General features: G+C 43.7%; 1 protein-coding gene across 2 annotated transcripts; it reads left to right on the forward strand.

Annotated features, from left to right (window-relative positions):
* The first annotated feature begins 25,329 nt into the window (after positions 1-25,329).
* tle3a (TLE family member 3, transcriptional corepressor a) lies at positions 25,330-42,995 on the forward strand. Of its 2 annotated transcripts, none has more exons than XM_061076488.1 (19): positions 25,330-25,362; positions 25,937-26,037; positions 26,245-26,308; positions 27,667-27,711; positions 31,968-32,030; positions 32,301-32,405; positions 36,416-36,620; positions 38,517-38,677; positions 39,240-39,290; positions 39,376-39,528; positions 39,997-40,129; positions 40,242-40,417; positions 40,502-40,575; positions 40,666-40,915; positions 41,353-41,600; positions 41,727-41,874; positions 42,039-42,189; positions 42,418-42,494; positions 42,786-42,995. In XM_061076488.1, exons 1-19 carry the CDS (start codon positions 25,339-25,341, stop codon positions 42,891-42,893), a joined length of 2,337 nt encoding a protein of 778 aa, XP_060932471.1. In that variant the 5' UTR covers positions 25,330-25,338; the 3' UTR covers positions 42,894-42,995. The 2 variants fall into 2 exon arrangements, with proteins under 2 accessions (XP_060932471.1, XP_060932472.1); XM_061076489.1 differs by having other exon boundaries at positions 32,301-32,375.
* Positions 42,996-72,089: the final 29,094 nt, after the last annotated feature.

Here is a 72,089-nt window from a genome sequence, read left to right on the forward strand (position 1 = left end):
GTATGGACAAAACGGGCGGCATTGAGACCAGAGACCAACGTCTCGCATCTGAGGCACTGCGCCAGTGGGCAGCCGATACAGGCATGGTTGATATTTGGCGTATGTTAAACCCTTCTCTAAAGGACTTCTCATTTTACTCAGGGAGACATAAGTCCTTTTCGAGGCTAGATTTTATCTTTGCCTCCAAAGACTTATTTCAGAACATTCAAAATGCGCATTATATTCCGGTAACTTGGTCTGACCATAAACCAGTACACTGTTCGGTTACTGTTCGCCCATCTTCTACTAAAGCCCCTAGGTGGCGCTTTAACTCATCCTTACTTCAAGATGGAAAATTTAAAACTCAGTTTGGAAGCAATTTTAGTGAATTTTTGGAGTTTAATGTCGGCTCTGTTTCTGACACCAGGATACTTTGGGAGGCAGTGAAGGGCTTTATAAGAAGCAACACCACCTTATATGCCTCAATGCGAAATAAGGAACGCTCGGCCAAATTGGAAGCATTAGAATTAAAATATGCAACACTTGATGCCGCCTTGCAACATAATTTTAACGACCACGCAGCCCTACAGAAGGAACTGATTAAAAAGGAGATTAACTCTCTTTTGAAACGCCGCTCAGAATTTCTCATGCACAAAACGAGACAAACTTACTATTTTAACTCCTCTAAACCCAGTCATCTACTAGCAATGAGGCTCCGAACAGATGAACATTTTGCTGATATTTTTTGCGTAAAAGATAAAGATGGCATTATACAATCTGATCCAAAAAAAGTAAATGCTTCTCTTGCCTCCTTTTATCAGGAGCTGTATAGTTCGGAAAGCCTTTTTGATAAACATGTTTGCAATAATTTCTTAAATGACATTAAATTATCTCGTCTCAGCGAAGGTGACTCTGTAAAACTGGATGCCTCTGTTACATTACAGGAGTGCGAGGCGGCGGTCAGAGACATGCGTAAAGGTAGATCTCCAGGGCCGGACGGAATCCCACCGAAATTTTATCTTACTTTTTGGCCTTTGATCGGCCCGCTGCTAGTGGACATGATCCAATATTCGATCGAAGTGGGCTCATTTTTGAGGGATGTTAACTCGGCGTTAATTTCGCTCCTTCTTAAAAAGGGAAAGGACCCGAGCGAGTGCTCCAGTTACAGGCCGCTTTCACTTTTAAACGCAGATTTGAAGATTTATGCCAAATTACTGGCCGGGCGGCTTCAAGGCCATATGACTGAGTTGGTTCACAGTGACCAAACAGGGTTTATAAAGTCTAGATTGGCAACAGATAATGTTAGAAGGTTATTGCATGTTATAGATGGTGCTCAGAGCCTGGGTTCCCCTGCTGCTGTCCTCTCACTCGATGCGATGAAGGCTTTTGATCGCCTGGAATGGCCCTTTTTATGGTCAGTGCTTGAGGTCATGGGGTTTGGCATGTCATTCATTAATATGATTAAGGTGCTGTATAAAAACCCAACAGCTGTGGTGCTTACAGGCAAGACCAGCTCTCCTCCCTTTGCTGTATCGAGAGGATCAAGGCAGGGCTGTCCTCTTAGCCCTTTGTTATTCGCTCTTTCTCTTGAGCCACTGGCACAGGCCATCCGTAGGTCTCCCACAATCTCTCCGATTACCATTAAAGGAACACACCATCACATTTCGCTTTATGCTGATGATGTCTTATTGTATTTAAACAACCCGGAGCAATGTATCCCACATGTTCTGTCAACCTTTGAAGATTATGGCAAGCTTTCCGGTTTTAAAATAAATTGGCAGAAATCAGCGTTATTCCCTTTGAATCAGGCCATGTGTAATGTTTCTATCCCTGCATCCATTCCAGTCTCTAAAAACTTTATTTATCTGGGGATAGATATCTATTCTTCTGTACAGACAATAGCTAAAAACAATTTTGGTAATACGCTTAATAAAATCGTTGCAGATCTGGGCAGGTGGTCTGGTCTGCCAAATTCACTTCGTGGCAGGGTAGCTATAGTTAAAATGAATGTTCTGCCCAGAGTTAACTTTGTGAGTTCGATGCTCCCCCTTCCTCCGCCCCCGCAATACTGGTGCAAATTACAATCGGCTATAACAAAATTTATTTGGCGAGGTAAACGATCCCGCATTAATCTCACTACAATGCAGCGGGAGAGACAGGCTGGTGGTTTGTCTCTCCCGAACTTTAAATTTTATAAGTGGGCCTTTACACTTCGACCTTTATTAACGTGGTTCCGACCTAACGCTCAGGTATCATGGCGTGCTCTGGAGGAGCAGATACTAGCACCATATTCGTTTGCTACCTTTTTGCATTCTAACATCTCAGTCCAACAATGTCGTTTAAAATTTGGCCCTATGATTTCTTATTTGTTATTTGTTTGGAGGAGGGTGGAGAAGATAGCTGGTTGCTCTTCTGGATGGGGCCCACATTCCCCGATATTTAGCAACGATAGATTGTTGATTGGAGACCAACACATTCGTTTTCCTGACTGGGAAAGGAAAAACATTTACACACTTAAGGATGTCTTTGGAAAAGAAGGTTTACTTTCCTTTCAGGACATTTGTATTAAATATGGTGTAATGCGTACCTCTTTTTTCTTTTATTTGCAACTGCGATCTACCTTACAAAGCAGTGGTATTTCTCTGCAGAGCCCTCTTGAAACACACCCAATCCGCAAATTATTTGACTCTGCTGGAGGCACGAGTGGTTTTGTTTCAAGACTTTATTGGTTTGTTCTGCAACACTCTTACAGACCTCTGGCATTAGATAAAATATGGAGAAAAGATATTCCAAATCTGAAGACTACATTTGACTGGGATAGAGTATGGGTTGATGTGAGGTTAGCATCCAGAAATCCTGACCATCAACAAATTCACTATAATTATATACATAGAGTATATTTTACTCCTAGAAGGCTTCATCTGATGAAAGTTATAAATTATTCTACATGTACGTTATGTTCCTCCAAAGCGATCGGCAGTTTTTTTCATATGTTTTGGGAGTGTACACCAGTGGCAGAATTTTGGAAAATGATCTCCTTGAATCTATCTAAGTTGTTTAATATTAAGTTGCCTTGTTTGCCTGCTACATTCATTTTAAATGATTTATCAGGACTGGGGTTGACCCTGGACGAGAGGAAAGCGTTGTTGGCGGGATTCACTGCTGCAAAAAAACTTGTTGCTACACGCTGGAAGCCTCCACACTCACTTTCTTTCCGAGCATGGATTTTAACATACTTGGACATTGTCTATTTAGAACTGTCAACAGCTCGAGTACATGGAGCCAAAGAATCCGCTATAAAGGCCTGGGAATCGCTCCTAACTGTCCTCCGTGCGCTTCAACTGTAATATGTGATTAAGGTTTCTTTAGGAAGCTGGATCCGGGATGTGGGTGGTTTGTGTTTGGGGTAGTTTTATTTTATTTTATTCATTTATGTTATTTTATTTTATTTTATTTCCCTGTGATTTTATTACATACATATGTTATTGTTTTTGTATTAATGACCTATTGTATATTTGTGTTTGTTTATTTAATATTTTCATATATATATTTTTTCTATTTTATTATTTTACTTATTCCTAGTTGTTATTTTTCCTTTAATGTTTACCTTTGTGTGTCTATATACATTGACAGGTATGAGTACATGTGAATATATATTTTGTTATTGATTACTGTAACATTGATCTGTACCTTGCTACATTTCTCAGTAAAATAGAAAGTTGATCACAAAAAAAAAATATATTACTATTTTGCTTCCTCCAACTCTACTACGGATACTACTAGCATCCACACTACTTCGGAGTTTAAGAGCTGCTAAAACAGAGAAGTTTGGAAATACAGCTAGACCCGTTTTAGTTTAAAAACCTAGGAGCAGATTTTTCGATGTTTGGAAATGATGACAAGGAATCTCACAACTGCTTCCTGATTGGGTGCTTTTGGTCACGACATAGCCTTTGCTGATTCGTCAGGCTTCTATCACATGACCCCCTTCCACTTGAAAACACCTGGCATTAGCCAAGGCTACCAGAGTAGAACGCAATATGGATAATCTATTACAAAGGTTGCTGCCATGTTGTCTTTGCTAACAGTTGTTCAGTTAAATTCAGACATTCCTTGCATGACCAATGAGTGGTCAATTGATATACTGTTTCAGGCATGTTAGTATGGATGTAGCCTTTGAACTTTACTCAGAGTTTTAGGCCACAGGAATCCCAGTCCTCAATGCTGATTGGAGAAACACACGGACAGAGACGGATAAATACCTAAACTGAATGCCAGTGACATTTCAGCTGGCTCTTGGCCTCTTTTCAAACCTCCATTTATGACTTTAAATGATTGGCGAATCTCCTCTTAATTACAACAAAGACGAGCCAAGCACAGAGTTCATTCTCATCATGTTCAGTTTGCCAATTATGGATGTGGCTGGCAACGTGGCGGCTTCCACCTCTCATTTCTCAAACCCATATTGTCCCTGGAGCGGAGAAGATTGGTACGTGCCCGACGTCTCACTGCTGTGCTCAAACTGCAGCCGATGAGATTACCCTGTGTGCATTAACACGCTTCCACCTAATATCAGCCACGAGCCCACACCATGCATACTAATCCTGGGGATACGTTCCTCCCTACGAACTAGCTCTCACCTTCATTAGTGTCTAAAATGAAACATGGCCTGTTTTAAACCTGATTGATATTCTGGAGAAGTTCCCCAAGTGAGAGACTTCTGAGACTGACGACTGACAAAGCTCCACTTGCTCTCTTCTCCTGCCGCAGTCTAAAGAAAACGCTGTAGTGCACATTAATAAACCAGAAATCAGGATAGAGGGATGTATTTTTGCTTGCATTCAGTTGCTGGAAGAGGGATTGTTAATTTGTGTTTTGACATATCAGATTAAATTTGCTTTCTTCATGCATGTGCCAAGGGTAATCTGTTCCAGCGCTCAGTTATGATTATCCCGGTGGCAAGGACAGAAAAGATAGAGAGGCTATAGCAGCCTCAAGTAATTAAATTAGCCCTGAATGGCTAATTGGATCAATTTGGAAGGCAGACACTGTCAAGGATAAGAGTAATCATCTATGCAGCGGCAATCTTTTATTGCTCAGACACGTCTTGTAAAAAGACAAGGTGTGATCCCAAAGGTTAATGTAATTACTGTCCAATTCTCTCACTCACTGTGCACAATAATGCTAATTAATCTAAGATCTCTGGACTATAATGAAGCGCGACAAGCCAGGTAATGCTGATTATAGTATTCCGGACATGACTGGATATTCTCTGTTATTTCCTCATCCCGGCCTCACTGATGATGCTGCAATTAACCCACTCTTCCTCACACTTTGCACAGGGCTATTGGCTTCAAAGCGTTCGATCGGGTTGCAGAGTGAGTGTTTTGTTCTCACCTACGCTGCACTTTAGTATGACAGTCAGGCATTTGCTGTTTTTTTTTTCTACCCCAATAAAGCAGTGATTTACATTTCATCAGAGGCGAGCTCTCCGCGCCCAGCGAGGTGTAAAGCAATGTAATGAGATCGAGACTTTCCTTATGAACGGAGCATTCATATTCATTAGCAGCAGGCATTAACATATGATGCCCGTGACAGATATGTGATGCATGTTTTATGAATGCAGTTAATGGCACGGTGACAGCGCGGCTGGGCCCTTAAAGGACCAGAGCCATCCGCCAAATGAAAGCCACAGAGCGATGGGACGATTATTGATTCTCCCCAGTGTCCTATTGATCTCTGACGTTTTCATCTGGCACAGAGCTGCTAATCTGCTGTGTATCAGAGAGACACCCACGGTGCAGCCCATTGACTCTGCTATCAATAGCCACAAAGCTGGATATCATTAAATCCTCATCAGTTTGTTTCCCCCGGCCTGCCGCCACAGACGACTGAGCACTCTGCGTGACCTCTAAATAACCACTGTCCACTGGCTTGTTTATGGCCGTGGCCTCTGGTGGCAGACATTTACTGCCTCTTTTTTAAATAGGCCAGTGTAACGGCGATGCTGTACACAGAGCAGATATTGACCGCAGCCTCCGGGGTGTGACTGGGCACAGTTTTAACCCATCAGGAGAGCTCATAGAGTAGGTGACCCGCTGTCAACAGAAAATGCATCTACGCTTTGTCAGCAAATACAGTCACACCTCTCAATTTGTCTTCAGGGCAAAAGTCAAAAATAGATCCCTAGCTTATTGAACACTGGCCTGCTTGTTCTACAGAGTTCTGGCTTAATTTGAAGTTAATTTTACATGTCACAATCATCTTACTGTTAAAGGATAGTCCTACTTACCCTGGGAAAACAGTTAAATAATGTAGCACTGAAGTATTGACAGTATATATAGAGATGGACGATGGCTCACCACTTCCTACCACTGTAAAAAAAAATGATGCTAAAGTAAAGCGTCATCTTGGGCCTTTGATGTGCAGAGTAATGATCGTTGTGTGGAGCCGTGGGATCGAGGTCCCAATTCCAGTCCATGATCTGGAGCAGTGATTCAAAGTCTTGGACATGTTTTTGATTCTTGAACCATACGAGGATCTAAAGGTTTAAATGTGTATCTTCAAAGCTTCCAAACCTACATAGTCAATAGCGGGAGCTGCCCTTTATAATGAATGGAATGTGTTATTGCATCTAGCGTTTTTATCGTCTTAATGGCCACTCCGAGAGCTTTACACGTTTACCCATTAACACGCATCTTCATGCAGAGCTTCTATATGCCACGCTTTTCTTTCACCCATCATTTACACTCTGACTTAACAGCTGTCAGGAGCGATGTAGGGTTCAGTGTCTTGCCCAAGGGCATTTTAGCATTCAAACTTGAGAAGCCAGGGATTGAACTACCGACCAACCCGCTGCTTAGTAGAAGACTCGCTCTACCTTCTGAGGAACAGCCGCCCTTTAACACAATGATTCACCTCATAGATGTGAAAAGAAAGAAGATGACTTGTTGGTTCATGTCTCCTACCAGACTATGATTAGCCTGAATATGGCATAGGTCAGAGTGTGATTACCTGCACATCACTGCTCCCTAATTACCAGTAGTGATTTCTGAAAGGACAGAGGAGAGAAGAGCCAGGAGGGAAGAGCCAGGAGGAGCCTGGGCCCTCCCCCAGAGAGAGGAGGGCCCCAGTGGGACAGGGCCAGGTGATGTGGGGATCGATGGCGCCTAAGGTGTGGGGGCGACAAGGACAGGTGCAGGGGAGCACTGTACCACGCTCCATTAGAGAGGGAGGCTCCCTCTTGAGAGCAGACAGCATGATAAACAGCTTCAGCTCTGATAATAGTCCAGCTGATCAATAGCCTGTCCGCCTGCCGTCCCTAAGGGCCGAGCAGGAGCAGCAGCCCCGACAGCTGACCCCAGGTCGTGTGTGTGTGTGAGGGCGGGGGAGGAGAGAGGTTTGGGAGAAGAAAACTATCACTGAATCAGATGGAGCTTCACATTGCCCTATTGACCTCTATGCCTAACCTTATCTTCTCTGTGTAATAGAATCAACCAAGCATATCCAATTAGTATCTGCATGTCCTTCGCTTAAGCTCTAGTGGTTTATTCATAGTAGGACATAGTAGACATTTTCACAGCCTCCCATGTCCTCCTCACAGAGCATACAGTATACTTAAACTACTTTGATAATCTTGAAATAATGTAAAGCATACATTATATATATTATCTATTATGTTACAAACAACATTTCTTTATCATTTGGGACAATAAACTGGATGATTTTTCTGCTATTTTAGAGAAAATAATAATTGTCAGATTGATAATGGAAATACTTAATTAGATACACAGGGCAGATGTAGAAATGTAGATGTATTGATGACAATATATAGGCAGATTGTGGATAGCATTTTGGTGTTATTGATGACAAATGTGTATTTCTACAGTAAACTAATTTAAGAAAATACACTTCTGTGTATCTTTACATCTCTATATATAGCCGCTGTTACTCCACAGCATCTTCTAAAATCATCTTATCTGCTATAAAACATGATGTACTGATAGAGATTAAACAACCTTATGATGTGGCTGACTTCCACTTTAACCATTACAGCCTCTATAATGTTACCTTATATTTTGCTCATTATACTTCTGTACTTCAGTGTAAATGTGTTTCACTAAATTATTTGTAATTTTCACTCGTACTGAGCAGTAAAAGTGTTGTGAATTGTCAGCACTAGTTTGTTTGAGGGTCGTCACTGTGACTGTGAAGGAATGTAAGGGATTAGTCTCAAAGTGCAACAGGGAGGGATTACAGGAAAAAATATCAGACTGGATACACTGGCTGGCTGATGACCTTTGACCTGTTGTGGTTGAAATACAACCACTCTAATCAGTGAGAACCTGATCTGAGCCAAGATTTTCAAGACATTATTGAATTTCAGAAAACAAAGCAGCTGTGTGGCTCAGTGGCCTCGTAGTCAAATATAAATATTTAATTTTCTCATGCACAAAAGCACAATTGCATATCCATATTTATATCCATTATTCATTGTGTTTGTGTGAGCACAAAAAAATGTATTTCCCCAGTTTGTCAAGAGTGCCTAATTAATTTATTGTCGGAAGGAAAAGGAGAACAAAGAAATGTTTTTTGCTAGAATACAAGAATCTGGCAAGTGTATAAACTCGTAAAAATCAGCATGTTTTGGGATAAAAGCAAGTAGAGAGAAGAGGAAGCAATAGTGTTTCAGCGAGGGGTTGCAGTTCCGCATCAATGGGCGGATGGGCGGATGTGGAAAAACAACATGAACTGAGGCCTACATGCACGCACACACACGCACGCACACACACTGTAGTGTTGTCACTCACTGAGTCAAGACCACATGTCTGCTCTAAAGTCCTTTCTTCTCAACGTGCCTGCGTTATCTCACAGCTACAGTTGTGGCTTCAATGGCTGTGAGACATCCTGACTTGGAAAGTGAGACTCCATATCTTGAGCAACCCTACAAGCCATAAACCACAGGCAGCAGCTTCTGCAGCCCAGCTTGCTGCGACTTCAAACACTAACAAGCTGGAATAACATTTTCCTTGGGGTGGCTTCCCTTGACGGCTCCCAGCTGCTGGCAAGCTGATGGAAAGAAGACAAGATTTATTACAGGCCTTGTCGCATTTGGGATAAAACCTAACCACATCGTATAGAAACTGGGATCACAGAATGTGTCATTACTGCGTCTTTCTCTGTGGATCAGCGCAGGATCCGGGGTGGAATCAATCCCTCGGAAAATCAATTTCCATGTCTGAGCTTGCGTCCTGCTGTCAGTGGTTTCTTGAAAGCTGTGTGTGGAATTAAATTGACATTTGAGGTTGATGGTGAATTACTTTAAAACCTGTTTCAATTTAAATGGTACTATAAAGCCAGAAGAAAACGTATCAGCATGAAAACAAGAGGGAGAGAGAAAATTCACTAGAGTTGAGTCTTCACACCCCCTCACGGTTTGTTAAGATCGGGTTGTGCCGGGTGTCATTCTATTTCATAACAGGAAATGTGAGGTGGTGACGAACGAGCGATCTGACCCACAAACACACTCTCTGTGGGACTGCAGGAGTTCAGATGGAATGTCAGATATACTCCATAAGTCCGGATTTTCAAAAATGTACACACATGGGCGTGAGGATGGCGGTGACTCGTCCCCACTGATTCACCCCCTGAGGAAACGACCGTTAAACTGACAAAAGGGAGACTTGAGCTTAAGTCAAAATGTCTGAACAGATTGTGCTGCTACAGTTCAGTGTTACTTCATACCTGTTAGACAAGGAAGTGAGAACACAAAGTGAGCAACACAGTTTCCCCGCAGAAAAACAAGAAGTGGGTGGGAAGTATAGCTTGTGTCATCAGTGCTGTTGAAAGGTGTGCGTGTGTGTGTGTGTGTGTGTGTGTCTGCTGTGTTGGCATATGGTACGACATCAGCTCTGCTCAGCTGCAAACACTCCAGTCGAGCAAATCTATCACAGATGCACCGACAGACGAGCGGCTCAGGGCGGAGAAGACGATACGACAGCACGACGCTGTGCCTCCATGTAGCTGCATTGTTACCTCACCTTGACTTCAATGTATAATTCAATACAGCAGTGGATCAAATTACAGGAGAGGCTGCGCGTGCAGGATCAACAGCAACACCGTCCAGTTGAGACTTTAATGAAATTATAATTGCGTGGTGTGTTGAAAGCATAACAACAGGAGTTGATTGTTACAGGACACTTCCACTGTTTACCTTCCCCAGAAATGGACATGTAGAGATGCTGAGACCACCCAGCTCTCCTCGGATGAGAGGCGCAGTCAGGCTGCGGCCGCAGAGCAACCAGGCCTGTCTAACCAGATAAATCTCCGCTTTCATGAACCACATGAGAAGGGTCCACATCTGCATAACATTTCAGACCACGTTCTGGACTTTGTGCAACTTGCAATTTAAACATCAAGAGAGCTGTGAAGAGGTGGAAATTAGGGATTTGGTTCTGTGTGATGGAAAGTTGTGCGGCTACGAAAATAGGATGAGTGAAGGAAGGTTATTCATCTGTGCTGGGCGGATTAAATGGAACACCTGTCCACGTCAGCAGCCTGTCTTGTTCCTGTCTGTCGCTTTTGCAAAGTATGATTTTAGACAGAGCTTGTCTCCCTCATCAGAAACACCCGATACATAGTGTGTTGTTGTACGGGTGAAGCATCATGTCTCCCAGACAGGCTAGATAAAGTAAAGAGATGGAACGAAGTGTTGGTGCTTTTTTTCTTCCTCTTTTCTACATTATTTTGATTTATAACTGCAAGTCAAGCTCCATTGCTCTAAAAATAACAAAGGAGCAGAGGCAGCACTCGCACTTCTGTGTGATTGTATTGATTTTGATAGCCGGCCCGAGTGTTTGTGTGGCTTGGGGCGTATTTTATCGAGAGCAGTAAAATAACAAAGGAGATGGGCTGGAAGTTCCCTATGTATACCAATCAGAATTTATAAATTGCTCCATTACCTTTATTTCCCTTGGTTACTCCGGGAACATTAGCAATTATTCTCTCATGGGCTCGGCTCATAAAACTAATAATCTGGTGATTTAGTGCCTCGTGGCACGGTGCACCCAGTCTAGCCCACTCTAATCCATTCATCTTGCCACCTATTAGTTTTATTTTGGAGGGACAAATTGCTTTTCAAGAGAAAATGGGTCAATAGGTGTCCTCTATTAGAAATTGCTAACAATGTAACAATTTTTTTCTGTGCACATGTGTTTGGTAGAGTGGCTCAGGCTGATTATCATTCTATTTGCATACTGGGAGGTTGCCTCAATTATCTTTCTTGGGTTGCATGACAAATTGCAAATAGCCAAGGTTATATATGCAATACTTAATTATTCTGTATTTGCTTCTGTGCGAGTGTGCGCGTGTGTATCGGGCTGTGTGCAGTTGTGTGCATGCCTGCAAGTGTATGTGTGCACCGCAAAATGAAGTCAACATTATTCTATTTCTTTTCCTTTTTTTCATTTGCTGTGTGATCATGAAGATGGATGTCCGGTCCTGGGAGCTGAGAGGACTGCTGCTGCATGGTGGCTCCATCCCACTGTCCCATTAGCAGCCCCCCAGGGAGACAGAGACCTGGAATCTGGGGAGACAGACCCAGATTAGCTCATAAATCACAGCCCTGGGGACCGAGGAGAAAACCGTGACATCATCACTATGAGACCCTACGTCCTGTGATCCGGCTGGCCGTGCAGTCAGCAGCAGTCGCTCTCAGCTGATAAGAGTTGGCAGCAGTCAGTGTTAAAACACATTCCACCCCAAACTGCCCGGGTTACTCAACATCTGTATCATCTGAGTGTTTTTGTCATTTCACTGACTTAATGTCTTGAATTTGTCTAAGGAACAGAAATGACACCGTTTATTTTTCTTGTTCCATCTAGAAATAAACCAGCCGTGCTGTTAAGTATGCATTAAAACATCGGTTACTACTGCAGATATGCGTTTGATTGATTTGAACACACATGCATTCACTCTAATGCTGTCGCAGTACACATCCTGCAGTGTTGTTGCTGCTCGGAGGCTGCTGCTGGCTGAAGAGCAGCTGTTTGTGAGGCCCAGTATGTAGCTGGGTCTGTAATAAGGCCAATGGATCCCGCCCTCCCTCCCACATGCACACACTCAGAGGTCTGTGGTCACACAGCTGCCCCTGTCTGGCCAACCACTTCAACCTCACCACTTCCCCTCTCTGGGTGGGATGACAGACGCTGGGAGCAGGGAGAGGAGAAGGAAGGGGGATGGACCTCCGTCGCTTGCTCCCCAGATGTGGCCTGTCTGTCTGGATGGAATGTGCTGTACAGTAGACGGATAGAGAGATGTTTAGACAAACAGGGAGGGTGTGTTTATGTATCCTAAAATGAACCTCTCACAGTCACATGGTACCTTTGTGGCCCCTGGACCGTGTCAGCTGGTCGGCTCTTTTCCTGTCAGCACACACACCTCCGCACCGCTGTAATACAGACATTTATCCAAAGTGAGGCATGCTGTCCTCTAATATCACTATCAGTGCACGCAGTGTGCAGCTGACAGTGACAACAAATGCTATAGGGTGAGCGTTTTGGACTAAATGGAAGCTGACAGTTTTAATTCCAGTTCCTCTGGGGACTCACTTTAACTGGCTGAGAGGAGCCGTCTCCCACAATACAGCCCGGTCCTGCTTTGTTAGTCCATGAAGGGTGGAGAGGATGCATTTGTCGCATGAAGGGAGTCATCATGGTCCCCCGACGGCCGGCCTCTGTCCCCAGCAGGCTCTGCTGATGTAATCTGCCAGACTAAAACTTACATTTACACAGGATCCACAGATGAGATAAGAGGCCCTAAGGCCGGCTTATCTGATGCTATCAGAGGAGAGGAGCCGAGCCAACTTTCCTTCTCCTTGTCCCCCCTGTGTCCTGCAGCCCTGTTGCTCTGTCAGACTGCAGCTGATTTGTGTAATGACATCAGAGGGAGACTGAGGCCTGGCGACAGTGGCCCAAAGGCGCCCGAATCATAAACCTAATTGGTGGCTGTCGCAAGTTAACTACATAGCAAATTTCCACATTCTCCCTGTTCTGCTTCAGTATTTGAATGACTGTGAGCAGGGAATAGCTATTTTAAACAGCTTGTATCATTTGTAAGCAGCTTCTGTATATGGGGGGTGTTGTGGAGAGGTATTTACACAGATAATTTAAGTATTTCAGTGCAAAAACATTTCTTTAGCTTTATTTTGGCAATGGTGTGACCCATAGTCTTCTCTCAGCTCAACTCGCTGCATGGCTAACTTCACCTTGTAGTGAAGTTTGGGAAACATGAGCAAAGGTAACTAGGATATAATGAGGGAAATGATGTGCACATTTATGAAGGATATTTGGCTTCTTTGCCTGAGGAGCCATTATAATGATGTGTAGGCTGTCTTGGTTACACAGCCAGAGTCCCGACCACAGTGCCTCTGCCAGAGGCACCCACAACGCCACCACATTCAAAAATGCTGTGTTTGGCCCAGCCAATCGGTGGGCTCCACAGCCCGGGGTTAAGCGGCTTCCCGACCTCAAAGCAAGGGGTCAGTGTGGAGGAAAAACATCACACAAGAGCCACAATTGCAGCCCTCAAACATGAAAAGTCTCCTTTTATTTTTGACAGGCTTCCCACTTTTAATGGCCGGGTCTCTGCGCTGCATAAACAAACAGAGAGGCTCGGTCTGCGCCGGCAGCCAACACCGGTGGCTTTGGTGGTGAGTTGGATTACAGGCTACGATGGAGCTGTGGTTAAGATGGCACACACACTGAGCTCCACTCAGACTCTGTGACAGTCAATCCAGCTCTCCTCCACTCTCTAACAGTTCAGCGGTGACGGCAACATTTCCAGATGTCTGAGCTGTGGCTTCTACGGCAGCTAATCTACACTGTAGGCTCAGTTAGGTGTAGGATATTTCCTGTCGCTGCTGTTAAATGCATAGTGTGTGGACTTTATATCTTTAGACACTTAATAAATGACTGTATACTATGTTTAACCCTCATATATGTGTGTATATATACAATGCATGTCCTCATTTTACTGTTTTTTCCTTTAGGGTTTCAAATATTGTTATTTTATGCTGAAAAAGTCAGCTTTCAATAGAAAAGTGAAATGCTAAGTCAGGAATTGCCTGTATCCAATGGAGTTATAGAGCTAATCCCCCCCCATCACATACTGTAGAGCTCCTGTTTGTGTCTGTTCTGCTGCTCTGGTGACTCAGCCTGTGTCCGCTCCTCCCACTCCTGCTGCAGCGCCTCCTCCTTCCAGCGCTGCTAATGACAGGGAGTTTAATTAGTGCCAGCAGATCCCCCCCACTAACTGTAACTTCATTAACCGCTGTCAACAGGCCAAGCAACACTGCACATAAACACAGCTCATTATGACTGTGCCCTATCTTTTGTCTTCTCCCTGCTCCAGAATCCAACACTATTTATCTCTATCTATCTGTCGCCATATATACATATATAAATCCCACACCATAATGAGGCCCCTCCACTCAGGATGGATGGCAAGGCGTGAGGTCATTTTTCACTCCCTGCACAGACTGTGAGGCAAATATAGGCTTTTGTCTTAGTGTCCCAGTAGAAGGTGCAAACAGCTGCGACTGTGTGTCTGTTTAGGATGGAGAATCCAGCAGTTGGCGATTATTACCCAAACAGAAAATGTGACGGTTCATACCAAATGAGTCTGAGTCATAAGGAAGTAAATTGGTGTCAATCATGGTGTTGAACAGATGGCAGAAATCCATCATGGGTGTGAAATCCATCTCATTGATTTATGCTCTGACCCACGAATCTAAAGCATTCCGTGATTAACTTTACAGCTCACATGAAAATGCATTGACCAACTGCCGCACAGTCTTTAGCAACGAGATCAATTTTCTCTAATAAGGATGTGTGATGCTCTATGTAGGTGTCTGCAGCCCCAGCACTGGTTCTGGCAGAGCTCAAAGTAAAACTGGGCCAGTAAATCCAATCTCAGCCCACAGAGGAGTGATTTATGAGACTGCAGAGGCTAAGCTTTCATGACTTCACTTTCTTCTCGTGAGAGCTGTGTATATGACATGTAAATGTGTGTTTGCTTGGTCAATTATCCTCCATCTTGACTCTGGTTGGCTGCCATGGTGCAGTTTTTACAGCGCTGTTTGGCTGCTGATAGAGAGATAACCCCAAGCCTAGTTAGATCCTGACAGGCGCGGCTTGTCACTCTGCGGTTCTGAAACCTCCCTAATCAAAAGATCTTTTGGAGCGAGCCAGTGCAGGGGCGAGCATCATCAAAGCTTTTTATGTTCCCCGGCTAAACGCACAGACAGGGAATGGGAGGTAGCTTCAGCAGGTACGCTGTGCTCTTTGTTTACCCTTTCTCTTACCAGTCTGCTGCACAGATGGCCAACAATTACTTCTCTGTGTGTGCGTTGCCGCTGGCGTGCCACCAGCTTTTCAGAGATTGGTGTAATCCTTTATTATTTATGATTGTCTAGGATTTTTTGGATCAAGATTTAACACAATCTGTTGAATAACTGAGAGGAGCGGGAGGCAGCAGAGTGGAATGAAATGCAAACAAAGAGAGTGGAAATGATGAAGTCAGGGCATCCATAATGAAGATGTGATGCTCAATGTTAGAAGAACTGCTCCTGAATCCAGCACACTTTAATCCCATTAACACGGACTAAATATACCATTTGTTTTAAGCTTGCCAGTGGTGGTGTTTATGCTAATAGCCTGGCTGCTCTAGGCGATTTCTGAAGACTTTTGGAGGGCAGCGGCTAATAATTAGATTTAATAAGGAAGTCAATTTCTATCCTCATTTGAAATAAAAATAAGAGGCTTAGACTCTCGTAGGACAGACATTAATTTGTTGATTTGGTCTCGCTTTCTCTCTCAGGGCTTCTGTCGCCATAAGTCTTTAACCCTTCTGTGTTCTTGTTTAGGGAGGAAAAACACAATCGTATCAATATTCAGGGGAATATTTACACCTGAAAAATCAATAACAATGATGTCATGTGGATATAATATTGATTTACAAACTGTTTAGTAATATGATAGCTGATGACATGTGAACAATGATTGGACATAACTAAGTATCTTTATTTTAGGTACAGTTTTAGCATTGACATTTTCTGGTACTTTACACATCTTTAAAAGGTACAACAATCTGTTAAGGATAATCAACAGTATATACAGTAGTTAAAATGATATCAACCAAATGCGACAATAACCTACTACTCAAAGGCCAAAGCATCAGTTATGTAATATAGTGTTGTACTTATCAGTAAGTACAGATCCTTTACTTACGTGAAAGTGCCAAAACAACAATGTAAAACTCCATTACAGGTAAGTGTCCTTTATTCAAACCCTTACATGGGGACACATGCAAACACTGGCTGTTTAAACCGATCTCTATATGCTTAACAAGCAGTTTAATGTTGGAGCTGGTCAAGGTGGAGCTGGTTTAACTACTTTACATGTTGTCAAGTAGGCTTTTTAGTCTTACAAAATTTTGTTTTATAACTTAACCTTAAATTTAACCTAAATAACTCCCCCTGAAACTGAAATGGTTAATGTTTAGTAGCAAGAAATCATCGGAGGAGTTCAGAACAGAAATTACTCTACGGTAGAAGTGCTGACAACTTATTGACAAGAGGTTAAAAGCCAAAGGGACATCCAAATGTTCAATGTAACCTGTTGACCTGCTATGTAATTAAACCTGTCAATATAGTGGAGTAGTAGTAAACTCGAATAAGGTACATATACTGAAGTAAGTAATAAGAAAATTGTACTTTAATACAGTATAGTCATAGGAGTAGATGTCGTTTTTCAACCATTGCCTCAATAAATGATTAGAATATTTGAGGAGCAGTGGTGAAGTGAAGTGGAGTTGATATATGCTGCAGTCTAGGTGCTGCTCTGACCTGTCCTGTAGGCTCCAGTATGGAGCTCATCATCCCGGTCGACTGCTGGGCTCTGCTCTGCCAGGCGGTTGGGCTCATGAGCAGGGGTTCCAGCTGGAGGAGCTCTCTGATCTGCTGTCAGCCGGCAGCCTCACTCTCCTCTGCCCTGATAACTTCCTCAGCTCTCTATTATTCTTCTCTACTCACTCAAGCTTCTTCTTCTTTTTTCCTTTTTTCCATTCTCTCCACTATCCCCGCGCTGTGTCTCTCTTTTTCAACTTAATAATGGAATCAAGTACCCCTCCAGAGCGAGCAGAAAGGCTGGCTGCTGGGTGAAGGAATCATGTGTCGGTCAGCAGGTATAGGAGCACTTGTGGAGTCAATTTGGCATGGAGGAGTGGAGCTATATTACTGTGTGCCAGGGAATATGAAATGCTCCTCAGTGAGCCACAAGTGGTGAAATGCAGTATATGAGTATAGAAGTCTGCGGTCTCATAAGGAGATTTCTGAGATACTACACAGCTCACATTGTCATTATGCAGCTTGTTAACAGGCTCTGTTTACCATTCATTGCACTGTGATGAATGCAGCTTAGCGCTCACTTCTATAAAGCTGCTTCTCGCTGTTGAGCTGTTCGCTGGTATATCTCAGTTTGATGTAAGTGAATATAACATTCACCCTGAGACTCTCAGCCAAACAATTCACAGACTCTGACCTCAGGAGCAATTGTGCTTTTCCGTGCATGGGCTGTTACCTTGACAACATATTTTCTTTTTCTAGACAGTCATGTGAAGTCATTCCCCTGCCATGTGAATGTAATCACCAACCATAACTGAATTTAGGCCCAAAGAATCTTTTTAATCACATTAGCCATTTAGCAAACTGAATCAGAGTAACAAAATCTTAGTTGAGCAGCTCAAGGCCTTTTCAATCAACTGGTACCACTTGATCCTCTGATCACTTTAATGCGGACTCGTTTGCAGAGTTTCTTTGTGCGCTGGACTATGGCACAACTCCAGTGAGAAGAACAAATCAGCGGATAGGCTAGCTTTAATCTGCACATTGTTATCAAAACAAAAATCATGCAGCTTTGCATTTCCTGAAGTATGTTGAGGAAGCTCTCACTGTGGTCACTCTGATTCTTGATTATGGAGCGTGAAGAGCGTGAGAAAAATAATCAACCTCAGCCTCTGAAACTAGAATGTGTAAGATAAAAAAACCCTCTGGCTCCACAAAGTAATGACAACATAGCTAGACAAATACTTTGTGTGAAGATATAAGTGTTTGTATAACAGCCGTTATCATTGACACGTATTACAGTTTGAATACAGAGCAGAAGTTCTGAGGTTTTCTAGTTTTATTTTAGACCTTTGTATCAGCAATGTTTAACTGTGTGGAAGTGTATTGTAAACATGAAGAGACATGTGATGAATTGATCCTGAGTTTAAGTTTATATCACTAAACTTTAATAGAAAGCTGAGGACGTCATGTTTACTCTAGCATGGATGTGTTTACAGTCGATTAATGCTAAGGACAGTTTTATTGTTAACCTGAGCCTTTTTAAATGACATGTAAACTTTGTGTTTATTTACAATGTGCTGTCGATTTCATCAGCGAGTTTAAAGAGCTTGGCAGATGGGCCTATAGTACATGTAATTAGCCTGGAAACCAGACCAATCAGCTAGCACATGTTTTTTAACTCTTGCAGATGGCTGCCGCTGGTGTGGAGAGGTCTGTTGAATTTGCTATCACGTCAGTATTACACATGGACAGTAAGACCGAGTTTTCTTTAAAAAAAAACACATTCAATCTCAAGATGGTGCACAGCGTTCTGCTACGGTTTGCAGATTGAACTACAAAACATTGTGAAACGATGAGCAATCGGTCTTTTCAGGTGGGTTTAACCATTTGGTGGGTGTGTCCAAAGTGGTACCCAATCAGAATACAATTTCAAAGTTTAGTGTGTAGGATATAGTGGCATCTAGCAGTGACGTTGTTTATTGCAACCAACTAAATACAGCTTGCCTCAAGCAATCCCTTTCCAAGCATGTAGGAGAAACTATGGTGGCCTGCAGGGAACATACAAAAATGAAGTCCCTTTCTAGAGCCAGGGTTTGGTTTGTCTATTGTGGGCTGCCGTAGAAACATGAAGGAGCACATGGTGACAGACTCCATGAACAAGGACATCCTTTGATGTTGACATAAACGCCTCATTCTAGGTTAAGGAATACAAAATAATTCATAGCTGTAAGTGAACATGGTACATCCCCTATATCCTACACACTGCACCTTTAATGAGGTAAGTCATTTAGGTTTATATTCCATGTTGTGTCATATTTGATCCACTGGCACTTGATGTTTACCGGTTTAAACCCCAATAAAAACGTAATTTTACAAGAAAGTCAGTTCTTAGTGTAAATGTTTTAAGTTGTGATCCCTTTATTAACACAGGTGTTTCCTCAATTCTTGATCTTAAAACAAAATCACATACAGGCTAAGCTTTGTGTTTTGTTTTTAATGGCTGTGCTTATTTCTATCAGTGATTGACTGCTCATAACTTAGACTATTAAATGAGTAGCAATTGGCTCCATGTCCTTCTCATCCAAACTTGTCAAAAGCCTCCTCTTCTTTTTGTTTTGAGACACACTTCATGTCTGCATTCTTCTCCTTTGATAAGGACTTTCATTCTGTTTTCATTGGTTAGTGTCTGATGAGTCATCCTGATAACACAGTGCCGGCAATTCATCTTTCCAGCACACTGTGAGTCCTTTGTTGCCTGGAATGTGGATGCCTGTGTGTGTGTGTTTAAGCATTTCTGTGTGTGTTGTGTTGCGGATTTCTGCCTCCCGCTTGTGAATGACGTGCCTGCAATACACAGTTTGGGTGTGTTTGTTTGTGAATGTGCAGTGCGTCTCTGTGCATCTCCATACAAACAGCATGCCAGCACAGTGACGTGTAAGACATTGGAAACAAAGACCTCAGCCTTTGCAGTAACAGGGCCCTCATTTTCTGCTTCATGAACAGGAAAGTGAGGCTGCACAAGAGAGACAAATACCCGGGTCATTACTGAGCCAAGGCCATATGATCCCCAAATACAGGTTCATGATAAATACTTCCACCATATCTTTGGTTCGTTTTCTCACTGCAAAGCCATGATTTCAAACAGTACACCCCAGTGCAATGCCAATTTGACCTAAGGCTTCATCCATACTATGTTTGAGTTTGGAAACTGCATGTTCAATCTAAAACAATCACAAGCTTTTCGGTTCTGTATCATGATTTCATCCCTGTCCATAGTAATACACCTGAAAACGTATATCACGTGTAAGCAGTCGTATCATTGTAAAATGTTGAATTTAACGACACAACAACATCGTCAACAATGCTTGTAACTGATGATCCATGTTTTGTTCTACAGTGCCAGTTGTTGTCTTCAGGAAGGGGGTCATGTGATAGGAAGCATCAATGAAGACTGTGTCATGACCAAAAAGATCCAATCAGTGACTACATCATCTTTTTCAAACGTTTGCTTCCTGTCTGTCCAGACTAAAACGCAGCCCTAAAACTATTTTTGGCGGCTCTAAAACTCCAGAGTTGTGTGAATGCCTGGCATCCGTAGCAGAGTTAATGCATTTTCAAACGAAAAAATGTAGTAGGTGAGTGTGGATGCAGCCTAAGAAATGCATGCAGACAGATCCTTTGGGACAATATGGCCTCACAGTAATTGTTCTCTGGAAGAAGTGGAACGTTTGTTTTCTTGCTATATGTGAGAAATGTGGAAAGTAAGATGATGTTCAGTTCAAAGTGGCAGGAGCGAGGACAATCCCTGCTCTGTCACGAATTAGAGCCACCTCTGCAAATAGGCCAGTGTGTAATGCCTGAGGGTGGGAGTTTCACTGAGGCTGGGGTTTCCGTGTAAATAAACAGTGTGGGGGTCTCGGTGGGCGGAGGGCCTCCTCCTCCTGGGGTTTGGCCTGGTCTTTTGTTGCCTTTAATCCAAGCACTCTCCATTGAAAAGCATGAGGGGGTGCCTGGCTGAGATTAGCCCGCCAGCTCTTGTGTGTGCTTGAGTTTCTCACAGACTGCCTCCGCACTTTTGGAAATAACACAGTTATCCCACATCCTTGAGGTGGCTGACAAGAATGACAAGTAAGACCACTGCTGGGCAATCTCAGACCTTAACATGACAAAAATGACCTCAGCATTCCCAAACAGATGCAGCTCCGCTCAGTGTGAAACAGAGCTGCTTATTTAAGTCGCATAATTGGTTGGGTATTTGTTTTTATCATAAGACAAAACCACATATAGTAAAGAAAATCACAAACACAGTAACAGGAGGAGGAGAGGGAATAACTTGATTTTAATCCAACATGAAACATATGCATGGGAACGACAACACTAAACAAAGCATCAAGGCCTACGAAGCAAAAAACCCAATGTGTTTCCCATTAAAATGATGCTGTTTCAGTTTAAAGCATCTACATACTGAAAAGATTTATATCCAAAAGAGCCATAGGGAATTTGAACTGACCTTAAACTAAGCCTAGTGTTATACTTTCTGTAGCACACTGAATTACCTGTAAGTATTCTGGAGCTTGGCCATTTAGGCCGCGATACACATGACTTCCTGCTAAATACTGATCCCTGTTTGCAGCATTAAATCATGTTAATGATTTAAAAATGACTTTTTCATTACAAAGATGTAATAAATTATCTTATTTATGCGTATTTGTCATCTTGTTTATACTCTACAGGCCCTGCACAGACCAGACTTATGTCGCTGATTTAATCATGCTTAATGGACATGGCTATAATTAAGTTTGGTTTTGTATAAGATTACATTTTAAACATTTGTAAAGACTCTTGCATGTCTCCTCTCTCGCTAATGTAGCATCTTTGAATGTGTGATTTATATCAAGTGAAGATAATATAATTATTCGGCCATTTTTAGCCATCTAATGCTGCTTTTCTTTTATTTCACAGGGTATCAAACAGCAGTGATTCAAATGGCTTTTGTTGTCTCCACGATAAAGTACATGTACGTGTTCTTTTTTAAGCCTAGCTACTCTAGCACAACGCTATTCTACCATGTTACACACTTCACTGTCCTATACGTAAAACACTGGAAGGTAGGAACCGATTAACTCCTACGGGGACATGCAGTTGCAACTTAAATGTTACACATTAAAGTATATCAATGAAATACGAATTCAAGTGGTCTGTGATAATATAACAATGACGTATTTAACTTCTTTCTGCAAGCGCACAACGATGCTGTGGAATTATTCCTAGAAAAAAAACATGATTTACACTGTGAACTACACAACTCAATCAAAAACATGAAATTTGCACAATAATTGTAGTGATCAAAGATTAGAGTAAACTTCACTGATCCCACACCGGGGGAACTCACCTGTAACAGCAGCGGGTAGTCGAAATGAGGCAGACAAAATAATAAAAACTAAACATACAGGGAATATGAACATAATGTAAACCTTTCACTAGAGAACTGATTGTAGAGAAATGTACTCGAGTAAAGTGCAGTGGCAAAGGATGATTGCACAAGGATGTGTAGGACCACTGTATTTGTCCACAATAGTATGAGAAGATATTAAAATAGACGTATTCATATACATACATATGTAGACTGCTATAAGTATATATGTGGTGTACAACATTAATCCGAGTTTAAAACTGAACCGAGTTCACACTTTGAGATATTTATTGATATGTTTTTCTACTAGTGGATTTGTTTTGTATATGAAGGCCTTTTAAAATTTTTGGGACCCAAACGTTTTATTTGTTTGTGTCAATAAAATATCTAACTGTATATTCACCATAGTATACAATATGAAATGAATTTATATAAATATGAAATGAACATACATTTGGGTATGTTATACCCAAAATGTGATGTGCACCGTAACCATGGTTACAATAGCATTAATGTAATGTCCATGCTTTAATGTTGGTCGACTAGGAGACGGGATCTTTCTCATCTGCAGTAATTGGTTAGGTCCATATAAAGGAAACTAATGTTTAAAGTGTTTGCCTGCTTCCTTTCTTACTAACTGTAAATAAATGGGTATATTCATAACAGTAGACAATATGAAATGTATATTTATGAAAATGAAATGAACATATATTTAGTTATATTAAACCCCAAACATGATGTGCAGCGTAACCACGGTTACCACAGCATTAAAGCCAAGTCGGTGTTTCACTGTTGGAGCCGCAGAGTGTGTAGAAGTGTTGGAACACTTGTGTTAGGAGCCCAGGTCTTTCTGGTGTGTTGTCGCTGCTCGGGTCCGTGTGTGTGAGGGAAACACCAGGTTGTAATGGTGCGTCTGTTTGCCTGCTTCCTTTCTCCCTTTGTTTAATGTGGGCTCTCATTACCAGGCGGCGGTAACAGATTGTTGGAGCTGCAGAGAAAAGCCATTCGCAGCTAATGAAGCAGCCGTCCCCGGCTCCGGAGCGCTGGTGCAGCGGAGGAGCACCGAGGAGGAGGAGGAGGAGCACCGAGGAGGAGGAAGAGGAGGAGGAGGAGCACCGAGGAGCACAGGCATTTGTCAGCGCTTGACCCCGCGTGGTATTGATTGACAACGCCGCCGCCTGAATGACAGGCCCGACGCGCCTGGACCAATGGGAGGCCGGCGAGTAAGTGCGGCGCGACGCCATTGGTCGAGGCGCCTTAAAGCCGCAGCGTGGTCCCACGTGGGGGCGGAGAGGCGGAAGCTGCCGGAGAAGGAGGCTCAGACATGGCTGATGTTCGTGTGCTCGAATCAGACAAAGACCATCGTCTCCTCTCCCCCCCCCCGGTCCCCGCAGTGCAGCCGCCGCACACGCATCCCGGGGGGAGGAGGGGGAGGAGGAGGAGGAGGAGGGGGGGGGGGTGGTCACGAGAAACTCGAACAGAGACACAAACACGTGGAGTCGCTCACGGAGGTTTATCGACGATCGATTGGTCGGCGTCGTGTCCTTCACGAGGGGAGGAAGTCGAACCCCGATCATTGTTTCTCTTCACGTTTACAACGTTGCACAGAATCACACACACACACACCCTGCTTCCTTGTAAGGGGAGAGAAATGAAGTATGGTGGTTGCACACACACACACACACACCCTCCCCCGTCCCGCCGGTGGTGGCCTCACCCCCCCCCCCCCTCATAAAAAATCAACTTTATAAAAGATGAAGCCTGGATGTGGGACTGTCAGGTTTCAGACTTCACCCCCGACACATCCATGTTGTTGTTGTTGTCGGACACGGATGATGATGATGAGGAGGATGATGATGATGATGCCGCCGCCTTGTGGAGCCGTGCGCGGATGATGTCATGCCTCCTCGCGGTCCCACGTGGGGACCGTCGCTCTCCGATAGGCCGGATCGCGAGCGGGCTCCCTCCGCAGCGATCCCATTGGCCGGAGTCGCGCCGCTTCCACGGGGGCAGCTCCGCCCCCCCCCACCCCTCGCCTTGTGCCTGTGTGTGGCAAACCGGAGTGAAGCCGGACGAGCGAGCGAGGGGGGGACGCGAGAGAGAGAGAGAGAGAGAGAGGACCGCGTTCCGCTTTTAAAGAATCCACCAAGCCCGCTCGGAGTCGGAAGAGACCGGATTTCTGTATTTTTCATCTTTCTTCTTCGTGGAATTATTCACACTCCTCCGAGAGAGAAACTAGTTTATTGGAGCAGGAGCGAGGCACCACTTCTTCTCTCTGTGGCCCGGGAGCGATCCGGAGAGAGAGAGAGAGAGAAAGAGGGAGAGAGAGAGGATGCTCGTCGGGATCCAGCTCGCTCGCGTTGGATTAAATGCATGAGCTGCAGCCGCTGCTTCCCTTCTCCTTCTTCTTCTTCTTCTTCTGCTTCTTCTGCTTCTTCTTCTTCGGGAACAAGAACAAAAGTCGGACGGACGCTCAGCGCGCACGGGTACGTGGCTGTGTGATTTCTCTTTTCGGCGTGTTTTTATTCGAGGGGGGGGGGGGGCGGATGTAGCGGCTCCGACCGGCCCGTGGACGTCCCTTGCACCCGGGGGTGGGGGGGGGGGGGGACTGAGTCACACAGGGAACCGCCGGTCCAACGCAGGATTCTCAAAAAAATATTCAAAAAGTAGCAGCCTCCGTGCGTGTGCTCGCGTCAGTTCAAATTGTGTGTCGCTTTCTTTTTGTTGTGTTCAGATCTTTGCTTTAAGGTCATCGAGGACTAAACCGCTTTTGTTTTTAATTCCTCCTAATAATTAGTAGCCAGTTGTTGCCCGGACTATTCATGAACTGTGTGTGTTTTTTTTTTTTAATTATTATTATGTTTTTTATATTTCGTCAATGTTATTATTAAACCGCGTCATTCTTTCCAACACAGGGTTTGCTCGACCTCCCCTGCCCCCCCTCTCTCTGAGCACATCTGAAAAACCATCTTTCCTCCCAACGACCTGCACACTGGAGACATAAACAAAGGAGAGGATTTTTATTCCCCCCCCCCCCCCCAAGATGTATCCACAAGGCCGACATCCGGTAAGAAAAATGCTCTTCCTCTGTATACTTCACTATATGAGCTTTACATGTTGATGTGACAAGGCATGATGCTGTTGACATGGCTCCCGGCTGAGCCCTCCTGTCCAGGCAAGCGTTTTTCCTCCAGCCTCATAATGCAGCTCATCAAATTTCTATATGGTCATATTATGATGCGTTTATCCTACATCAGAACACGCACTTAGTGGTAAATGGATGCAGATGGTTTTGCACGCCTGGAGATGTTTACTCAGCCGTGCACTAACACATGACTGCTGAGTATATGGAGACAGGTGGTGGGTTTCAATTCATTTTTTTGGTCGAAAGTGAGTTTCACATTATTTCTGTTGAAGCGAAAGCCTTTCCGTGTCATGTTATTAGCTCTTGGAGGTGTGAGGCCGACCCACCTGCTCAGAGTGTCTCGCTTAACTGCAGAGGAGATGTGATCTTGAAAGTGCGTCTAATGTGAGAGCTGAGACGAGGAACACGTCCTCCCACCGGTGCTGGACTCATCTGATGTGATTTCTCTCTTCTCTTCTCTTTTTTTGTGTGTGTCTTTTAAATCTCCTTCTTACAGCCGCCACATCAGCCCGGTCAGCCTGGCTTCAAATTCACAGTAGCAGAGTCTTGTGACAGGATTAAAGATGAATTCCAGTTCCTGCAAGCCCAATATCACAGGTACTGATTACAGAGAACATCGCCAGAGAAAGACGGAGTCGGCCCCGGCTCTCTGTTGAATATTAAAGAGAGATAGTTGGTTTGTTGACGTCTGCATGAAAGAAAATTTTTTTTTTCCCCTTCCATACACGGCTGTCAAGTGGTTAAGTGTGTGTGTTATTGAAGTGATAGAGAAGCCTGAAATTGACACCTTGCCTTCTATTTTAGTCTCAAGGTGGAGTATGACAAACTGGCCAATGAGAAGACGGAGATGCAACGCCACTATGTCATGGTAAGATTATGTTACAATAGGCAGCAATTACGGCTCCAAATTGCAAGGCTTGTTGAAGATCTAGTATGGGTGGAGTGAGACAGACTATTGTGATCACCTGTGTGGTAGTGAGGGCGGGCTGAGTGTCAGGTACAGGCCTGTGAAAGCCCCCAGGGGAGGGGGGGGTTTGATGTAGCTGCTTGTTACGGGGGGGGGGGAGCTCTTCCTGACAGGCAGGCGGCTGTGGGCTGCGGCTCCATTATAGCGTGGCCCTGATCTCCAAGGGTCGACTGCAGCGTTGCCCTCTGTGTGTGCTGATCTGATTATTCTCCTAGGAGACACGCTCAGACATATGCACGGCCATAAATTAGGTGTGAGCTGATGGTGGAGGGCCAGAGCAGTGTGTGGGAAAAATGCACCACAGCAAACAAAATGGAGGACACAGGAACACGCTCCAGGTTGTTTTGCCAGAAGTCGTAGACGGTTTCTGCGGAAACCTTAATTAGTATCCCTTTTGAATTTATCACCAGTTTAGAAAAACATAGGTGTGCCCATGATGCAGGAATTCAGTTCAGACGTGACGCAGGACGCCGCTCAGTGGCAGCGCGCTCTGTTGTCCCAGGTAAACACACCGGGGATGACTTAAACCAATAGACGCAGGCTTAAGTTAAACATTCTTTTCACAGGAAAACAACTTGTCAGCCTGACAGGGAGGAGGTTAGGTAAACATGTAGGAAAGTATCCCACAGCCAGCACCAGGTGTCAGGTTACGCCACGGCTGTGGGGCTCTGATCTCAGACAGAATGGCTCTCTTGTTTGAGAGTAATTTTCGAAGAAGCTAATGGACTGAATAATGCATTGGCCTCATCAAATAGACGCTGACTGGAAAGCCATTTCTGCCCCGGCTGCCACTTGTGGGCTCCACGGATTACATTTCAGCCAGACAGACTGACCTGGCTCGAAATATCAAGTGTTGAGCAATCGTGTTACGCTAAGTAAACAGACATCCTGGAGATCTGAGAGCTTTAAGATGGTGATCGATAAATCAGGGTCCTTTCTTCTCTGTGCCCACGCAGTAAACAAAAAAAGAGAAAATATAGATTTATTGGATATTCGCTGTCAGCTGCTCAAATAACTCCTGTTTGGTCTGATTGTAGTTTATCACATCTGCTACCAGGAGATGGATTGTATTAAAACCCCGGGATGATGTAATCAGTGTAGTGATCGATACAAATATTGATTTGTGGATACAGTTAGTGTGTTTTTATTTTGAAATCCTATGAGTCGGTACGATTATATTTTTGTTTAAGAATTTGGACAACCTGTTTGTAGATGTCACCTTCATAAAAATAACAATTTCATTTTTGTTTTCATTCCAGTATTATGAGATGTCCTACGGGCTCAACATAGAGATGCACAAACAGGTAGGTACCCTCATGCTCCTCATATTTTTCAGCTGGTTGGTTTTCCGCAGCGTCAGGGGATACGAGACCCAGGAGGAGCTGCTTACCGGCTGTGAACTGTTCTGAGCACAGTGTCTCGGTAATAGGCTGTGAACAGGTGGATCTGCTGCGAACAAACAAGGCAGTATCACCACTTGTATAATTCCTAAGAGCTTTTTTGAAGTTTGCTAGTGGTGTAAAGACAGGATTTGTCTCAGCCGTTTGATAAGATTAAAGGTAGACTTTGGCAGACTCGGCCTTTGACTTCATGATTAGAAGGAGTGGATTGCTGATAGGTCCGGTTTTTTTTATTTAAATGAACAGTAATTACAAGAGCAGGGCAAAAGCCCCTTTGTCCCTTATTATGCCCTTATCTCCATCAAAAGATCCTCTCTGGGATTGCTCCACAGATCAATCAGACCGATGCTCAGAGAGATAAAGATTGTATGAATGAGTAATCCTGAGATTCCCATGCACGCTGCTCTTAAACCAGCCAGGCGGTCCTCGGCCTCGTGACAGCCCAGCTTGGCTAACGACAGTATTGGGGGGGGGGCATGGTGGATCGGTGTGGGGAGGGTGATCCATCAGTGTCCGGGCCCTGTGTCACACTGCCACATGTCTGTCAGGGCTCGGGCTGCTCTGATAGCTTCTGTCAGGCACTTATCGCCAACCAGAGGGGAAGAGAGGGGGGGTGGGGGTGTGGGTGGGAGCTGGAGTCAAGTTGAAGAATAGAGCTGGGGGAGGGGCGACAGCCAGGCTCTGTGTAAACAGGTTAATCGACTGATCCATTTTAGCGCCTGACTTTTATCAGGAACCTCAACAGAGCTGATGGGAGTGCTTGAATAATTCATCAGTGGGGCCCTAACCTGCTGAACGGAGTGTTTGTGAGCAAACAGTGTGGGCCCGTCAGTGCAGCCCCCCCACACCTCAAGGCCGGGGCAGGGGAGGAGGAGACGATGGGGGAGTGGTTCACATGCAGGGTGAGGATAGATTATTGGATGCACACGGGCATATTATTTTCCTGCCGGGTTATTTATTCCATAGTGAGGAAATCCATTCCTCTTACTGTGCCTTTTTCATTACTGTGCAGGGACATCATTCAGATTTCAGAATGCACACGCCGCCGCGGCTCAGATGGACTGATGTGGCGGTGTTATCTGATCCGTGTCTATCAGGCGTGACAGTATGTGGAGGCAAAAGGCTAATTTCTGCTGCGTGATGTCAGCCAGTAATCACCATCATCTGGTGCTTGTTTCCAAGAGCTGCACAGGGTTTATGGGCCCGGGTGTCGGCGAGGCTCAGTTAGATTTGGCTGTTACCTGGAGTTGTAACACATACATGGGAGCCGTGGCTGTGGGAAGCTTTTGCTAAGTAGCAAACTGATCTGCCATATCCCAGGGTCACAGCTCACATGGTCAGCCAGCGGACTGCCTGCAGGGACCGTACAAAAGAGACGTGCAGTGCAAAGTGGCTTTACTCTTCATCAAGCTTATATCCCGTCATGCAGTGGTGGAGGGAAAACTCAACCATTTAGTTAAATAAAATTTAAAATGCTACAAATGCTTTGTAGTGCAATAGAAAGTATGGATATTTGTTGATATATGTAGAAGTGAAAATTACTTGAATATAAAGTACAAATACATGAAAGATGTACTTACTTTCTTAGGTAAATTTACTTTTTTATATCAACCCCTGCTGTCATGTGGAAGTGCACTGGAATTGAGTATTTACATTTAGTTTTTAACATTTAGCATGAAGCTAACGTTTGCTGTTTTTGTTGGTTTATTGTCTTAAGATTGAAGCCATCTTTTGACAGCTGACGAGGTTAATCATTGTAATGACTTGTTTAGTCTTTCAGGCAGGCTATTGGTTTCCCTGAGATCAATACTGATAACCTCAAATAGAAATTAATCCTGGAAAGACTGTGAGGCTTTACCAACATCTCACTTAAGTGGAAACAAGCGTCACTTAGTACCTGTTTTAATTTTCATCCTAATTGTAAAATCAGGAAACGGGCGATGTCGTCATCTTGGACAAATTGGAGGTCCTCTAAATCGGACTCGTCAAGTATCGTTTATAAATGGATCATGTGACCTGAGCCACCAGTTGTTTTCCCTCTGTATTTAATACTCATCAGTGTCTCCACTCCATTTCGCTGCCGCTGATAGCAACAGGCGAATACCTTTCTGCACAGCATTGACAAGCCAGCCTGAGAGTGCTCTTAAAGTGGTGCTACACAGGTCCGAGTACCTGTAATTGTGTAGCAGCAGCGCAAAGCTGGCCTCTCAAGGGCCAAGCTGTCATCTGCTTAAAGTGGCAACAGCCCCATTTTTATCTGCCAGTGGAACAAAAAAAAAATCCTCGCGGCACTGCACTATATCTATTCTGACAGCAGTGGTGAGCTGAGTTGATGCCTTTTCCATGTATTTACATGTTGTGAGGCTGGGGAGGCTGCCAGTTGTTTAGGGCCCAGTGGATCAGCCACCTCCTGACCCCTCCCAGCCAGCTGTCACCATGACACTAAGCTACAGAGAAATGGACTTTTCGCTCAAGGCCTTCTCACAAATCCTGTCAAATGTTCGACTGCTATTGACATGGCTTATCTCAACAAACATGGATTATACATCGGTAGCTTTTCAACTATTTCTGAAGGCCTTCTTGAGCTCTTGCTAGAGCACTTACTACATTGCATTAATACTAATGCCCATAAAACCCTTATCTGACTCTTCCATTGCTTCATTGGTTGGAGGTCACATTTACTGTGTGTCACAGGAGACCTGGGTTCATTGTCCTTCTTGTCTGCAGACAGTAATCAATTTATAATCAGCGTTATCTCATGCACTGTTGTACTTTCCATAACACATGCTACCACATATTTGCTTCACATTATTACCTCTGATCCCAGGCTTTACGTTGTTTCATCTGATATTTCATCTTGAGCTGGTTGTTTGTCCTGCTGGCTTGGCCGGCTAAGTGGCTCTCCGTGTTGCAGCTTGGGTCAGCGGGTCTCGTTCTGTTGGACATTACTCCCCAATCTCTCTGGCTCGGCTCAGAGGTAATATGTCTGGCTGCGAAAACTGCCTGGCATTTCTGCCATGTGTAATAAATAAGCTGGCAGTCTGCAAAGTACATTGTGTGTGCAGCTCCAAATGAAAAATCGGAGAAAATCCCTGTGATGTGTTTGTGTTCCGCAGTGGCCCTGGGTTGAACTGCACCTCATAAATTCCATAGATGATGTAGCTTTGGCACTGTTATTTTTTCTGCTCCCAGTGCTGAGCTAGAACCTGAGAGTCTCGTCTCCCAACTAGAGGAAGAAGGGAGGAAGCAGAGCAAGCTGGCTGTGCAGTGTTGTCACAGGAGAGGGGGTCAGATCACACCTCCTCCCACTGCTCCTATTTTTTCACTATTCATTTGCTACTTTCATGTGATCGACAGGCTGAAAATTCAATTTAATGACCTGCCTCCAAGCACGTAATATGATTTTTAAAGCCTGTTACGGTCAAGCAGAGGTGCCATTTGCATAATGATCCCAGCAAGATAGGGCTGCAGCCGTTGCCATGGCAGTTGGTAGACAAGCAGAAGAATGGAGAGAGGGTTGAGGGGATGGATGGGAGGTTGGGAGGGTGGTGCGCTGGGCAGCTGATTGCAGTGCCTGGCCTTCAGTGCTGGGAAGGCGGAGCTCCGACTCTGCTCCCCTTACATGCACAGGCTGGTAGGCTCTCTTCTAATGGTATTGATCCTAGAGCTGAGGTGTGTTACCCTGGAGGTCATTATGGTTTCTAATCTTTGCTCAATCTGCAGTTAAAACCCTTAATGTAAGCTGCCTTCACTTTCACATGTAAGTAAACAACGCAGTCTGGTTAGTGAGCCTCACTTCCTGGGGTGTGGTTTCGTGGTTTAACTCGGAGGTTAACTGCAGGACATCACAGTTGCAGATTGAGGGGAAGAAGGGCAGAGCGAGAGAGGATCCTCTCAACTCAGCAGCACTTTGCCTGCTCATATCCGTTTAGCATGGAGTGCACTCTCAGCACAGCTGTGCTCCATCCCCCTGGGCTCTCCTAATGTTTTAAATATTTCAAATGTCAATATCACGCTGTTTAGAGGATGTCGAGTCAAGCAGTTCTGATTGCCGCAGCAATTGACTTAATCGGTGTAAACATTAGAGGCGGGGTTATATGAAGTCACTGTCTGTTGCATACTTTAACATCTCATTTTTGCTCCCCTTTTGTTTTCTGCAGACGGAGATTGCCAAACGGCTCAACGCAATTTTAGCTCAAATTATGCCCTTCCTGTCTCAAGAGGTGAGTTTTCAATGTGGCTCCCAAGCAATGTCACAGTTAAACGCTCAAATTAAGATACTTGTTGTTGCATTTATCCGATAGATACTACTTCAAATCAGATTCCGGCTAAGCAGTTTGGGACTAATGTGTTTGGCATTTGTCGTCGCGTTTAAAATTGCGGCAGTGCTGTGAAAATTAAGTGTGAAAGTAACAGATAAGTGAGGTGGAATAAGTGGGCGTGTGATAGATGTGAACTTGTCCCACTAATCTTTTGTAAATGTCTCTCCACAGCACCAACAGCAGGTTGCTCAGGCAGTGGAGCGGGCAAAGCAGGTGACTATGACTGAGCTGAATGCTATCATCGGGGTACGTGGACTTCCCAATCTGCCGCTCACCGTGTGTATACCCCCTTTTTATTCCTTTCTTTGACCTTGGTTATAGGCAAATCTGCACATAACATAATCAATAAGTGTTAATTGTATTTTTACCCATAAACGCCTTCCAGGTATTTTGTTGATCTAATGTGATACTTCACCTGCTAAAGTTAAGCTGCTTTCAGACATGCACAGATCTGCGGATAATCACCTGGAATTGTCCTAAGGAGATGTATATCTGAACACAAATGTCGGGGTTGGTTGCTGCGGACATTCTCTGGAGTTTTTCCTGCCAGCTCCCTAGTTAAAACTCATGAGCCCATGTGAGAGCACAGCAGGAGATTATTCAGAAGATTCACTATGAGTGGGCAGGTTGATGACGTTCACATGGCCGACGCAAAACTTAAAAAATTCAAAAGAGGTGCCATACATGTAGATGATGTAGACCTCAACATGGAAAGAAAACACGATTTGAGAATTCTCAATATGCTTTAAACAAAAACATGTGACCTCCACAGCAGAATTGATATGTTACATCCTGCCTCTGTGTGGTGTGCCATCACTTGCCTGAACACTCCAGAGACTAATTTGTTGTTGTGAACGTGTCTGACCGGAGCATCTCTTGCTGCATGTGAAAGGCGAACTCCAGAGAAAGTTCGGACTCCATTGCGCCCGACATCCTCCGCAGTTCATGTCTGAAAACAGCTTTATTGTGCAGATTTGCCTCTTCTTGAATCGAATGTGTTCATTTTTTTGTTTTTGTGCCATATTCACCTATAAATTTATACTATATACACAACAAGTGTAGCCCTCAAGAGCCGGTTTGTTGTTCCAGCTCTGGTCTCGGTGGCATCTTCACTGCCTCGTTGTGTGTTTATAAATGCGAGCCTGAGAGCTCTTGAGATCCCCTCCGCAGCACGTATTGCTTTAATTGGCTAAGGTTTTAACGAGGAGCCTCATCCCTCACTGCTGACCTGGATAGCTGTGGGAATTAGAAGGCTGAGCGTGAGCAGAACGCAGCCAGTGCTGATGCTCGCTGGCTGAGACGCTACAGACAGCAGTCAGCAGTCTCCTCTCTGCCGCTTTGCTCTTTTCTGTGCACACTGCAGCACCGAGCTGTGTGGTGCTCATCACGGCTTCCAAATACCACCTGCTCCTCATTGATCAGCGGCGCTCGCCCGGCCCTTCCGGAAGAGAAGTGATTGGTTTCACCCTCAATACAAAGCTCCAGCCATCAGTGATCTTATTACTACAGTTGAATGTTGCAGAGTCTTTAGCATGCGTAAGAGGCCTGCCCAGAAGGCTGACTTGATGACTTTCGGCACATAGTGGAATTCAATAGGTGGTGGAGAGCTGTTTGTTTTTATCTGCTGGCGGTAACAGATGCTTTATTACACTCTCACCTAAGCAGAGTAGCTGCAAGGAGCAGTTGTTCCCTGAGAAAAGGAAATTTGGTTTGTGGCTCCTGCCTGTGTCTGTGATGTTTTCACCGTGACTCTTTGTTGGTCTTCATCTATAATTTAAAAATTAGCATCTACATTTTATAGAATATTTGAGGGCACAGAAGGCTGACTCGCCAATTCCTGATCCCAGTTATGTGGCAGTGTTTGGCACCTCGCCCTGATTTATGAAACACTCGGGCCTCCTCCCAAGTCATGCTGCTTGCTCGTGTCAGAGGAGGTGGAAATGTAGCTACTGTATGTTTTACGAATAACCTTCCATTCGTTATTCATCGAGGAGCTCTGTAGGCATGCCAAAATCCTCATGCATATTGTAAAGCAAGGTGGGGTGAAAGAGCGCGCCAGGCAGACAGACAGCATCCAGATGCATGCCTTATTGATGGTGCTGAGGGCCATTAATAGGATGCAACTAGGGCAGCTGCTCATGTCGAGATGAACCTGACTTCATGCTGCTTCCTGTTTGACTAGAAAACACACACTAATATCCAGACAGGCCCACGGTTCTCCCTGCAAGTGGCCACCTGGATACACACACAGTTTGGCTTTGTTTTAAATGGATGCTGAACAATGAGTAAAAAAAATTTCTTTGTGACCCCATCGATATCAGAGAACAATAATGAAAAGAAAACATCTTGGGCAGCTATTGCCCTGAAGATTTTCTGTCCTCCTTTCCAGCAAACTGACTACCTTGCTCTCATGGTCAGTGACATCCACAAATATCTGGATATGTCATACTGATGTTAATGGACACATCTGGGTTTGAAGTGCTTGTGCTTGTTGCATGGCATTTCTCCTGCCCAAGTGCTGTGTATTTCACAATAGTTTAGTCAGTACACTGGAGACCACTTTAATACATCTGCTCATTTCTGCCTTTGTGTGTGGGTCTTATTTTCTCCTTTAGCTACACTCAGTCTGAGTGAAAAAGGGGCAAAGAGTAGGTCTTTATCTTGAAATATTAAATTAGTGGAAATAGGCCAGACTCCTTTCTTTATTTATTATTGTCTTCATTTATGGCCCTCTAATGAGGGCTCTTGCTGATCAACCATGCATATTACCCATCAGTGCCTCATTAAACACAATGAGCAAGGATGGCTCTCCCCTGCCAATGAACTGGCTCCTTAATTTCCCTCATGGACACAATATTATAACGCACTCACTTTCTCGCTTGCTCTCCGGTCTCACTCCCGCTCTCTGCCCTGGGTATATTTTGTAATTGGATTGACATCTGTCTTATGGAGCAAAGGATGAGGTTGCAAGTTAAAAACCATACTATATTCCAATCTAGTCCTCTCTTCCCCCAGGGTAAATAATGCAGAAAGCAAGATGCAATTAAAAATGCCCTCCAGTTATGATTTATTTTTTATAGTTTGTGAATATCTGTTTTGAAAAGTAAATTTATTAGCAAATTCCTACTGAGTTGACGTATTTTTAACTTTGCGTTGGGTACATTCACCCCAGTGTTGCACTGCTGTGATTTACCACGACCAAAATGGCCTAATATTCCATAAATGGTCAGTGATGGAAGTGCGTCTTGTAAAAGGCGGGAGGTGCATGCTGTAACAGCAGCTGAATTATTCAGCGGGCTTGTAGACGAGTAATAAATTGCTGATGTTTTTATTGGTGTCTCAGCTAAGTATTATTTAACCTTGCTTTAAACTGCTTACTTCCATGCTGAGTGCCTTTTAACTCCCATCCATTTCCCTGTGCCTTTCAAATATTGATGGTGAATATTGGAGGGTTGAGTGAGTGCCAGCATGGGACCCCTGGTCCAGGCTCCCGTTCAGCCTTCCAGATGTACACGCACTTGCACAGACACGCACACACTTACCCACGCACACACTGACACTCACACACTTGAATGCTCAGAGGGAGAGCGAAGGCGTGCCAGCTTCTAGCACTTACTGTTCCCTCAGTCTCTTTAAGTTTGGGTGTGCAAATGATTCATGTTCTGTTAATCCAAGAATGTGAATATGAGAGGAGTGAATAGATGTCGGCTGTGGTTTTGAAGCGTTAAAAAAAACAGGTAGTTGTTTAGCCCACAGGCTGACAGATTCCCACACAGCTTCATGTTCCTTAAGAGGATTGCTCAACTCACTGGTGGCAGAGGAGTGAGGAGTGCTGTGGTGCTGCAGTATGAAATGCGCTAGTATACCCAAAGTGAAATATTCCCTCTGTGGGAAGCGGTGGTTGAATCAGATTTTTCTCTCTGTCATAAATGTCGAATGAAAAATATTCCCATCATTTTGTTTTTGACTCGTGGTGCATTGCTAACGCTGTGTGACCGAGCGTCTCCTGCCCTGCGCCTCATGCGTTCAGACGTGTTGAGCAGACGATTGTGAGTCACATCTTCTCCTCTCCTCGGCACAGATCCGGGGCTTATGCTACCCTGGCCTGGTATGGAAATAGCACTGAAGGGGATTGCTGTCTGATCCTGACAGTAATAGATGTGTGAATGTGCTAATATCATGTGGGGTTTAACTGATCAGCCTCATGTTTAGTGTATGGTTTCGCCTTGCTTATTCCCTCCGACCCACTCGGTTTCTCTCTGTCTGTCTCCCCTGTCTACTTACAGCAGCAGCAGCTTCAGGCACAGCACCTCTCCCATGCCGCTCACGGGCCTCCCATCCAGATGCCACCTCACCCCTCGGGCCTGCAGCCGCCCGGCCTCCCGCCCGTGACGAGCGCTGGATCAGGACTGCTTGCACTTGGCGCTCTGGGCAGCCAAGCCCACCTCCCCGTGAAGGATGAGAAAAACCATCACGATCTGGAGCACAGAGGTGAGGAGCTGAACTCGCGTGGCATATGACTGTCCACTTAGGCATTAGCGGCTAACCAGTTTGTTTAGAAGACTTGAAATGTGTATTCATTTTAACATGGTTATATAGATGTTCAACAAGGAAAAGCCAATTTGGTGCGGAGTGTTTCTCACTCTATAGAGCCGAATCCTAGGGCCCTTAGGTGTGCAGCACATCCTGTCTGTTCACATTCTGTCTGGGTAATGAGCTGGTACATTCCCAGCCCATGACTGTATAAGCTATTCAACAGCCGAACACACGGTGATAAGAGGGGCCATGTGCCCTGCAGATGATTCTCACACGTTCAACCAGAAGCATCTGTTATGATACGCTAACTGATGTGTGTTTTCTCTTTGCTCCACTTGGTTTCATCATCACCTCGGCCACCATCTTAACGTCTGTGCTACAGAGAACGCGGTGAGTTTCCAAAACATTGTATTTAAAAAATTGTATTTGCAAGGCTTGTTGTTTTTCTTATTCATTGTAAAATTAGCTAACTTACATTTAATGCATGTTACTGTGAATTCTGTGCCTTGTTGTAATCTGTTGTCAGTAAAATTATTAATTACAAATGTAGTTTCAAATGTAAATCCTGTGTGTTTAATCCAGGACGGAAATGACTGGTATCATTCTGGAGAGATTAGAAGTCTTGTAATTTCATCACATTCACAGAAAATCTTGGACTTCCCCTTCTTAAAGGATTTATTCTATCCCCTCTTCTGTCTCCATTGTTTACCAACTCGCCTTTTCTGCTCTCTGGCATGTGATGAATATTTATGAACCAAAAAAAATGGAGGATTGTTTTTGTTTTCTTCCTCTCCACCCTGTCTGGCTGGAGCTGCTAAAGCATTTGATTTGAATGGCTGCGATCTCTGATGGCTTGTGATGGGCCGGTGAGATTGTGTTTCTGTAGGCCAGCCCGGCTGAATGGGTGCAGTCATGTCTGAAGAAATGGAACTCCTGGGGCGATTAGCAGGCCTGTTTTGTTTCTGCGCTCTTGTCCCAGGTCATCTGATAGCAGAGTGGTGACTTTGGTTAATGAGTCACGCTAAGCATCTCTTTAAAAGTCAGCCATTATGCAGACAGTGGCCCTTTGCCCAGACTGCTAGTCCATCGGCCATTGTTCACGTCTCTGGGCTGCTGCTGACAGAGTCCGTGCCGTTGCTTTGGTCCTCAGAGGAAGGGGACGGGGAGAATCAGGAGGACTTGGCAGGTTGCAGGCAAATGGCAAACTCCTGTGAAAGCTGCTGGACACCTGCCGAGTTCCTCCAATTTTGCTGGCGACCGGAGTGAGCTGTCCCTGCTTGTGTGGGCAGGCAGGCTCCATGAAGAAGCAGCAGTCAGTCCCACGCCGCCGTGCCCACTGGCAGGATATAGATTCTCTTTCTTTATCGGCGCTCAAAGCCTGAGCTGACATGGTTCCTAAGCACGCTGCGGCAATTGATGCCCGATGCCCACGACATACAGTCACCCCTTCTATTTCTCTGTCTCTCCTCCCCTCTCTCTCTCACGCTTAGCCTGACTGACTCCAGAGAAAAGGCCCTCTGTTCAGCCACAACACACTGCTCAAGTCCCTGTGAGGCTGTTTGTTGTGCAGTTATGAGGAGGAGGGAGCCCGGCTCAGAAAACAAGCCCCCTCCCCTTTCACTTCAGATAAGGGCCCATTCTGTTGCGTGGCCAGGGACAGGCTTGTGTGTGAGATTGGGCCTGGCTGGTGTCAGGGTACCGCGAGGAACAGGCCTGCAGCTGCATTTTAAGAGTCTGCGGCATCCTTAGTTTTGTGAATGAGGCATGTTTTTAGTATTTGCATTGGCATGGTGTGATCTGTGTGGATTTGTAATGGATGAATGACTCACTGCTTTCTTTTTATGATGGAAGACAAAATGGTAATAAAGTGTTTGGTTTTCCCTTTGCAGAATAACTCCATATCCCCATCAGAAAGCTTACGCACAGCCAGCGAGAAGCACCGCAGCTCCTCTGACTACAGTTTGGACTCGAAGAAACGCAAAGTGGACGAGAAGGACAGCATGAGCCGATATGTAAGACACTGAAGGAATTTATTTATCTACGTTTATAGAAATACACTTAAGATGCTTTCAGACGTGCACTGAACTCCGGATAATCTCCCGAGGGGCTGTATATGAGAACATAAATGGCCGAGTGAGAGTCTCTGGACTTTCTCTTGAGTTTCACCAGTCAGCCCAGAGAACAAACTCCAAGCCAATGTGAGAACACAGCAGGAGATTCACCGGATGTTTCACCACGAGTGAGTGGGCGTGTTGATGACATTTCTAACACGCAACAGATGCAAAACTGAGAAAAACTAAACCAAGACGCCGCATCCTGCCTCCTGCACCACCCCCTTACTTTAACATCCGGAAATGTCTGTGTTGTGGTGAACACTTCAGAGCAGAGAATCTCCTGCTGCGTTGTTCATTTGTTAAAGGCAAACATCAGGAAAAGGTCCAGTTCCAATTGGGCGGTAGTGCAGGACTGAAAACGGCTTAAGTGTTCCTTAAGCCTTCTTCTAGTCAGACATATTTCATTGATTTCATTAAAAAAGATTTATCGAGTCGACTAATATTCCAATTAACTTTACAGGACAGTGACGGAGAGAAAAGTGATGACCTGGTGGTAGATGTGTCTAATGAGGTAAGCAGTGCAGCATGAAATTGTAAATGACACATGTGGTTGTGGCGTAAGATGATACGGAATAATTCCCCCCGTGTTTCTCCAGGACCCCACCACTCCGCGGGCCAGCCCGGTGCACTCCCCACCTGAAAATGGCATTGATAAGCCCCGCCCTCCAAAGAAGGACACACCCAACAGCCCTGCATCAGTGGCGTCGTCTGGAAGCACGCCGTCGTCCAAGGCCAAGGAGCTCAGTCATGTAAGACACCAAGAGAGTTACTAACAAACTGGGACAGAAAGGGGCTTAAATTGCAGAGCGAGCAAAGGGATATGTGCAAATAAATCTGGGACGTTTTCTGCAGTGGATTAGGAATGACTGTCAGTGCTTTAAGTGCATGACTAAACGTCAGGGATAATATTGTCCCGCATCAGGATCAGTCAGGTCTTCTCTGTTAATAGCTCAATGTATTTAACTATTCCAGGATTTTTTTTCTCTCCCTCTGGCTCACTAAAAGATTAAAGCCAAAGTGGTAAGGGGATCAAAAACGGCCCCATCTCCATTGTGGCCATAATAGGTTTTGGAATAAATAGCAGTTTTTGGCTCTGCAGGACTATGAGTGTTGTCAGAATTAGATTGGATTAAGTTCAGTTTGCTCTCAAATTGTCTGCACAGTGCCTGGGTTCCTGGGATTATGAATGTTCTTGCTCTCTCGTTCCCTCTCGGCAGAATGACAAATCCTCCACGCCTGGCCTCAAGTCCAACACTCCCACCCCCCGCAACGACGCCCCCACCCCGGGCACCAGCTCCACTCCCGGCCTCAGACCCATCCTGGGCAAACCCCCAGGCATGGAGGCTCTAGGTTGGCACCATTCTCTTTTCTCCCATAGCAACTGAGATTATCTTTTTCCATCCCTCTTCCAATAAACTGTTATGCTAACATACCAATATCCTTCTCCTGTCTCTGTCTGCAGCAGCACCAGCTCTACGTACCCCTCTGTCCATCGCAGGCTCTTACCCTACCCCCTTTGCCATGATGGGCCATCATGAAATGAATGGAGGTCTGACCAGTCCGAGTGTATATGCTGGTCTGCACATCTCGCCTCAGATGAGTGCTGCGGCCGCTGCAGCCTACGGACGCTCCCCTATGGTAACATCCTTTTCTGCCCATTTATGCAGCTGTATTTGACATCACCCAGAATGTGTTATTAAAATCGTTCTTCTTGCCTTTCAGGGGTTTGATCCTCACACCCACATGAGAGCACCAGGCCTCCCAGCCAGCCTCACATCCATTTCTGGTGGCAAACCGTAAGTGTCTCACCAAAGGTGTTAATCTCAGACATCTTAAAGCACAGTACAGATGTAAGACACTAACACGTCTCTTGTCTTTTCCTGCAGGGCTTACTCCTTCCACGTCAGCGCAGATGGTCAGATGCAGCCTGTGCCCTTCCCACCTGATGCCCTGATTGGCCCGGGTATTCCTCGCCATGCCCGTCAGATCAACACACTGAGCCACGGCGAGGTGGTGTGCGCTGTTACTATCAGCAACCCCACACGCCACGTCTACACTGGTGGCAAAGGCTGCGTCAAAATCTGGGACATTAGCCAGCCCGGCAGCAAAAGTCCTGTGTCCCAACTGGACTGTCTGGTGAGGAGGCTGCAGACTCACGTTTGACTCTTAACATCTTTCCGCTTTCTTCTTTTAGTGTATCTAAAGGGAATGAACCGTTTTTATACACAAGCTATTGTTTTACATGAGGACAGTTTGACAGCAAATGTACTGTTACTCAGTGTTTGTATTCAATAGAAGAAAGTTTTGGCAAGAACTGAGGGGGAAAATTATAGACATCACACAACATTTCCCCAAAAATGATACATGAAATGTTTAACTGACCGAAAAAATGTGTAAATGCATTAAACTAAAAACCTGTCCAGTCAGTCCAGACCAGTTTGGAGCAAACCCTCAGTTTGGTTTGTTATGACAGGACGATTTTCATCCTCTCTCCCACTGATTTCTTCCTAAATCCATCTGTAGCTCCACTGCCCTGAACACGTATTGATTCGTTTTTGTCCTCCGTGCAACAGAACAGGGATAACTACATCCGCTCTTGTAAGCTACTGCCTGATGGTCGCACATTGATTGTTGGAGGCGAGGCCAGCACATTGACCATCTGGGATCTGGCCTCTCAAACACCGCGCATCAAGGCTGAGCTCACCTCCTCGGCCCCGGCATGCTACGCCTTGGCCATCAGCCCTGATGCCAAAGTCTGCTTCTCCTGCTGCAGTGATGGAAACATCGCCGTTTGGGATCTGCACAACCAGACTCTTGTTAGGTGGGGAAATGAAATACGTATTCACTCTGTGTGGGCTTCGGCCCTCAACAGGACTGCTGCTATGTGTGTGTAATTTTAAACGAGGGTGTCAATAAATGTTTGTATGCTGTCTGACTTTGATTGCAGGCAGTTCCAAGGTCATACGGATGGTGCTAGCTGTATCGACATATCCCATGATGGCACTAAGCTGTGGACAGGCGGTCTCGACAACACTGTTCGCTCCTGGGATCTGAGGGAGGGTCGACAGCTGCAGCAGCATGATTTCACATCACAGGTACAGCACAGACAAATATCAGCAACATGAAGGAGATGGATAACACCCACAAATAAAAAAACGCACTCAAAACTGTCAGGAAACAACCACCCAGTTCATAAAGGTATATACAGGCACATGACGCACCCGGCCCTAAATGGTGTCTCCTTCCTTCTCGTTTCCAGATCTTCTCGTTGGGCTACTGTCCGACCGGAGAGTGGCTCGCCGTGGGGATGGAGAGCAGCAACGTGGAGGTGCTCCACCACTCAAAGCCTGACAAGTATCAGCTCCACCTGCACGAGAGCTGCGTCCTCTCTCTCAAGTTCGCCTACTGTGGTAAGAACACATGATGATGATGTCAACTGACTGTACGTCACCACACAGGGACCTTAGCCTGACCTTTTTACTGACCTTTTATGTAGTGCTAACAATGCTGAGCCTTTTCTTAAGGATGTCTCTTGCGTTGTCAATGTTACAAACCTGGCAACTCTTCATTCAGTTTTTTTTCCCCAGGATGTTTCTTAGTTCAAGGAATCCTGATTGCACTGTTGTTGTTCTTTGCAGGAAAATGGTTTGTAAGCACTGGGAAGGACAATCTGTTGAATGCTTGGAGGACTCCTTATGGCGCCAGCATATTCCAGGTATGTAGATCAATACACTCTGTCTGCAGCCAAAAGTATGCACCGTTGTCTCTGAGAGGAAGGGCACAGCGACCGCTGCCTGACAGGACTCTCCAATCAGTGAAAACCGAACCTGAATTATTGACCTGACAAAGAAGTCCTTTTGAGTGGCATCATGCCAGAACTTGATGTAACTGCAATCTAATCTTGCCCTGTAGTCAGCTAATCTTCTCCATTTAACTTCAAATGCAGTTGAGCATGTTAAGTCCCTCCAAGAATAAATTGATTCTTTATCTCCTTTTCTCTAAACAGTCCAAGGAATCCTCATCTGTCCTGAGCTGTGACATCTCGACAGACGACAAGTACATTGTGACCGGCTCTGGTGACAAGAAGGCCACTGTGTATGAAGTGATCTACTAGAGCGGACTGCTTTGGATCAGAGCATGTTCATGCTCAGGAACAACAGACTCCATCTACCTTCCCTCACAAAGACAGCATGGATGTTGCCTGCAGCCCCGGGGGGAGGGGGGTGGGCGGGCGGGCAGGAGGTTTGGCAGTGCCAGACTGAAATGGACGTCGGTGCCCATGTGGCCCTAGATGCCGTGTCCTTCGGCTCTGCCCTTCCTCACTTGTACAGCGAGTGCAGATCCCCAAGGCACTAAGAAGAAAATAATGTCTTGCTGTTTTTCTGTTTGTTGGATATTTCTTTTTTTATTCGTCCTTTTTAATGTGGAGATAAAGTTCCATGACACAACTAGAAGCGGCGCTTCATTTGGAGCTTCTCCTTGGAGGTCCTGTGAAAAGTGTACATAATGGAGTAATAAAAGGCCTTTTATAGATTTATATTTTGGTGTCCAGTTACGCTTGTGATGGTTCTTTCTTGTTCTCTCCGTGATTCTCTGTTCCCTCTGGGGATGGAAATTAGATTAGGACTTTGTAAGAGGATATTCTATTTCAGTTTTCCCCCTCCTCCGCTTTTTTTCACGTTCGTTGTCCAGAATGACCTTTTCGGAAATCTAATTTGGATTTTTTTTTCCTCCCTGACAACAGCTTTTTTTCTTGGCAATTTGCTTTAACACAGAACACAGACGTTTGTCCAATGGATTTTAGCTGTGGAGAATTCTGGAAATGTCCTTTTTTTCGAACTGGAAGATGGAGAAAATCAGGGTTTCCAGTTACTTCTACCCTTTTGCTCTGAGGAGCAGAAATTCAGCTTTTGAAATGAAGACCTATCCCTGAACACTGGCTACTCTCAGTAACATTCAAATGGATCATTATCTACTGGGGGACTGGTGGGTTTCATGGAGAAGCAGCTGTGACTTGAGTTCAGTCTGGTAACTCGACTATTGTATGAATCTTCATTTTTCCTCTCAGCAGTTTAGTCATCAGTCTGTAAGAGTTAATTATTGCCTCTCTTGTTTGACTCTCTGTGACTGATGTGCAACACCTACATGGTTACTCATAATGGTGGCAGGCAAAGCCACGACCACATTTGACTTTTTGGGTATGCTGTTTGCTTTCTTCAGTATTTCATAATATTCCACTACAGTCTTCTCATAGACGGGACTGGTCTCTGCATAAACACACATTAGACTGGGTAGCATACACGTGTCCTCATCCCTAAGGATTGTACAGTTGACAGTTGTTGATGAATCAATAAACTGTTTTTATATAAAATCATCCTGACTGCTGCTTGTTTTAAAGTAAGGGTTTGATATTTTGGTAAATATGCGTCTGCATTTTTGTCAAGAGTTAGTCTGGTACATACTCTTGACAAAGGAGTGGTTGCAATAATTTCCTGCTTTCTCTGCTGGATGGCTAATCCCATGTTAGTGACAAGATGCTAATAAGTTACTGCGCCTAACTAACAACAACAATGTGTTAACTGGTGTACTGTGGTGGTTTGTGTTGTCTTGGACAGAGCCAGTCTTTCTGTGTTCCCCTGGTATGTTCCTCTGTTATCGAACTTCTCATCTAAATAAGCAAATACGTAAATTTCACGTGGTTTTAGATTTGTAGAGGGAGGTTAATATTTGTTGTTGTGCTGTAGCCTGCAGTGGGTCAGGGAGTGTAACCTGGCTAGAGCAGCTGCTATTGTTGACCCGGCATGTCTTACCATGCTGAGTGCATCTTCGTTCGCGAATTTCGTCTAAAAACCAGAAATTGTGTCGTTAAGGCTTTCATTGCCCTGTGCGCTGCTTGTGAGTGTGCTGCCATGCTCCTGGTCTGCAGCTGCATCATGTACAGGCTCTCCTTGACAGTAAATGGAAGTCCATCAGTAAACGAATGTAAATGCATCCAGATAAGAGTTGACAAGTCTCAGGAGAACCACAGCCATGAGAGAAAGAGGGTTCTGTTAAAGAGGTTCATATGGACATCAGTGTGTGGCTTTAACATTACCGGCTCTCAAAGTCCGGATGTAGCATGGTAACCGTCATCTACCACCTTATTTTGGGCAGTGTTAGCACAGAAAGCAAACAACCCAACTGCGAGTGATACAATGAGGCCGATATTTTATGCAGTACCACTTCAGAAACATGACGCAAACACGGCGCTCGAGTTCTCTGGAGAGGTCTTTTGGTAGTTAAGTACTTTTGGGCAGGATGAGGTGAATGGCCCAGTCCTTCCACTCCAGTGCAAGGCTCTTCTAGGACTCTGTGTGTGTGAAGCTGTGAGCCCTTCATACGGCTGCCTCTTCAGAGATGTTGTTGTTAGATTATAAAAGCAGGGCCGGATGCTTTCAGCATGGAGCCAGCCGCCATGCTCCGCTCTCACGGGCTCATTTGTTAAAGGCTATAGTCTTTCTTTTCCCACATTGCTGAAGTGTGTACTTCCTGTGTGCATTTGTAGCTTAAGCTCCTTGCTCAAGTAGAATTTTCTTCCTCACTTAATCAAACAGCAGAATATCTGCAGATGAAAGGTTGTACCTCCGAGTGCCTATTGCTGGACACTGAGGGGTCATTGTCTCGCCTTCCACTGATCTACCTCTCAATAGAGGGCTTTCAGCAGGTTCTCATGCATAAGTCCATGCTGCGCTGTTCTATTTAGGGGAGGACTACAGTGCAGAGTGGCCTAAGTGTTTTACAGCAGCTCTAGACATAAGAGCACTGTCCAATTCTCTACTTCTGCCCTAATTGTTAGAGCCAAGAATTGACAGAAAACCAGAGAGGGTCTGTAATGCCAATATGTGGGCTTGCACAGGCAAAACCACTGTGTGAATGTTTTTTTTGTTGTTTTCATTTTTAGCTGCCAGGCATTGATCACAGTCCACAAGAAATCTGGCTGCTTCTTTCAGCTGGCATTCTATTTTCCACCCTCCCCCCCCGTCCATCAGACTGAGAATCAGGGTTTTTCTCTCTTTTTTTCAAAAGCGAGGGACTGGCACTGTGCTGAAATGCAGAATAATAATCCCCTAATCACCTGAGTATTGCCAGTCCTAGGTTTTATCTGCAATGGATGTGAAAGCCCCCGGTGCCTAGTGATTACAGCATTTGATCTGGGTAATAATGTCTTCACTGTTGCCCTGCCTAGGGCCCGAAGGCAGTGCAGCTCTAATCCACAGTGCATTCTAGTGGAATCGCATTACACAAAGACCACCAGGGTTCTCCTCTAGAGGGGAGGGGTGGGGGTGGGGGTTAAAGGAGGAGGTTGCCATGGAAACAAGTCTCTCTCTTTCTGTGTGCATCTCTGTTTCCCTCACACACACACACACACACATGCACACACACTCTCTCCCTCTTGGGACCGATAAGCAAAGACAGGTTCTATGTTTACTTTCCATGGGCCCTCCAATCCCTGAGCAGGCTGAGCCCTGATAACACAAGACCCGTACAGCCAGCGACCACTGACAGCAGATAAGCACCCCAGCAGAGCAGAGCAGTCATCACCCTCCAACCAGGATGTACAAACCTGGGAGACCCGGATTCATTTGGATTAGGCTGGATTTCTGCTGCCTCCACCATCGCCGCTGCCGCCGCTGTGTTAAACTTGATGTTGCACTTCGCCATGTGGAGTCTCAGAGCTTAGTCAGAGAACGAAGCCATGGTAATGGACTGGATGCTATTTCAGATATTGAGGTCAAGGGACCGTCTGCTCTGGGCAGGTTGGTTTCACCACAGCTGGAGATCTGTGAAATTCGAAAAACTCGAATTCCTCAATGCGAAGCAGAGAGCCAAACATTATCAATAAGTTGTTCCACCATTTTCTCATGTCTGCCCCTTTTTCTATGATGGTTGTTTTCCACTTAAAGGCCAGAGAACTGTGGGGACATTCCTTTGTATTTGTTCCAAGTATCCACTAATATCCTGTAATTCAATAGACAGAGTAATTAGATTTGTATGATACTAATGCCCCGAGAAGGAAACAACACGCTCTTTGATGTTAAGATCAAGACAACTACAAGTACTTCTTTATCATGTGCATTATGCTAACATACTAATTATATTTCCACACACATTCTTTGATTAGGGCACAGCTGGAGGTGAATAAGCAACATAACTAATTACAGAGGAAATGCTGGGATTGAGGTAAAGTTGTGGGAGCTTGATTTCCCTTTGGCCCCTTCTCTTGCCCGTGTTTACTTCTAAGATATCCTTTAGTTTTTGTAGAGCTGATTAACAGTGAGATCACACACCACAAAGTTAAAAGGGAAACTGTCCACTTAATATCCAGGGCTTGTAGGTCTATGTTTCCTAAATTGTGAATATAGATTTACCCGTGCGCGCCAATAATTCTGTTGGAATTAAACAACATAAATGCAGTGTAGGACCAAAATATGTCTGTACTGCTGATGTTTAACTTCTTCAACCTCCCAGGGCTTTCTGTCTGTTGTTCCTGCTGGATGAGATAACCATGTTTAAAGTATGTAATGTCAGGAAAACTGATGGAATGTTATGTGGTGGTTACTCCATCTTTATGGATAAAAAGGAAATCGTGCAATTATTAGTCTTTTCTTCCAAAAGGATGTGAGTGGATTCAATTTATATTTTTCTAATTGTAAACAAGTTACATGGCAAGACCAAAGCCAACCAAATATGAGTGCATCTCTTATAACGTCCTTATTTCCCCTTCATTATACTATCCTCCTATTTTTAAATGTCAAATGATTTCATATACAACAACAGGTCTGTGGCTTTCAGCAACTCTGATACTAAGAAGAGTAAAAATTGTATTTACTTAGAATATATTTGTTGTAGTTTCTGAACAATACTACTCTATGGAACAAAGCAATAATATACACCACAGGTTAATAAATACATGGGAAATACTTGAAAGTAGTTATGTTTGGTCATTTTATGTGATATGTTGATATTGGAACAATTATAACAGCATCATCTTTAAAATATAAACTACAGTTATATTATAAATCTATCAAACCCACCATTTCAAGAGTAATGTGAAAATAGTCAAGTACCTTTTTTTGAGACAGGGGGGCAAATTAATGTAAATAGTCTAAAAGCTCAAAATCCTCTATCAGTAAGAATCACTCATCTGCTAAGTTATAATTAATACCAGCTTCAACCTCCCTGTTGTTAATTTAAAACAAGGAGCCTACAATACGACTTTCCACTGACAGCATGTAAATGGTCTGAGTTTTCACATGTCAACAGGCCACACGTGTTCCGTGGATTAGCCGTCATGCTAACTGTTAGCTTTCTCCCTCCAGCATTGACCCGCGTCGACCTGGTTTGTTTGGACAACGTTGGTGACACGCACGGACAGCGGAGAGGCGGGTCCACCTGCTCGGGAAGAGGTGAAGACTTGCTGTGGAGTTTTTTTTTAATTTTCCCCCCCTATCGTAAATTGTTCACTGCGGCCGACCTCCAGCTAACCATCGCTGCTGCCCTGCCCCCCCAGCTGCGGATGGAAACCACAGAGCTAACAGCTAACAGCTAGCATCCAGGCCTTCAGCAGGTGAGCTATTTGTCATAACTCCATGTGACCACTGATCCACATGCGTTTTAATTTAATGTATCTTTAATTGCACTCTGAAAGTATGAAATGATTCACCTTGGAGTCAAATCAACACTCAAATCCAGCTAACTCAGTTAGCTAGGTTAGCTTGACGTGATCGATGACATGACAGATTATTTTAAATTCAAAAGACATCGAGACTCAAAGTTGTGTTGGCAGTTTCTCACGAAGTGTTCAACAGCATTGGTTTGTCTTAAGGAGTTTTGATGGCATCATAAAGTTCAGAACACGATGTCGAAATACTTGCTTATGTGTTGAAAAGTCATGTGACTCAATGTTTTCGACCAAAATCCGTTTAAACAAATTTCCGCTTTTATTATATATAAATTTATAAATAAAACCCATCATAACCTGTTAGCCTACACTATGTCGCACTTCCCGCAGAGAAAGACACAATTCACTTTACTTATTTAAAAGTCCAAAAACCTATTGTCATGGATATAAAGTGGACAAATTAATAGAGACAACGTGATACAGCTGATACCTGCCCCTCTTAAAATGGACTTTTATAACCTAATAAAAGCAGGATTCATAGCAAGACCGGTGAAATAGACATGCATTATTTTTAGCTTGGTGTACCTAATAATCTGCTAACTGATTGGCTGCCCTTGCACAGCAGATCGACAGAAACACAAGAGTAACAACATAAACATCTGTGTATTTTTGCTTTTTTAAACACTGTAAAAGAGAAGAAGAATAAATACTGACGCTATTGCATGCAGGGTTTCTGTTGGGCCCTATACAGTATAAAAGTCTTTCGTTTTAGACCTTAGATAGGTAAAACTACAATTTACTAGGTAATATGTGTTTCATAGGTTTCAATAATATGAACCATCAAATGCTTCTACATCACACCTTAAAGTTTGTAATGTGTCTGTTTGTTTTAGTTCGTTCTCAGCGATATGACAGAGTATACAAACACTTCAGTCAGTATTTATCTCAGTACATGAGACTTGGCTGTAGGAATGATGAAATACCCACTTGGAGTAATTCTAGGACTCTGACACTCCTTCATATTTGACTTAAATTCCAAACATTATGATCTTAAAAAAGGTCTAAAAGTCTTACATTTAACTTGCTGAAACCTGCAGAAATCCCTATGCAAATATTCGTTTTTTTTATTCTTATTTTCACCAGCAAAATTGAAAAACAGTGGTGAATTCACACATACACATCTGTTTTTTCAAATACAGGAATAAAGAATGGCCTGTATTTCTGCTGTCAGGTAAACGTGACAGAAGCAACCCTGATTAGATTTTTTATTTGTGGAAATGGGTGAAATTTATCCATGTAGTGCTACTTTGAAGATTATCGATTAGTCTTCTTCAGGGCGCACCAGATCCATTAATTATTCCATGGGAAATTGATGAAAATGTCAAAAAATGTCCCAATGGAAATGCTATGACAATATAACAAAGCAACAAGCAAACAGACGAATGCGGTAGAAAGGTAATTATAATGTCACAACAATTTCCGTTCCTGTGCACAGTACATCGTCTATTTACCCATTTCCCGAGCAATGTGAATGTCTCATTCGTAAGTGTTTCACACTCCATAGCTCTTGTTGCACTGCCGCTGTAGTACACTATAGTCACGACTGGAGAGGTGCAGAGACAGAGTGCAGCCTGCTCTCTAAAAGGCGTAAACTTTGATCACAAGATTGCTAACCCTTGTCTCTCTTAGCTTTTTGAAAAGCTCTTAAACATAGAAGTCATGAAGTGGCTGAACAATCTCTGTGCTGGAGAGCTCAGGCCGTCCAAATACTGTTCTGTGGAGCCTCCAGTGTTGTTCTCTGCTACGAAGTGATGTGTTTCCTATCATTCAGTGGAAAGGACAGGAACACCTGCACGGCCTCCAGAATGAAACCCTTTCTTTTTGGGATTTATTACATAAAATCAATATTTATTCTTTTCAAAGAGTAACGTTTTAATTAATGAATGACTCGTTTGGTCTATGTCAGAAAGTGGTGAAAAATATGTATGTTAACATTTCCAGCCAGTGAAATTGAACTTAAGGAATGCATCAACCCCTCACATTTTTTCGCTTGAGAAATAACATTAATTGTTGATTAATTACAATAATGTCATGTGTACTTTATCCTGTCAAGCAATTAGTAAACAAATTGAATTATTAAGCTTGATTAGCACATCATTTGTCATCAATGATGATGTTCATTGTGAGTAAAACCTCATAGACATGCGTTTGCCAACAACACATCTCTGCAGGGTATTTACTGTCCTTCAACAAAATACATTTAAATAAACCTCGGAAAACGTTGACACCAGACTAATGATATTTGTTTGAAATTGTCAGTGAAACTGGATTTACTTGCCCCTGCCTCCGGTCTCTGGTGAATGTTTTTTTCCTGGTAAAACACTTTATTTCTATTCCTGTTTGGTTCATTGAAGCATCTGTCATTCCTAGTGCTCCCAGTGTGCCTGACAAAAGCAGAGCCATGTTAGATTGAAAAGACAGAGGGGCAATCTTTCAAATGGATCTCTTTTTCGAAAATATATTATGACATAATCATGTTTTCTCCCTAAAAGCCCAGGGGAGGCCTGTCTGTCAAATTGCAGTCCTCTCTCGGCTGCCTGGCCTGAACAGAAACAGCAGTTGTGTGTTAATAGAACCCAGAGGCACTCTGAAACCTTACCCATTCTGCTTTATGCTCTCAGCCAGGAGATTAAAGTCAGGGAAACATTACAGAAGGCTGGATAATTGCCCCTGTGTCTCCAGCAGACAAAAGGCAACGCTCCGGCAATTCCCTTGGTAAATTGTCAAGAGAGGCTCAAGGATCCTTCAAGGCTGCAGCAAATTGTACAGTGCTGTCTAACAAACTACCAATCTCTGGATATTATGAGGCTTCCATACATCCTTGGCCATAATGACAGCTTGCACTGCTTTAATGGAGTGCAGGCACAAGATAGCTTTTGTGAGCACACTTCCAATAGAAAAATTACTACCTTGGTTTCCAGTCTGTGGTTTTCATTTTTTTCTTTTGTCCCCATTTGTATTTTGATTTATTCCGCTATCGTTTTTATTTTTTTTTATCCGTAGCTGAGTGCTGGCTGCTGCCACTAACAGATGATTGCAACCTTTACTCCTGAGGGCCACTTGATCCCGCCACAGGGTAGAGAGAAAAAAAAATCTGCAAGCAGTTAATGAGTTGCCATCCGTGCCTGGTGTTAAGGGTGTCTACAAATTAACAGAGGCTTTTGTCAGTGCTCTCCTCTGCTCTCTCGCTCTTTTCTGCTCTTGCCACCACCACTTTCTCTCTCATTCTCCTGGCCCACCACCACTCTCGTCACCACCCCTCATCCCCCAATCTCATGCTGCCTCCTGCCCTTCAATTTTCTCCCTCTACCTGCCTGCTTCACGCTCCAGTGGCCCTGTGGCGGGAGCAGGGCTGTCTGGCTTTGGCTCTGAGCGGCACTCATTGTCAGTGCAGTTCATGTTTAGAATTAGCCATTTAATGAGAACAAAAGAAATTAATCGGTGGTTCGGGCCTAATGAGACGTCTGCGAAATTAACGGGCCTCATCAATAGAAACAAATAAAAATCCCTCAGCTTGTTGTTGCGGAGCATTATTCTGACAAAGCTTTTGACACAATGATGAATAGCAGGTCAGGAGAGACCATCTGTGCTTTTTTAAACCCTTGCAGGAGGGGGATGGAATGTGGGCTGGCTTGAAGAGATGGTGATAAAAGAGGGAGAGAGAGAGAGGAAAAGGGGGGAGGGATAGGAGAAAAGAGAGGGAGAGGAGAGAGGAAAAAAAACATATTCACCCGCTTTATTCATCCCCCTTTAGCATGATACCGCTGTCTAACCATGGTTACAAAGGGACTAAAAAAACCACCAGCATTAGCATGTGAAAGGCGCCGGTTCTGTGACGATGCGTCCAGAAAGCCAAAGAGGTCTGATTTCGAGGGATATTTAACCTCCATTCAGACGGCAACAAAGGCCTGGCTGTCGCGCTGAGAGCAGTGGTTCAGCCTGATTGGGGCTTGTCGGGTGGGGGTGGAGGGGGGAGGTACAGGCAGGATCACAGACCTCATTTGTTCCCCCCTCTTTCCTTTTGCCTGTCTCTCTCTCTATCCCCTCTGAAGAGCAGCGTTTCCTCTTTATACACACACGCACACACACCCACCTCCTCTCTCAAAGTTGTAAATGTATGACCCAAGGAATAAATTGGATGGGAAGGAGGTGAGGAGGCAGCACCGAGAGGAGTAATACATCTCTATCGTGTTCGCTGACCTCTATTTACAGCGCATTGAGCAACATTGTCGTCTGTGTTATGGCCGCCCGCCTCGCTTCCTCTGCTCTTAATGGCCCGGTGAGGAAGCTGCAGACGTGATGGGAGGCAGCTATCTGCATGTCCCCGGGCCCGGCCGACGACTCGGCCCTATGCCCTCGCTCCCTGGCCACCCAGCAGGGTCGCCCCAGCACCGGCGTGTTTGTGTATCATGGAGAAACTGTTTGCTTTCCTGTGCTGATCAAATAAACAGGCCATGTCTTTTGGGGCGGGAGGTTGGAGGAGTGGTGTCTGTGTGTTGTTAAGCTCTCTGGGTGTAGATAAGGAATTGTTTGATGGGGTAGAGAGAAACTAGAGCGATTTAGGTCAGCTAATCTGATTTACACAGAGATGGTCTGGCCATTGCAGGGAGCAGTAATTACATAGAGGGATTAGAAGCCCCCCCCCCCCCAAAGCTCCCAACCTGCAGAGAGGAGAGAGGGGTGGAGGCTTATAGTCCTGAGAACTGCTCGAGTATGTTGCTGCAACAACAACAGCTTGAGCAGTTCTTGGTGCAGATTAAAAATGGCTCAGATTGCACTCAATACAAAAGGGGGCATTTGGATGCAATATTACTTTAGCTTGTTTACATGCGTTTACATCTGCTGCTTTTGATCCCACAATTATTAGAATTTGTTTTGTGGCCAAAAATTGGTGTTTTGTCTGCCAGGGAAGCCAACGGCACCAGCTGATGTCAGCAGTTTAGTCGTCCATCAGATTGTGTTTCTCTAGGAACCTGTTTACAGAGTACACAGTGTAAAATCACATGGTGTGTTTCCCTCCCTCTGGTTTGCCCTCTGTCAGTCCTGCAGCTGCTCTGTGTCTGAGTGCGCTCTCTGCGATACATCATCTGCAAACTGATCACTTTCTGCTCACATTAAACTATTTTTTTTGCATATTTCCGCTAGGTACACAGAGCACTCTCGTCGCCATTTGTCGGTGTATTTAAAATGCACAGCTGAATAATTGCACTGCCAGAGCCATCACTTCATCCACAGGAATAACTTGCACGCTTGGCTGCTGTTTCTAAAGTGTGCTCGGCTAATCCACTCATTGCTTTGTGCATTCAGTGCTGTGAACCATAGGGCACCCGCTTGGATGCCCGTGCATAAATTACTGCCATGGAACATAAAGTGCTGGGAGGATTTTCCTTAACGATCGCCAACGCTTTAAACGCTTCTGCTTCAACAGTCGATACTGCTCAGCCCATTCAATTATTCAGCGGCCCGTCCCTCATTAACAAAATCCTGACCTTGACATGTCTGCCCTATTTCTCTCCCCTGACAGGCTCGGCTCTCCAAACGACTCTGTTTGCCCTGATATTGGCTGAGAAATCCATGCATATTGATAAGTTGTTTGCAGTGTAATTGAAAATGTCAGTTATGAGACCCATGCAGACAAAGGTCGGCCCCAAGAATAAAAGCTGACAGGCTGCTATGTATGGCGCATATATAGTGCGGGGATGAATCGGGATCACAAGTAGAAAAAATTCTGATTTATAGATATATAAAGTGAGAGAGATTGTTTTTTTAAAGATGTTGTAAGCCTGAGCTAATTATATGAATCCACTCCCATTTTCATACACTTTTATGGATTGGATTGTGGTCACTTGATTGAAATTCTAATCTGTCTCCAAAGGTCAAACTGTTCATCATTCATATCTCATGGTCTGGGTAAACATCCACGGCTCGAGCATTCAATAGGACTTATGAATATGCTCATCAAATTGGTAACCCAGCGTCTCTCGAAGAGCAGCAGGTGTCCTCTGGGCGTTGCTTTATCTCAGGGAACCGCTGTACCTTGTGTGTTCGTGACGTGATTTTTCAATCATAAGCTGCCATGCTCTGCATCTCAAAGCACACCCCGCTCACAATCTGACCACCGTAATCTGCTCCACAGGGGTGGGATCCGAGGTTAAAGTGCTCGCCGCTATTTCTACATAAACAAAGATTTGAACCGCAGTCCTCAGGGGCCTTTACTGGCCGACAAGGCCCCCACCCCCGCCAGATCCCATCCTCCCCGCAGGCAGAGTGGTGACTGCCTGCTGGTTCTTTAATCGATTGCTAATGGGTTCAATTCCATCGTTGAGGAGCTGCTTGGAACCTGGCCCTGAGACTGAATGAAGTGGAAATGCCATTTGCGGCTTTATGAGCCGTTATACTGCAGTGAGAGACCTCTATTCTGCATGCTTCACAGCGCTGCAGAGAGCTTCGCACCGCCACTTGATGGTTTTTCTTATGCCGGCTTCTACCGCTTTCGTCTCAGTGCTTTCCATTTATTCTGTGCTCTACAGAATTTACATCCATTCAGTCTACAACAAAATAGCTTTGCTTTGCTGCATTTTTCACAAGCCTTGATGTAACGGGTAATTACCATAGTATATCTCCCTTGTACACATGAGAGCCCCGCAGATTCATTCCATCTTTAAGCCGTGATATTATTCATTAGTTTTTATCAGTAGCATGTACCTATGACTCTGTGTAACTCCGAGGCTTCTGGGATCACTGTGTCTTATTACCCTCAGCAATGAGCATGCAGTTCACAGAGTATGAAATATAATGGATAACTTATGAAACCGCAGTTGTTTTTATCATATAGCAGAAACGTGTTTCCATTGTGTGGAGGTGTTGCAGAGAAGGAGGCTGTGCCTCTTACCCACTCCCCCTGCTTTAGAGATCTGCCCAAATTTCTGCAGTGCTCTTATGAGCTTGCTCTGGCTGAAATGCAAAGCTAAGCAGCCAGCACTGCTCTACATTTCACAGCCAGTCCCAGCAGACATGTGCTCTTTGAAGCATTTCTGGGCCAGGGATACAAGTCTTGTTTGTTCAGTACTTCTGGGGAGAGAGAGTGAAAAAAAAGAGAAAAATGTAAGCTATTTTTTTCTTTCACTACAGCAGAGAGTAACATTCTTTGACGTCTCAACAGAAGCCTTGTATTACAGCGCTTGCTGCCAGATGCCTTGATAGAATCACCCATGTCAAACATGCTTCATTGAACTAGAGCTTAGCTTAGTGATGGTGGGAGGGAGGAATGGCGAAGGAGAAAAAGGGAGGGGTGAGCCGGCTGCTCAGTGGGTGTCAGGTCACCAGGGGAGGGTTATTCTCAACCCTCGGTATAAGCACTTTCTTAGATGTTGTGTCATAATTAGTGTGGCTGGCCTAGATAGACTCATCAATAGACATCTAATCTTCTGGAGAATACGAAAACGAAAGCTGTAAGGATTCAAGGAAACCAACCATTTTTGGCCGCTGACCTTGTGCCAGTAGTTGCAGCCGGGTACAAAGCGCATGTTTGTGTTTGTTCTCTCTGGCTCATCTTCCAGTGCCAAGTAGAGTATGACAGGATTTACATGCAGGCTCCTAATCTCTGTAAGCGAACCTGTTTCGGGATGTAATTCACATGGTATGTCTTTTGATTCGGATTAGTCTGGGCAATCCTCTTACCCGTGGCTCAGTATAACTTATCACTGACAAGGCCGTCTCGTGGAGCAGTGCAAATCCTCATATCCACCCCTCCCAGACTTCCAACTCTTAATTCTAATCTGTCCAAATCTGATCTGAGACTTTAACTTCCAAATACCTCTTGAAAGCCAGAGCTCAAGCTGAAGTTCATGCAAGGGCTTTGGATTACATAAATTGAAGTTAGGGATTTCCAATATGCCAGTATGTTTGAGAATAGAGCAGATTTTCAATGTAGGTTGTGGTGGCACATCTTCTGCATTTTATCACGGTGTGTTTTTATAACGTTTGAATCTGTCATGAATGGATCATTATGCATCTTCTAAACAATATCTTTTTTTAAATTGATATTATTCCCTTTGCATGAATTTACATATATTAAGTCTTATATTCTTCACCCTAAAGTATTCCATATTATCCCTCTTTTCTTAACGCACTTCAGCTATTTTTAGGAAATGAAATTGCTGGATATAAAAAAAAGTTTTCTAAACACTGTAGTGCATACTTTACTCGATGATGTGCTTTGACGTGAAAATACCATGAAACATTTAAATGCATGAGTCACATTCTTGATCCTTTAAGGTTCTTTATAATTCAATAAACAGGATTTAAAGTAGAGCAGGCATGCTCCACTTTTTTTCTGCCTCAGCCGGAAGGCCACAAACGGGCTCTTATTAAACGTTGTAAGATTATGCCTTAATCTCACTGAACACATGTTGGGTGGAATAAAAGCAATTTTATTTCTGAAACAGTGCTCCACACAGCTCTCGCTCGCTATAATCTTATTGCAGCGTCTGCTACAGAATGGAGAGTCTCCTTGCTGTGCCCGAGCTGCGGTGTGTTTTGAGGAGGCTAAGAGATCAATGTCATAATTAAGAGCTATAACCCATTAATGAACCTGTGCCTGAGTTGCACTTGCACCTACCAGCCCGAATGCAAACTTCGTTCCCTGTTGGAGAGGATTTGGAGGCCATGTTCTTTGCTCTCGGTGAGACAGTGGTGTGAAGATGACGATAAGCCAAAGCTCTAAATCCCAGACTCAGCTGCCTTATCTGGAGTTGCTGGGCCGTGTGGCATGCTTTAATGGAGGCGGCTCACTGTCTGAGCTTTAGCTACAATCGCATTAAGATTCCCCTTCACCTCAACTAGGCTTGTTTTTTTTGTCAGTTTTTGATTGAATCTTGTGAATTAAGGTTTCATTTCGGTTAAAGTCACCCCACGGTTTAATTCTTCCCACTGCTGTGTTCCAAGGACGGAACTGTCTAATTTAATCCCCCATCATGTGAAAGAATGACAGTGATACTACAACTAATAATACACTAATATGCTGCAAAAAAAAACTATCTTTTAATCTTCTAAAAATAAAGGATTTGCCTTTTTTGCCTTATTTGTCAACTGCAAAGAAACAAAACATGATCACACATTTCATAGTACTGGAATAAAGTATTACTTCAAACCTAACACCACTTTAAGTGTCTAATGGCAGGTGAGGTGACTAGGTTATTTCGGGTAAAAAAAATTACTTGACAAATTGATTAATCGATTTGCAAAACTATAATTAACTGATTAATTCTGGCCCAGTCTACATATTCCCCCTCTGTTTCAAAAAAGTCTCTATCCACATAACTTGACAACTAACGCTCAAATAAACATGCCGGGCCAGTAGGTGGCGATAAAGTGTACATCAACGATCCGCCAAATACTAGAGAAGAAAACTTTGGGCATGCTCAGTGAGTAGTTAATTCAAAACAATAGTAGCTCATAATTTTTTTTCACGCCGATAATGTGGTGCAGTAAATGGAACAAACCAAATTTTGCAGCCATTGTTGTTTCTGGTGCATGATCATTACACAAAACAACAGTGAGCATGCCCGAAGTAAGCTCATCATCAAACAGGTTTTTGTCTAAACGTTTGAATATGGACGAGAGGCCCAAACACAGAAAGAACCAAATATCTGCACCAGTGTGGACAAGTGTGTAATGGCAGAAAGATTCAAACACTTACTCATCCCAGGTTCCTCGAAAGTGAGAGTCTGCTGCTTTTCTCAATGGAATTTTGTAAATTCAATATCTGTGGGATTCGGACTGTTGCTCAGACGAGGCAAGACAAAAGCTTCACTTTGCACGTTTGGAAACTATGATGAGCATTTCTCTCTAGCCTCAGGATATAGATACAGTTTACAGCTGTTTACAGCTCCTCACAGCCCATAAAGTTAAATAGAGGCTGGTTAGATTGACCTTGTTTCAAAGTGATATCCTGGCCTGGCAGTACCTCTGGCATTGCTGTGCTTTGCTATTATCTCCCCTCTGTTTATCCCAGCACCCCCACACACACACACACTCATGCACGCGTATGTGCACGTAGCACACCAATACCCCCAGTGAGTCCCAGTCTGTTTACTCAGGTGCCTGCTTGCTCGGTGCAGTGATGAACTCCTGTGCAGACTTTAACACTCCGCTGCCTCTCAGGCAAATGCCAAAACAAATCTTGTCATAATTAGCAGTAATCCTGCTCATTACCGTCTGCTTAATTATCCTATTAATAGCACTTCCTGGGAGAGCTTGTTTGCTACGCAGGCAAATGTTTGTTCCTAAATTAGCAGACAAGAAGACAGCTCCATTGTTCAAACAGCAGCTTTGTCAAAGCAGAACAGGCAGGATTAACAGCAGACAGAACGGGCCACAAGCTCATCTCCGCTTGGCGCTGACAGGCAGGGAGGAGGCAGCCTGGGCCAACAACAGCACTCTTATCCTGCAAGCTGCTGTGTAATCTACATAGTCAAGTACACACAATCAGCATGAGCAACTTGTAATATCAACGCTCCACTGTACTATGAAACAGGCATGAGTGAGAAGAGTAGCGGAAGCCACAGGTGCACTGGGAATAATGGTACAATTAAGGTACAGATTTAACTCGGGGTGTGTGTTTTTGTTTTTCATTGCTGTGAGAGGAGATAAAGCCACTGTGTTGTTCTTAATAGGATCCAGCCAGATTCCTCCGAGAGCCCAGAGCATTAGTGGAGCACCCTGCCGACAACCGTCCGACTAACCTCATTACGTTGCAGGTAACAAGACACTAATGTGGACTTACAAGGCCGTGCGACTTTCAAAGGGAGAGTTGTGCCTGCTCCCAATCTTGTAAGGCGATAGGCATGCCATTGTAAAAATGGAGGTATTAGGGGATTGGATCCGTCTTATCCATCCAGCCTCCCAAGTTTCTAAACAAGGCTCTAGAGGAAAGCTTTTTAAGTAAATAAGGCAAGTGCTCAGAGCGAGGTGAGGACCAGCCGCACAGAGCTGAGCACACTAACCTAAGCAGACCCGACACCTCACGCTCCACCAGGCCTTTACATTATAAATGACCTCCTCTCTTACCCCGTGCACCAACCCCCTATACATACACAGTTTGCCATAGCTGAAGTAAGCAGAGCTCGGGTCTGTGCAGCCTGCAGCACTGTCAGCCCATTGATGTACAACACTCTGCCCTTTGTTCCTTGTACACAAACACACTTTCCACATTAATATTTCACCGGAAATGTACTCCATGCTTGTGATTTAAAGCCTTTCCTTGTTAACAATGCTGTTTTCTCTATTCTGTTGCACTGAATTATGAAGGCAACTTGTCAGAGGGAAGACATGCCCATTAGATTATAATACTACCGGCGATAAATGATTACTGGCAAGGCACATGTGACTTAATCTTCTGCGCCTTGCTGTGTTCTAGTTCAAACATTTTCCCTGAGGTTGCACTTGCAGCTATTAGTTAAGAGCATGTTGATGTGTTTAATGTGGTGTTCATACGGTATGTGTGAGTGAGCATTTGTAATGTGTGTACACATTATGCACAAATGCATATTATACATTACCTTCTTCCCGATGCTATTTTCTCAGATCTATTTGTCAGAGTGTGGGAAAATGTACAGCCATGTGATGTCGCTTGTTTGTTCTTGTTGTCGGAGAAAAGGCAAGGATCAATGGATTTTCCTTGCAAGAGTGAAACATGACAGACATAACGAAAGCCTTTCATGAGAAATGAATGAATAATTCATAAGCGCTCTCTCTCTCGCTGTGCTTTGTTGTGTCTCATACAGATGGGATTACAGAAGGCCAGATCTTGGAAACATATGAAAGATTAATTTGTGATCTGGGACCCTGCTTGCTTACAAAAGGACTAAATAATGATTTTACTGAGAGTGGCAGGGATCTGGGGATGGATCTGCTGTTCACAGGGGGCTGGACACAAAGAGCCTGCAGAGAACAGAGCACACAGCAGTCAGAATAATGTGACCTGACAGATATTCCAAAAATTTGAGAGAACTTCCAGCACTCAAATATGTCATTAATTGCTGTGATTGATTTGTGTTGTTATGCAATTCAATAAAAGCTTAAAGACGAGTTAGTGTTGGACCTGCATGGTTGATAATTTTTTTTTATTGATCCCTGGTGAGAGAAACATTTGCCATGGGGCTACGAAGCGTCTGCCACACATGCAGGGATTTGCTGTATTGCTCACGGATACTTCAGCTTGGCGGATGCTTGCTTTCTCTTAAATCAAGCCCTGCCAGTTGAAGAGCCATCTTCAAACTTGCAGCCTGCTACTCAAGATTTAACAACAGTACACTCTGTGCTCCTGTTGTCACAGTTGCTGATTATGGCATTATAAGGTGGCCTGAAAATAACTTGTCTGTTTTCAAAAGAGCCCTCGAATAACTCACCAGGGGACACGAGAAGCTGTTGTCTAGTCTCCCCCAGATGGCAGAGACGCGAGGGTGGCACTGCTTGTTGTTTTTGATGAGCTGTGCATATACAACAGCAAAACATCTGGAGCCACCATGTGGCCTCTCCATTTGGCCAACCCCATACCTCCCCGAGCCAGATGCACCCAAACAACTGTGAGCTAAACAGCATGAATGATTCATAGAGGAGTGAGAGGCGCAGCTCACACCAGAGACCTGCCAGCCACTTTGATTGGAAATTTGAAAAAGCTATGAATATGCACGAGACATTAAGCCTGCTAGGGGGGATGATTTGCCAAATGATCTGTATTTGACCAATATGGAGAAAGCTCCTGTGGTTTCCATGATTAGAAAATAAGAAATGTAATGCCCAATTGCCAGAATCATTAAATTATTAAGTATTCTAAATTGCTAGCAAGGTGCTGCGGAGATGTGACTGTGGATTGGTGCTGGATCGCTTCCTGTGTTAAAGATGAGCAGACAGTGTGGAAGGGAAAGGCAGAGGCGTTCCACCTGCTCTATGATTCATATCACGCTTCATTAGATTCTTCATTGGAAACACTTTGCATTTGCTATCAGAGCATTTATGCAGGAATCTGTCTGTGGAAATAAAATCATGTCAGGGAGGACAACAATTTGTAGCGGAAACCCATCAGACTCGCTGCTTATTTTTGTCTTCCTCATCCTCCTTGTTGTATCCTTTGAAAACTATTTTTGAGAAAATATCCAATGAAATGTGACGGACCCACTTTTGGTAAAGGTCTTTAAGGAACATGGATCGATAATATTTTAGTATTAGTTTGAGCAAGTTTTTCTTTTCCCAGGAAATAATGTATTTTTCGGTGCTCCAAAACAGCAGTTGCACAGTACTGACACTGGCAAGTACTGTATTAAGAGCAGTAATTTCCGGTAGTGTAGCGTTAGCCAGAGCTAGCTAATATGTAAGCAATTTGGGAATATTTAACACTGTAAAGTCCGACAAGTAATACATGAACTGACAAAGTGTACTGTTTATAAGACTTCAGTTAGGAGGGGGGCTCCTGTGTTGCCAACTACAACACAACTGCAACACAATGAAGTTGATTTTTGTTTTTTTTATGCACAGGTTTGGGATTAGGGTTAATGATATCAGAGCAACTCTAACTACTCACTGGAATATTGAAATAATCCCACTTTCAAAAGTATGTTTTCCTGAACTCAACCCACAGAAGAACAGAGTCTTGCTGTTGTTTCTTTGAAGTACTGAGGGAATCTAAAAATATAAATTGTGAAAACATCCCACATCAAGTCATTTGGTTCAGTGCAGAGTGATTGAGAGGCAGGGGCACTGTTGTTTTCTCAGCGATGAGGTGGTCAGCACCCATAAACAGAGCAGTAAACATGGAGAGCTGGTGAAGCAGGTCTGTGGAGGAATGTGTCATCAGAGCTCTGACAGCCTGTTGTAGACTCAGCGCTGATGCCATTCACTGTCTAATTAGATGAGCTCTCACTGCTAATTAACCCATCCATAACTCCCAGCGCTCCATCCATCACTGCACACAGTTTAATGAAAACAGATACAGATAAGGACAACAGAATGTTGAGACCAGCGTAATGTTTCCGCACATCATTCAAAATTAAGGAAGATGGGCTCATAGAGAACAAGCTGTTAACACTATTGAACAGAGGCATCTTTACTGTTTTAACATTGAGTGTTAATATGAGTATTTTTTTTTATCACAACTGTAAATAGACATCACAGTATCCAACACACAAAAGGGACAATGTGGATTTAATTAGCTCAAATCACATCTGGAACTGCTCAGATGAATAAAGATGAATTAAGACCAAAAACATTACCTACATGCTTCATATGCATAAACGGTAATTAAATGAGATCCACACCAGCAGTGCTGCAATAAATAGCTTGTTTGTCAAGCTGTCACTTCAGAAGTCTGATGTGTTAGCTTTGACGTGTGGAAAAGAAAAGATATGACTGACTGGGCATTTGCACGCTCAGCAGGAGAGCTGACAAAATTCTTCATGTTTTATGTGAACTGCTGTCCTCAGCAAAGTCTAAACACAATCTGGGCCAAAGAGTCCGAACTTTACCTTCACAAAGTCACTTCATTATCGCGGCTTGTTCAAGTCGTTTGCATTAATGCATACAGCAAATAACTTTGCAAATGTCTTACATGGGATCTAGTGACTAATCAAGTCTGGTCTGGTGTTGACTCTGGCTATTCAGGCAGATTACTGTGCGACTTTCTTGTATAATCCAGTGACTCACACGTGACACCTCTGTTGCAGCAGTTTAGACTGTGAAACCCCAGTTTTAGTGATAAGTAAAATAAAATAAAATTAAAGTAATTGATTACCGATTGATGATGCGTGAAATGTTTTTTAGAAACCAGACTTTTCTGGCTTGCGTTCATGGGCACTGTTTTTATAGTCGTGTGGTAGCAAACGGACAAAATAATTGTTGTAGTAAAATATAGCGTAACATTGAAATCCTCCCTCATATATCTGTGCAGACAACTACAGATCATTGTATTTTATGATGGGAAATAAAATGTGGTTACACTACGGCTGCAGCTAAATTTATGGAGAGATTGTGGTTACAGTAACAGGAGAGTAATAATAATACTTGTTATTATAATGAACATATTGAATTTTATTAGGTAACCCAGCTATCTTAATCAAATTATTGTTTACTCTTATAAAAGCTTGAACAATGCGAGGTGGACAATCTGGTTTTGGTGTTGAAACTCCCATAATGATCAGATTACAGTATTGTAGTAGATGGTAGTGGGCTAAAATGAACAATGCACAAAGAAACAGCGAGGAACACCAGGGTCAAGGACGCCAGGGGAGTTCGAGAAAAATCCAAACTATGCGAAAGTAAAGAAAATAATAACTTAGTGCTGGAAACTTTTATGGTTAGTTTCTGTTGGATTCCTGTATTATTCAACAGAATCCAGTTTCCTAATGTAGAGATCTGGATTTTTTTCCCTCTCAGCTTTGTGAAACAATACATTGCTTTTGCAGTTATGGACACATGATGAACAGCATTAGTGCCCTTGTATGAGAATTAGATTGCGCCCTTCTGGTTGTGTTTGATTCTGGTTTATTGCATTGATGGCAGCTTTCAATTTCCCCCCAGTTCCCTTTGGTTTCAGACCTAAGCTGCGTAAAAAAGGATTAAGATTATGCTCTGAATGAGTCATCACTTTAAACTACAGATGGAGTTTACAGTTCAAAAGGGATTATAAATATTAAAGAGGGCATTTTTTTCTTTCCAAATGATTGGGTTTTGCTTCAGTGCATTGCTGAATCACATAGCATTCATAAATTCAAAGGATTAAGCAAACATAAATCTCCGAGGTCTCTCTTATGACTAAGTCTGCATTTGAATAACCTCTGAATAATGTGCAATTATATATTGCATTGTTTCTAAGACCAACAGGCTTGTGACACAGGCTGAGTCAAAGTCCATAGATAATCGCTGTGCTTTGATTTTGCAGAGGGGTTCATTTGATTAAACAGAATGGGTTTTTTTGCTGAGCATATTGATTCTACGTCTGTTGTATGAAACATGCTAAATATACTAGAGTTTAGTTTTGAAAGACAGCCTGTCGGTGGTTTGTTTAAACAGTATTTATTTTAGCACAATCGAGCAAAACATATGGGTAGCTATCGAGAAAAAGTTGTGCTTGTGTCCAGTTAGATACTTTTCCTTTTTACTTAACATTGTAAACATTAAACATTGGTAGAAACTCCACTAGTTGATGGATTTTAAAATAATTAATTTTTCTTTGCCGTGTTCAGCAGCAGATGTTATGGCATGGTTATCTGTCATTTGATTAGCAGAGATTTTAATACCTTTTTTTCATTTTGAATATGCAACAAATAAAAATATTTAACCTTTTGATAGAAAAAACATCTAAATCTGAGGAAGTTACTGAATATTGTGAATACTGACAATTCAAGTTAACAGAGGAGAAAGTCCATCAACTTCATTTGCATGAAAATCATGATTGAAGGCTCTGTAACAGCTATGAGATGAACCCATAAACCTCGTGGTGGGACAAACTAGTTAGTAAATAAAGGTTATGTGTCATGTCATGACTGCATTATCTTTTTCTTATATTAAAATGTGGGATCACGACCTGGGGCATATTTAAATCACATTGAATCACAGGAACCATTTGAGTTTTAACGTTCTTATAGCTCTTTGAGAGTAAAAGAGATACTGAAGATCATGGAATAGAAACCTCATATCTCAAATCTGTTTGGAAGCAACTTACTGGCCGGGTCGATGACCAGTAAGCACATGAACGGATCAATAACTTCACTCTGAGGGAACAATCTTCACTTATAATGACAATGTATTGACTTTTTAATAACTGCTCATGTTTCAGCAGTGCTAATCATTGTGTGCGTGTGCGTGTGCGTGTGCGTGTGTGTGTGTGTGTGTGTGTGTGTGTGTGGCTCAGGGTTTCGTGTGTTCATTTGTTTATATATTAAAGGTCATGCATGCATAACTAGCTGCATATTGCATGTGTGAGCACTTTGTTTCAACATGGCATCTGTGTGGAGGGGAAGGGAGTTTGTGTGTGTACATGCGTGTCAGCGTGTGTCTCGGTACCATTTGTGGAATTAAGTCAAACATGAGTCGACTAATTGACCCAGTCTCGCAGTCAAATATATCACCAGGTGCTTAAATTCAAGCAGCGTTTTGTGGCTATAAAAAAAAAGACACCTGGTAAAGTGGATTATCCTGACAGGTTAGTTGGACTGTTCACCTGTAAACTATCGACTGTAAATAAAGATGGACAACGTGTCTATAGTCTACACTTCCTCCCATTTAACATATGGATATCCTTGATATGGCTGCTGCTGAGCTTTAGGCGTTTTAAGAGCCAGTCTGTGCACTAGTGATTGTGGCGTAGACGTGCAGTATCCAGGCTCTGCTGCTACACATGCTCGACCAATTGCAAGTCAGTTTCATTTGTAAATTGTGACGTTTCATTCTGTTTTATAGGATTAAATAACTAATTCAAACCAAACTTGCCCAAAACAAGACTAAATAGAATTACCTAAAATGACAGAAACCATTTTAGGAAAACAATTATATATCGCATACTTTGACGTTTAGTTTTCTCTAATGTCTCATCAACTAACATGGATGAGGTGTTTTTTTTTTTACCTTAATTCAGCAAGCCACCAGGGGGCGGTCAAGATGATTTGGCTTCACTTTTGAGGAGCTGTCATGTTGTCCATCTTTATCTACAGTCTACGCTTTTAAACCATCGGCCCGTGCTGAGCTGCAGGTTTGGAGTTATGGTGGCATACATGACTGCCCTCTATGAATAAATGATGCGTGTGTGTGTGAGCAACGGTCATTGACTGTAATGGCAGCCCTGCTGATGTGCTACTGCACTCATCTGTCCCCCTGAGGTGCAGGATGTGGACGCAACCTCAACAATCTGACCCCAACGAGGTCATTTCCGAGACGTTGGTGTCTTTGAATGTGGTCTTGATTAATCTCTATTCAATCCGCGTGTAAATATGGAGACTGTAGACGAGGGACAAGATTTCGGGGCCTGAAGAATCTCTGGTTTCCGTTTCTAGTTTGACCAATCAGGTTTGAGCAGGCTTAGGTTGCCTGCAGGTAAACAGTCTGTGTGGAGAGCCAAAGAGGCGATGACATTGACTGATATGCATCGGCTATCAGCTCTTTTCGTTTATCTGCTTTCATATGCAGATAGCTGTTAGTAGAGATTAGCAAAAATGTTGCCAGGACATTAAACACTGACAAAAAGCACAGAGGTTTGTGTTTTATGTTGAGAAACATTCAACTCTTGTGGACTCATCGGACTGTAAACGGTGCACAGAGGCTTGTCCCAGATATCTGCTGTCTACCCCGGAAGTCCCAGAATATTGTCTGTTGCCCCCAGAGGGAAATTCAACATCAGACGAGAGCCGCTGGGCTCTGAGATTGGGTCTTGATAAATCTGTAGAAAGGTTTTCAATTTGCGCTAATCATACTCTGGAAGACTGATGTCACAAGGTACACTTTGTACGATATTTTTATCTGTTTCTTTTAAATTAAATTCTTTTTTTTTTTAAACAAAAATTTAAGAGACAATAATGCTGTGTCCAGCTGGTGCAAGACTGGAGACACTGCACCAATCCTTAATGCGACTGACTACATTTCCGAAAACATAAACACGTGGCCTCAGAATAATTTACAATATGCTATTATCACACATAGTGGCTTTGAATTTCTTAGGTACTAAAAGGACAGACTCTGTATCTGTGAGTTTTGCACCTTTTATTTGGGTTCTTGCACTTTATATCCATTCATTGTGAACATTTAAGTAAAAGCTGTTGTTGAGAGCAGTGACTTCATTATGTGGCCGTGGGTAGAACCACAAGCTGAGTGGAGCCACCGAGGGGGATTTCTATATCTTTCGAAAGACAAATTACTAAATGATATAAACGCCTCTCTATTTTTTCTTCATTAATGTGTGTGTCCTGAGGGAGGGATTGTATATTTGCATGGAAATCAAAACATTCACTTTAAAAAAAGCACTTCTCTGTTAGCTATAGCTGCAAGAGCTATCAACTTGTGACTTTTTTCAAAACTTTGAGGATTGGTGATTCACACATGGACAAAACCTTCCGATTTTCGTAAGTCCAGGTGTTTGGCAGAGAGGCTCTGATATTTCTTCACAAATAAACTAATTCTTGGAACAGGTTCCTTCCTCCCTTGGATTGTAAATACGCTGCCTAATCTCACTTTTGAAGTGTGATTTGTTTTCCTTTGAACTCCTTCTGAAAATGTTGGCAAAAAACCTGATATCATTTCCTCTGTGCATTCCTGCAGAAAGCATACAACCATTTGTAATCTGGCAAAAGTTATACCACTCTCCATATTATCTCCTAAATGCAATGTGAACGGCAGACGGATTTGAACATATAGAGGGGTTAAAGCAAATATAACCTAGAGTGCAATTTCCCCTCAGCTACTTGTGTCTACCTCATCGCAGGATTCAGAGAGACAAGAGGAGAGGAGCGAGAGGCCCCATGTTAAGTGTCTTATTAGTGGGAAATGACTGCAGTGTCAGACGAGCCCGAGCTGTCACAGTGCAGCCATCATTAGAATAAGCATGAGAAGCTCTTGTCGTGGATGGAATCACATTTTAATCCCCACCACATTATTACTGTGGTGAGGAAGGTCAGCACTCAGGCACATTTAAGCAGGAATAAACCCCCTTGAGAGCTTATGATAATGTCTTCCCTCAATGGGAAATATTGGTCATATTTTAGTTTCAAGCTTTTTCTAGAATACGCCACGGCTAATGAAGAGCCTAATGTAATGCAGCTGTGCGGGCCGCCATGGTAACCATGAATAATTCAGCCTACTTGTTCTTTGGTTTCCTGGTCTCAGGAGGGTTCTGCCTATATTGTCCATTATGACAGGCCATTATCCAGCCTTCAGCCTGCTAGCTCTCAGATGGTGCGCAGAGCCCATTTGTTACCCCTCTTGCTCCTGGTAACCTTCAACCAGATGGAGAGAATGATTGAGACTATACTGTTATATAAACATGAGAGCAAGAGGTGCAAGAGGCAAGAAAACGAAGAGACCCCTCCACACCGGGGAATTCAAGGAGGCCCTTCCATTTCATTACAAGTGCATATTACATCTGCCTTCAAAGCCATCAGTTACTCTTTGAATACAAATTGCACCAACAGACCACTCGGACATATTAATGTGCACGGTGAATGTCTTGTTTTGAGTAGCGGGGGGGACAACATAGTCAGTCGCTTGAGATAAAAGTATTAATACCACAGTGTAATTTACTGCATTGAAAATATTGCTTGAGTAAAAGTATTATCAGCAATATGTACTTCAAGTATAGTAGAAGTACTCCTAACGAAGAATGGCCCCCATCACCCTTGGTCACAAGCAGCACTTTACATATAGACGCAAGAGTTTAGGCTACTTTTAACCCTTTAATATTATAGTAGTGTTATAATAATGCATCATATTTTAAATGATACATGTAATATGTGTTTTTCTGAACTTGCTAAGTAACTAGTAACCAGAGGTCTAAAGTAAATGTAGTAATATGTACAAATTAAAAAAACATAATATTTCCCTCTGATGTATGTAAGTGAAGTTGCCAATACCTCCAAATTGTATTGCAAATGGTCTTTGTGATATTAAACGTAGTTTGGGTTGTTTGTGTGGCATCATTACAGATGTGCTGAGGAAATGAACCAGAGACATTGAGGATCGTGGTTGCTGCTCTAACCTTTAAACCACAGGGCGCGCCCAGTCTAGCCTACACTTAATTCGAGGTAAATTATCAATGATCAAATCCCTTCCTATGGATTCAAGTAAAGAAGCAGAAAGGAATAAAATTGAGAGTGTGAAAGAGAATCAGATGTGTGATTGTATTTGGTCTGGAGTGGAGTCAGTATTGGATTGGCCGGTTGAGGAGGTGTGATGCATTTGATCGAGTCATTAGGACGAGCAATGGGCTCTGCACCCTGGTACCTCAGCCATTTCAAATCAATGCCTGTGCTGGATTTTAAATCAATGAGTGTGTTGCATCTCAGACACTCATCAGTGGACATTCCCCCCGAGAGCCCGGGCAGCAAAGACGACTGAGAGGAAGACAGCGATAGGGAGATAGACTTTGGGAGAGGGAGGTAGGGAGGGGGCTGGGGGGGGGGGGTACACTCTTAAGATACTGACCTCCGTAATTACCCTTGCTTGAATCCAAATGTGATCCTATTGAAATAATTGCCTATTGGAAACACCATTTAACCTCACTGCAGTCACAGGTCTCAGTGATCTCTTCCTGGACAAATCCTCAACCTGTGTCATGCTGTGGCTGAGCTGCTACTGTGCTAAAGCCTGATATTTAGCAGAGGGGTGAATTGAGATTGATGTTTGTGTTCTTGTGATTCCAGCCCAGCTATTGTCCCAAGGGCAGGACAGTGTAATCAGGAGCGTGATAGCATCTCTTGGGGGGGGAGAGGAGGAGGACGCAGGGCCTGTGGGCTGATCCAGAGGGCAGATATATTTATCTAGGTAATGAGAGCCCAAACACTGTGGCTCTGTGGGGAGGGCCGGGGACATGGCCTGGTGCGCTGAGAGACCCGCCGGTGCCATGGCAGCGCGGTCCCCGTGCTGCTCATTAAACTTCCATCAGCGTGTGGTCACCATGTTCCTGCCAGGCCTCCAAAGTGCCGGTTATTAATTCATGAAAGCACACCGTACATGTGATTGAGTCTGGTGAGCAGTGAAGCATCGGGTCACAAGAGATGGGGGAAATATTGTCTGTGTCTGAACACCCAACCCTCCACCAAACCCCTCCCACGCTTTCCCTCTGGCAGTGTGCCCTTGAAAAAAAAAAAAAACCGAGACAGAGAAATAGATACACTATGTTGTGAAACATTAATAGCCCCTGCTGCAGTTTGCCTACAACTGGAAAGAGAGCAATGCAGGTCATGTGTTTGTGTGTGTTGGATTGTGTGTGGGTAGGAGAGCACATTTATGGATGTATATGCAGGATGCCCAGATGTGCATGCATGTTTTGAGCCCTTTTGCTTTAGTATTTTATAAATGTGGAGGAGGAGACATTTCTTTGTGAATATGTAGCCAACAAACACGGTGTTGTTTTGGGATAGGATGCTTGTGTATATATGGTGAGCCAGCTGCTTTTATCTTCGCTCCACAGACACGCTCTCTAAAGCTTGTGTTGGGAGGGCCGCCTTTAAAAAAGGAGACAGTAAATTGGCCTGGATATGGATTGTTGCAATTGAATTTAAAACATTAGCTCCAGGATAATAAGGGTTGCTATAGAGAAAAAATCTAGGAAATGCATTTGGTTGTTAGAGCATGGAGGGATGGGACTAATGGCGTACGGGGGTGGGTTGGGGGAGGAGGCAAAAAAAAAGAGAGAAAAAAGATGAAAATCATTTTTAGGATGAATGGGTTATTTCAGTGAGAGAGCGCGAGGGAGAGGAAGTGAAATGGAGTGAAATAGAAAGGGGTAGACGCGGGAGACAGCGAGAGAGAGCGAGAGGGGTGCTACATGATTTCAAATTAACCATTATTGTAGGCTGTGACATGTATTATGTCTCCTGAGGCTCTGAATCTTGAGCTCATTTTCACGGGCGAAGAGGGGAATAAGAGTCCACTGTCACAGTTTGAACGTGTGCAGCTGGCTTGAGCTCCTCATCTTACGGCCAATTATAACTTCCCTTCTTCCAAATCCTTACCCCGGCTCTCTGAGGCAAATCTCACCACGCACAGCTTATTGTCAGCCTCACTCGATGTCCAATTAACAGAGTGTTCCTCTCGCTTCCTCCCCATCCCCCCGCAGTGGAAAATAAGACACTGACCAGCGAAGCAGTGTGAAGCTGCTGTACAATTCATCAGCATAATTATAAGATATTATAATATTAAGTTTGTATTTCTGTATCTTGGCAAGGAAGAGAAAACCATTTTGTACTATATTTTCCTAATATAGACATTTAATTGCCATCTCAAGAAAGATGTTATTAGCGCACCCCTGCTATGTTAGTATCATAATTAAAGCTAGAGATCAGATACTATATATCATATCTTTACCTTGTGTCAACTGAAGCAATGTATGAGTGAAAGCAATATATATGACTTCTCATAAATCAACAATTCATATATGCCTGTCTGACAGTAATTGAGCTGTTTTCTATGCCTTGAGCCAAGTTACATTGGGACCTGGAGATTAGGTGGAAGACGAAACTGACATGTCCTAGACTGCGAAGAGGACAAAAAACAACCTCTACATCATCCTACCTTACATGCCAGGTCATGCAGAAAAGACAAAATGGCAACAGTTGAGACAAGAGAGGAAGTGTCAGTGAATTGCATTAGCTTGTGTGCCCTGTCCTGAAATGTGAACAGCAGTGGGTGATATTGTGCTGCTGTCTAGCCCAGTAGCATCTCTGTCAGATGTAATCACTGTGTTATTAATTAGGACAGACGGGAAAAGCTCTTCTTGTATTAATAGCTGCATTAAATGGCTGTATTTATGATATCATTAGGCCACTATGTGGAGTAATTATCAGATGGGTGGAAAATGTAGCACTAAAATAACACAGAGAGGTTTGAGTC

The sequence above is a fragment of the Limanda limanda genome, chromosome 8 (genome assembly GCF_963576545.1).
Source record: "Limanda limanda chromosome 8, fLimLim1.1, whole genome shotgun sequence".
NCBI lineage: Eukaryota > Metazoa > Chordata > Actinopteri > Pleuronectiformes > Pleuronectidae > Limanda > Limanda limanda.

Coding starts and splice junctions, on each gene's coding strand:
- tle3a (XM_061076488.1), top strand. CDS start 25,339: ATGTATCCACAAGGCCGACATCCG. Junction 27,712..31,967: donor ACATAGAGATGCACAAACAG/GTAGGTACCCTC, acceptor TGTTTTCTGCAG/ACGGAGATTGCCAAACGGCT. Junction 39,529..39,996: donor AGGCCAAGGAGCTCAGTCAT/GTAAGACACCAA, acceptor CCCTCTCGGCAG/AATGACAAATCCTCCACGCC.